Source organism: Ranitomeya variabilis, chromosome 3, assembly GCF_051348905.1.
Source record: "Ranitomeya variabilis isolate aRanVar5 chromosome 3, aRanVar5.hap1, whole genome shotgun sequence".
NCBI lineage: Eukaryota > Metazoa > Chordata > Amphibia > Anura > Dendrobatidae > Ranitomeya > Ranitomeya variabilis.
In genome coordinates this window covers 72,614,478-72,686,566 of record NC_135234.1, presented here as the reverse complement: position 1 = coordinate 72,686,566, position 72,089 = coordinate 72,614,478, and the positions used below count along the sequence as shown (strand labels likewise).

At 43.1% G+C, this 72,089-nt stretch overlaps 1 protein-coding gene across 1 annotated transcript; it reads right to left on the bottom strand.

Moving 5' to 3' along the window:
* Positions 1 to 19,830: 19,830 nt before the first annotated feature.
* LNP1 (leukemia NUP98 fusion partner 1) lies at positions 19,831 to 70,411 on the bottom strand. Its single transcript, XM_077294153.1, has 5 exons — positions 70,183 to 70,411; positions 41,282 to 41,542; positions 38,961 to 39,005; positions 21,459 to 21,551; positions 19,831 to 20,342 (listed from the first exon to the last, which is right to left on the bottom strand). Exons 1-5 carry the CDS (start codon positions 70,342 to 70,344, stop codon positions 20,235 to 20,237), a joined length of 669 nt encoding a protein of 222 aa, XP_077150268.1. The 5' UTR covers positions 70,345 to 70,411; the 3' UTR covers positions 19,831 to 20,234.
* Positions 70,412 to 72,089: the final 1,678 nt, after the last annotated feature.

The following is a 72,089-nucleotide window of genomic DNA, read 5'->3' as shown; positions in this document are numbered from 1 at the left end:
AGAACCTTATATCAATTACTAAGATATTTATGTGAAATAATCAAAATGTATCAATAAAGTACATATCTACTCTCATACAAAAGGGGCAACAGTATAACTTGCTGCCCTCCATTATATGTAAAAGGACGAAGAATAGTAATACAGCATATTTCACCAAGGTACAATTATTATCCAACCAAACCTAAATCAAAAACACAAAACTTCCCAATAGTTCTTTCTCTTGGCAGGAGACCAATTAGAACATCTCATTAATGTTAATTTTTATTTACAAATTGTATTCCATTGCAAAATTATCAGCTTGATTTATTATTTATATTACATAACCGGGTTATGAAGAAAGGCCAAAACATGTGCTCAGCATCAGACTGGAGCACCTTGGGCCCACCAGAGAAAATCATTCTTGGGACCCACTATGTAGCTACATAGAAATAAATATAAGACCACCAATTGTATGGTAAAACACGCTAATATCAGGGCATAGAATATAATGTGGCCCCCCTCATAGAATACACTCACCGGCCACTTTATTAGGTACACCATGCTAGTAACGGGTTGGACCCCCTTTTGCCTTCAGAACTGCCTCAATTCTTCGTGGCATAGATTCAACAAGGTGCTGGAAGCATTCCTCAGAGATTTTGGTCCATATTGACATGATGGCATCACACAGTTGCCGCAGATTTGTCGGCTGCACATCCCAAAGATGCTCCATACAAGGCAGGATGGATCCATGCTTTCATGTTGTTTACGCCAAATTCTGACCCTACCATCCGAATGTCGCAGCAGAAATCGAGACTCATCAGTCCAAGCAACGTTTTTCCAATCTTCTACTGTCCAATTTCGATGAGCTTGTACAAATTGTAGCCTCAGTTTCCTGTTCTTAGCTGAAAGGAGTGGTACCCGGTGTGGTCTTCTGCTGCTGTAGCCCATCTGCCTCAAGGTTCGACGCACTGTGCATTCAGAGATGCTCTTAGGCCTACCTTGGTTGTAACGGGTGGCGATTTGAGTCACTGTTGCCTTTCTATCAGCTCGAACCAGTCTGCCCATTCTCCTCTGACCTCTGGCATCAACAAGGCATTTCCGCCCACAGAACTGCCGCTCACTGGATTTTTTTTCTTTTTCGGACCATTCTCTGTAAACCCTAGAGATGGTTGTGCGTGAAAATCCCAGTAGATCAGCAGTTTCTGAAATACTCAGACCAGCCCTTCTGGCACCAACAACCATGCCACGTTCAAAGGCACTCAAATCACCTTTCTTCCCCATACTGATGCTCGGTTTGAACTGCAGGAGATTGTCTTGACCATGTCTACATGCCTAAATGCACTGAGTTGCCGCCATGTGATTGGCTGATTAGAAATTAAGTGTTAACAAGAATTTGGACAGGTGTACCTAATAAAGTGGCCAGTGAGTGTATAATGTAGCCTCCGTCATGGAATATAATGCAGTCCCCCTCATTTAATATAATGCAATCCCCCTCACGGAATATAATGTAGCCCCGCTCATAGAATATAATGCAGCACCCCACAAAATATAATGCAACCCCCTCATAAGGTATAATGCAGCCCCCCATAGAATATAATGCAGCACCCTCATATGGTATAATGCAGTCCCCCTCATACAGTATAATGCCGCTCCTCCACACAGAATATAATGGAGCCCCCTCAGAGTATAATGCAACCCCCTCATAAGATATAATGCACCCCCCATAGAATATACTGTAGCCCCCTCATAGGGCATAATGCAGCCCCCTCATATAGTATTATGTAGCTCCCCAGAATATAATGTAGCCCCTCTCAAAGTATAACGCAGCTCCCCTCCATCATTGTTCTCATCACCACCTCCATCATTACCTTCTCACCCACAACCCCTGTCATTGCCCATTCCACCACCACCATCATTGCCTCCTCCCTCACCACCATTGTCCTTTCCACCACTACCATAATTGTCCTTTCTACCACCTCCATCATTGCTTTCTTCCCCACCACTCCCATCATTGCCCATTCCACCACCTCCATCATTGCCTCCTCCCCTACAACCACCATTGTCCTTTCCACTACTAAAATCATTGTCCTTTCCACCAACCCCATCATTGCTTTCTCCCCCACCAACCCCATCATTGCCCATTCCAATACCTCCATCATTGCCTACCCCATCACCACCACCATCATTCTCCTTTCCACCACAACCATCATTGCCTTCTCCCCACCACCTCATCATTGCCCATTCCACCACCTCCATCATTGCATCCTCCACCACCCCCATCATCCTTTCCACCACCAACAACATTGCCTTCTCCCACACCATTCCCATCACTGCACTCTCCATCACCCACATCATTGCCAATCTTGAATACACACACAGCACCACACACACACACACACAGCACCACACACACACACACACACAGCGCACCCCGCACCACATACACGCACACAGGCAGAGAAACAAACAGAGACACAGCAACCTTCACCACATCCAGGAAGCAACATCTTCGGCGCCAGCAGCTTTCTCTCTGAAACAGTCACATGCTGGATGATGACGTAATCCAGCCGTGCTGTGCCAGACAGGAAGCGCCGGGCAGCAGACAGGAAGCAGGACGGCATTGGATCCCTGCAGCTCCACTTCACTGCCAAGCTGCAGAGATTAGCTGCCCTGTAAGAGCCCACCTCCGGGGCCCCAATGTAGCCGCTCTGGATTTACATGCGGGCAGTGTTAGCCTCAGCCTGCGGCTAACACTGCCCGCTATGTGAAATGAATACTCACTCCTCTTCACACCCATGGGAGTGTGGGGAAGCGTGAATATCCCCTTCTCTTTAGCAGCGGGGACAGGCTCCTGTCTCCAGCTGCCGCTCAGCTGACACCAGGTGGGCTGTTATGACCCCAATGGCAGAGGGTCTCAGGAATAACTGCTAAGTCTGCAAACACAGCAAACCAGCTCATAGGGCAGTGGTAACTGGACTGACCATATATCTAATCCTAGCACCACAAATACCAGCAGCCGGGGAACGTTCCTACGTTGATCCTAGACGTCTCGCGCCAGCCGGAGAACTACCTAACCCTAGAAGGGAAAAGAAAGACCTTTCTTGCCTCCAGAGAAAATACCCCAAAAGTTGGATAGAAGCCCCCAACAAATAATAACGGTGAGGTAAGAGGAAAAGACAAACATAAGAATGAGCTAGGTATTTAGCAAAGAGAGGCCCACTAGCTAATAGCAGAATATAGACAGATAACTTATATGGTCAGCAAAAAATCCTATCAAAAATATCCACACTGGAAATTCAAGAACCCCCGAACCGTCTAACGGCCCGGGGGGAGAACACCAGTCCCCTAGAGCTTCCAGCAAGGTCAGGAATCACATTTAGTACAAGCTGGACAAAAATGAGAGCAAGCAAATAACCCAAAAAACAAAGAAGCAGGACTTAGCTTCATTTTGCACGAACCAGGACCAGCAGAAAGGAGCAAACAGAATGTGTCTGATAACACCGATGCCAGGCACTGGACTAAGGTTCCAGGAGGTTAATATAGCAACACCCCTGAAGTAACGACCCAGCTGGGTGCAAACTGAGGGAAAGAAATCCCAGAGTCATATCACTAGTAACCACAAGAGGGAGCCAAAAAGTCTAATTCACAACAGTACCCCCCCCCTTAAGGAGGGGTCACCGAACCCTCACCAAGACCACCAGGGCGATCAGGATGAGCAGCGTGAAAGGCACGAACTAAATCGGCCGCATGCACATCAGAAGCAACCACCCAGGAATTATCCTCCTGACCATAGCCCTTCCACTTGACCAAATACTGAAGCCTCCGCCTGGAGAGACGAGAATCCAAGATCTTCTCCACCACGTACTCCAACTCGCCCTCAACCAACACCGGAGCAGGAAGCTCAGCAGAAGGAACCACAGGCACAACGTAGCGTCGTAACAAAGACCTATGGAACACGTTGTGAATGGCAAACGAAACCGGAAGATCCAAGCGAAAGGACACTGGATTAAGGATTTCCAATATCTTGTAAGGACTGATGAAGCGAGGCTTAAATTTAGGAGAGGAGACCTTCATAGGAACAAATCGAGAAGACAGCCACACCAAATCCCCAACACGAAGTCGGGGACCCACACCGCGGCGGCGGTTGGCAAAACGCTGAGCCTTCTCCTGTGACAATTTCAAGTTATCCACCACATGATTCCAGATAAGCTGCAACCTATCCACCACAGAATCCACCCCGGGGCAGTCAGAAGGCTCCACATGTCCCGAGGAAAAACGAGGATGGAAACCAGAGTTGCAGAAAAATGGCGAAACCAAAGTAGCGGAACTAGCCCAATTATTGAGGGCAAACTCAGCCAACGGCAAGAAGGTCACCCAATCATCCTGATCTGCCGAAACAAAACACCTCAAGTAAGCCTCCAGAGTCTGATTAGTTCTCTCAGTTTGTCCATTAGTCTGAGGATGAAAGGCAGACGAGAACGACAAATCAATGCCCATCCTAGCACAAAAGGATCGCCAGAACCTGGAAACAAACTGGGATCCTCTGTCAGACACAATATTCTCAGGAATGCCGTGTAAACGAACCACATTCTGAAGGAACACAGGAACCAGATCGGAAGAGGAAGGCAGCTTAGGCAAAGGCACCAAATGGACCATTTTTGAAAAGCGATCACATACCACCCAGATGACAGACATACCCCGAGATACCGGGAGATCAGAAATGAAATCCATGGAAATATGTGTCCAAGGCCTCTTCGGGACAGGGAAGGGCAAGAGCAACCCGCTGGCACGAGAACAGCAAGGTTTAGCTCGAGCACAAGTCCCACAGGACTGCACAAATGACCGTACATCCCGTGACAAGGAAGGCCACCAAAATGACCTAGCCACCAGATCTCTGGTGCCAAAAATTCCTGCCAACACCGAGGAATGAACCTCGGAAATGACTCTGCTGGTCCACTTATCAGGAACAAACAGTCTGTCAGGTGGACAAGAGTCAGGTCTACCAGCCTGAAATCTCTGCAACACACGTCGCAAATCAGGAGAAATGGCTGACAAGATAACTCCCTCTTTAAGAATACCAACAGGTTCTGTGACTCCAGGAGAGTCAGGCACAAAGCTCCTTGAAAGAGCATCAGCCTTCACATTCTTTGAACCTGGTAAATACGAGACCACAAAGTCAAAACGGGAGAAAAACAATGACCAGCGGGCCTGTCTAGGATTCAGGCGCTTAGCAGACTCGAGATACATCAAATTTTTGTGATCAGTCAAGACCACCACACGATGCTTAGCACCCTCGAGCCAATGACGCCACTCCTCAAATGCCCACTTCATGGCCAGTAACTCCCGATTGCCAACATCATAATTCCGCTCAGCAGGCGAAAACTTCCTAGAGAAGAAAGCACATGGGATCACTCTTCCTCTTGGTACCCCCTCCTGAGAAAATTTCTTGTTCTGGTGATTCTGTTCCTGGTGAGCATGTGCAGGGTTGGACTGGCACACCAGAGAACCTGAGGATTCTCTGGTGGGCCCAGGCACTGACACTTGCTGGCATACTGGCCAGCAGCTGCCTAGGGCCTCCATTGCTCCAGGGGCCCCCAGCCAGTGGTGTGTCTAATAGCGGCACTCCCAGCAGCTAGGGAACCCCTGAGACTGGGGGGCCCACTGTTGTGAATTAGACTTTTTGGCTCCCTCTTGTGGTTACTAGTGATATGACTCTGGGATTTCTTTCCCTCAGTTTGCACCCAGCTGGGTCGTTACTTCAGGGGCATTGCTATATTAACCTCCTGGAACCTTAGTCCAGTGCCTGGCATCGGTGTTATCAGACACATTCTGTTTGCTCCGTTCTGCTGGTCCTGGTTCGTGCAAAATTAAGCTAAGTCCTGCTTCTTTGTTTTTTGGGTTATTTGCTTGCTCTCATTTTTGTCCAGCTTGTACTAAATGTGATTCCTGACCTTGCTGGAAGCTCTAGGGGACTGGTGTTCTCCCCCCGGGCCGTTAGACGGTTTGGGGGTTCTTGAATTTCCAGTGTGGATATTTTTGATAGGATTTTTTGCTGACCATATAAGTTATCTTTCTATATTCTGCTATTAGCTAGTGGGCCTCTCTTTGCTAAATACCTAGCTCATTCTTATGTTTGTCTTTTCCTCTTACCTCACCGTTATTATTCGTTGGGGGCTTCTATCCAACTTTTGGGGTATTTTCTCTGGAGGCAAGAAAGGTCTTTCTTTTTCCTTCTAGGGTTAGGTAGTTCTCCGGCTGGCGAGAGACGTCTAGGATCAACGTAGGAACGTTCCCCGGCTGCTGGTATTTGTGGTGCTAGGATTAGATATATGGTCAGTCCAGTTACCACTGCCCTATGAGCTGGTTTTCTGTGTTTGCAGACTTAGCAGTTATTCCTGAGACCCTCTGCCATTGGGGTCATAACAGTGTAAGAAGACAAAGAGCAAATTAAAGTCACAGACAAAATAAATTTAGGTTGCAAATTACCAATGGCGACAGGACTAACAACCCTTGTTAGGCGTTTAGAGCATGCTGATATAACATGTGTAGAATCACCACAGTAAAAACACAACCCATTCTGACGTCTATGATTTTTCCGTTCATTTCTAGTCTGAATTCTATCACATTGCATTAAATCAGGTGTTTGTTCAGACAACACCACCAGAGGATTAGCGGTTTTGCGTGAGAATGCCTTGTTTGTTAAAGGCTCAAAGTGTCTCTTTGGAGTACAGAAGGTTCCCTTTTTGGGGTTTATTTTTTCCCCTTCTGCTGTGGAGATGGACCCAGTCAAGGTCCGAGCTATTCATGAGTGGACTCAACCCACGTCAGTTAAGAGTCTTCAGAAGTTCTTGGGTTTTGCTAACTTCTACCGTCGTTTTATCGCTAATTTTTCTAGCGTTGTTAAACCTTTGACGGATATGACCAAGAAAGGTTCTGATGTTGCTAACTGGGCTCCTGCAGCCGTGGAGGCGTTCCAGGAGTTGAAGCGCCGGTTTACTTCGGCGCCTGTTTTGTGCCAGCCTGATGTCTCACTTCCCTTTCAGGTCGAGGTGGATGCTTCTGAGATTGGGGCAGGGGCCGTTTTGTCACAGAGAGGCCCTGGTTGCTCGGTGGTGAGACCATGCGGGATGACTCCATTATTCAATCACATTGTGGACTTGTGCAGACGCAGTCTATTAGTCTGACATGCATATAAACTAAAACCACAACACTTAAAATAATAGTAATAGTAATAATACTATCAATAAAATTATATATATATATACAGTGGGGCAAAAAAGTATTTAGTCATTCAGCAATAGTGCAAGTACCACCACTTAAAAAGATGAGAAGCGTCTGTAATTTACATCATAGTTAGACCTCAACTATGGGAGACAAACTGAGAAAAAAAAATCCAGAAAATCACATTGTCTGTTTTTTTATCATTTTATTTGCATATTATGGTGGAAAATAAGTATTTGGTCAGAAACAAACAATCAAGATTTCTGGCTCTCACAGACCTGTAACTTCTTCTTTAAGAGTCTCCTCTTTCCTCCACTCATTACCTGTAGTAATGGCACCTGTTTAAACTTGTTATCAGTATAAAAAGACACCTGTGCAAACCCTCAAACAGTCTGACTCCAAACTCCACTATGGTGAAGACCAAAGAGCTGTCAAAGGACACCAGAAACAAAATTGGAGCCCTGCACCAGGCTGGGAAGACTGAATCTGCAATAGCCAACCAGCTTGGAGTGAAGAAATCAACAGTGGGAGCAATAATTAGAAAATGGAAGACATTCAAGACCACTGATAATCTCCCTCGATCTGGGGCTCCACGCAAAATCCCACCCCGTGGGGTCAGAATGATCACAAGAACGGTGAGCAAAAATCCCAGAACCACGCGGGGGGACCTAGTGAATGAACTGCAGAGAGCTGGGACCAATGTAACAAGGCCTACCATAAGTAACACACTATGCCACCATGGACTCAGATCCTGCAGTGCCAGACGTGTCCCACTGCTTAAGCCAGTACATGTCCGGGCCCGTCTGAAGTTTGCTAGAGAGCATTTGGATGATCCAGAGGAGTTTTGGGAGAATGTCCTATGGTCTGATGAAACCAAACTGGAACTGTTTGGTAGAAACACAACTTGTCGTGTTTGGAGGAAAAAGAACACTGAGTTGCATCCATCAAACACCATACCTACTGTAAAGCATGGTGGTGGAAACATCATGCTTTGGGGCTGTTTCTCTGCAAAGGGGCCAGGACGACTGATCCGGGTACATGAAAGAATGAATGGGGCCATGTATCGTGAGATTTTGAGTGCAAACCTCCTTCCATCAGCAAGGGCATTGAAGATGAAACGTGGCTGGGTCTTTCAACATGACAATGATCCGAAGCACACCGCCAGGGCAACGAAGGAGTGGCTTCGTAAGAAGCATTTCAAGGTCCTGGAGTGGCCTAGCCAGTCTCCAGATCTCAACCCTATAGAAAACCTTCGGAGGGAGTTGAAAGTCCGTGTTGCCAAGCGAAAAGCCAAAAACATCACTGCTCTAGAGGAGATCTGCATGGAGGAATGGGCCAACATACCAACAACAGTGTGTGGCAACCTTGTGAAGACTTACAGAAAACGTTTGACCTCTGTCATTGCCAACAAAGGATAGATTACAAAGTATTGAGATGAAATTTTGTTTCTGAACAAATACTTATTTTCCACCATAATATGCAAATAAAATGATAAAAAAACAGACAATGTGATTTTCTGGATTTTTTTTTCTCAGTTTGTCTCCCATAGTTGAGGTCTACCTATGATGTAAATTACAGACGCCTCTCATCTTTTTAAGTGGTGGAACTTGCACTATTGCTGAATGACTAAATACTTTTTTGCCCCACTGTGTATATATATATATATATATATATATATATATATATATATATATATATATATATATATATATAAAATTAGGATAACTGTATATATGGTAGCTAAATCAAGAGTGTGGCAGAAAGTTATAGTCCCTTTCGAATTTGAGAAGATCCTAGCTCTCAAAATATTGGGGCAAGCAACACAGCCATTACAGGGTTTACAACCAGGAGAATTTTTAAAATGTGATAAATAATAATAATAATAATAATCTTTATTTATATAGCGCCAACATATTCCGCAGCGCTTTACAGTTTAACAGTTTCAAACACAACAGTCATAGGTAACAATGTTAACAATACAGTAATAAAGCAAAATAAGACAAAATAAGACGACCCTGCTCGTGAGAGCTTACAATCTACAATGAGGTGGGGAGATACAAAGTGCAGGTGTGTATTTACAATGATGTATTTACAATGATGGTCCAGCCATCTTCAGGGGGTGGGGGGTAGATGGAGATAGTGAATGGGCTACACACACACAAACATAAAATGACTGATTAGGGAACGTGATAGGCCGCTCTGAACAAATGAGTTTTGAGCGAGCGCCTAAAACTATGCAAGTTGTGAATGGTCCTAATATCTTGGGGTAGAGCATTCCAGAGGATTGGCGCAGCACGGGAGAAGTCTTGGAGTCGGGAGTGGGAGGTACGGATTAGTGCAGAGGTTAGTCGAAAGTCGTTTGCAGAGCGCAGCGGTCGGCTAGGCCGATAGACAGAAATGAGGGAGGAGATGTAAGGGGGTGCCGCACTGTGGAGAGCTTTGTAGGTGAGAACAAGTACTTTGAATTGTATCTGCAGCGCCCCAGAGTCCTGGTCGTTGCAGTACTGTGGCTCCGCCGCTAAGGGGGGCTATGGTACGTCTGATGGCACTGAAGGAGTTCATCTGACCAGGTATCACATACACCAATACATTTCACAGTCTGGCCTCCAGGGGGAGCTAAGGGTACTATTCATTAGGCCACTCCTCACAGTCTGGTAAAACTGGGGGTTAGGCAGGAAGTTAGGGAGAACGCTGACTGGGTTGGAACCAGGCAACACCTTGTGGCAGAGGGTGTTGTAGAGGAAGATTCGGTAGGGTCCCTGTCAGGGGTGGGATCCTGACAGAGGCCTGGCAATCAGAGAGAAAGCTACGGGACCGCGCCTGCACTTCATAGCGGCGGTGCCCTAAGAAAGGACAAGAAGCGAGATTTATTGTGCTGAGTGAGAAACGAGATCAACGCAACAGGGAGAAATACCAGTAGGAGTCGTGCTGTTAGACCGAGGCAACATCTTACTGAGGCGTAAATAACCGGTGGCCGGAACGCCGAGGAAGTACAGAGCTCTAAGCATTACTTCAAACCAACGGCAGGACAGAGAGCTATAGGCTGGCTGTCTCACCTACATCACCTACGCAGACATAGGGGGCAACCTTTGGAGAGGGGCGACTCTAGGGTCCCGGAAGAGCTCCGAGCCTTCCCGTCATACGGGTGCGTCCTACCATAAGATCTGGGGGACGAGATTCAGAAGAACATCAGAATAGAGTTGTTGTGAGGGAACACGAGAAACAGACACAACAGTTGTGGGGTACTATCCCGTAAGCACAGCAGGGGAGGACCACAACACACAAGCGCTAGAAGGAAGGCACAGATTTCCACCTGCAACGGGAACTCTGGAGGTGCCATCGGACCGGCCGGACTTGTATAGCTGTGTGTCATCAGCATAAAGATGGTACTGAAAGCCAAATCTGCTGATGGTCTGTGCAATTGGGGCCGTGTAGAGGGAAAAGAGAAGGGGGCCAAGGACTGAGCCCTGAGGTACCCCGACAGTGAGAGGAAGAGGAGATGAAGTGGAGCCGGAGAACAGAACACTGAAGGAGCGTTCAAAAAGATAGGAAGAGAACCAGGAGAGAGCAGTGTCCTTAATGCCTAGTGACTGGAGCCTAGAGAGTAGGAGAGGGTGGTCAACAGTGTCGAAAGCTGCAGAAAGATCGAGGAGAATGAGCAGAGAGTGGTCACCGTTAAAAAGGAAGGAACAGTGGGATTATTATTATAGTGACTTTTTACAAGGAGATTACCCAAATTTTTTGCCCTTCTATATGTTATGTTGGGGACATTCACAATGTACTTAGATATAACAGGGTCAGACTGAAGAATTGACCATGATTTGGAAAGATAAAACCGCATTAATTCAGTCTGACCATGTAATTGAGTAATATATCTAATTACATTGTTGGATGGAGTAGGTTTGGAACAATAGAGAGCTGGATGTCTAGATGTGTATTTTGCACGATGATAAGCCCTTTTAATAGAACGCTGACTATATCCCCGTTCCCAAAATCTCACTTTAAGTTCCATGGCTTGTTTTTCAAAATCACTATCATTAGAACACAATCTCCGAAGCCGCAATAATTGGCCAATAGGGATAGATCTAACCATAGCAGGGGGATGTGATGAGGTAGCATGTAAAAGTGCATTGACCAATGTAGATTTCCGGAATAAATCAGTCTGTAAGCAGTTATCCTCACCTCTCTTAATGTTAACATTCAAAAATTCAATCAAATTCCTATCAAATTTATAGGTGAGATGTATATTATGAGTGTTTTGATTTAAATGAGCCATAAATGAGTGGAGGGCCTCCTCTGAGTCCTGCCAGATGATAAATATATCATCTATGAAGCGCACCCACAATGGGATGCGATCCATAGACGAAAATAACTCAAAGGAGAAGAGGTCCTTCTCCCACAGTCCCAGGAATAAATTAGTATAAGCGGGTTTTTTCATAAATTTCACAAGCCATTATGCTATTCACATTTCATGTATTGCATATTTCCTTGCCTTAGCACAGTAAATTTTGAGTGCAGCCATTGATCTATTTGCTATATGACTTTTTTGGTTATGCACCAGTTCAGACTAGATGGCTGTTCAGTCAGTTTTCTTATATTTGGTAAGGAAGAGGAACCTGTGCAAAACACAGAGAGATAAATATAAACTAAAACCACAACACTTAAAACAATAATAGAAATAGTAATAATAATATCAATAAAATTATATATATCTAAAATTAGGATAATGTTATATATGGCTAAATCAAGAGTGTGGCAGAAAGCAAGTGGAAACCACTTCGTGACAAGATAAAAAAAAACCAAACCAAAGCACAGGTGAAAGGAAAGGAAACACCAGACAAAAAAACAGTATAATATTAATTAATTTTTATTATAATCATATGGTAATAAGGCAATTTACAATAAAAAGAATAAAAGAACAATGTGCACACTACAGTACATAGAATTAATCATAAAAAAAATAGATAGATGCCCCCTCATTAGGTAGATAACAATAGCACAATCCTGCTGTATAAGTAAGGTGACTAGATAAAAAATATAATAATATAAAATTCAGTAGCAGTTAGATATGTGCTCCATGTGCAACACTGGCAAGAAAGTGTTAAAATGGCAGGTACCTTGGTACAAATGTGCAAACAGTGCAAAATACAAACAGGAACGATGTTAAAAAAAGAGAGGCTAAAACAAATGCTCAAACACTAGCAAAGAGAGTGTCACAATGTGGCAGGTACCTTAGTACCCTATGCTGAAAACTTAACACAGTGTGCAGGATACCTTGAGGGGTTTCAGATCCATATGTGCACGTGCGCTCCGACGCGCGTTTCGGTTTTGACTTCCTTCATCAGGGAGAGTGAAGATTGCGTAGGAACGCCCTATATTTATATCCCATATCGCTGATGATATAACGCGATCCAGGCATGTATGGCGCATGCGCTGCCAGGAGGTCCCAGGAGTCCCGGAGCGCCGCGTCACGTGGCTGGCTGCACGGCATTGTGGATCCGCCATTACCAAGGACACAGCGACGCGGCAACCCGGGGTCCAAAGACACAGGCCATGCATGCGCACTTCCAGGAGTGCGATATCCTCAATAAAGGCAGCTAATGGGAGCAAGCTGGAGAGCTCTGTAAGAGGTAATTAAAGTAACAGCCGAGCAAACACAGGTCTCACTCTCTCATAGGAGGAATTAGGTCGTATGTAGTGCAAATATACAGACCTATTACATCCCATTAGGTATAAATACAATAGGGAAACAAATAACAAGACTACATATTTGAAAACAGAGAGTACTAGATGGAAAAATTGAGGGAAACCGCTTGGGCCAAAGGAGTGTTGCATACATTGTACTAATAATTTACATTGCATGCGGGATGACTCAATCACATTGTGGACTTGTGCAGGCGCAGTCTATTAGTCTGACATGCATGGTATATCCCTATAGTCACCAACACATCTGCGTAGCCATGGGTACGTCAGCAAGTGCGCCCGGAAGGAATGTCCCTCCAGCGTGACTCGTGGCAGGGTACACCCGAAAGTACTAGAGGTGAATGGTACGATGTATCATTTGAGTCCCCGCTGGGACCTTCTGATTGGCTGTGAGTATGGCAATGGAAGTAGATACATTCCCGTGCAGGAGTCATTTTACTCTTATAAAGTACTAGCTGAAGAGCCCAGCGTTGCCCGGGCATAGTAAGTAACTGTGGTCAGTTATCACAAATTATAATGATTATATTGCACATAAAAACATTTTTCATCATATTTTCAACACTACAGATTTGCAACACAAATTAACTAAATGATTACCCAAGTACTGTTAGTATTTTACTTTCAACTCATTCAAGAGCCTTTTGATAAACAACATTTTTTATTTTTCCTTCCGGTGCAAAGATGAACAGATTTTTGGCAGTTCCAACTCTTGAACAGGCCACATAAAGTTGTCCATGAGAAAAGCATGGAGTTTTCAAATCGATCCCTACTACTTTCAAGGACTGTCACTGAGCCTTGTTAATGGACATTGCTAATGCCAACTGGAAACTGGAGGCGTTTAAAATCAAAAGGCAAATCAGATGGAATGAGTGGAATTCTTGGAATGAAAATGTCCTCTCTCTACTTCATCATTAGTTTAATTTTTCTGGAGTTCAAACACTGCCCGATCACTTCCTTTGTAAACATATTTGCATATTTACTTGATTGATTTCACAGAGTGGCAAGATTCGATGTTGATGTGAGCCTGGAAATTTTTTGAGAGCAGAGGATTTTAAGGCACCACCCACTTGTCAATTTTTATACAGGACTGACCTGGGCATAGTAACTAACTGTGGTTAGTTATAACAAATTATAATGATTATCCTCCATCCCATAGTCCTGTGCCCATATACCCATCATACATATCCTCCATCCCATAGTCCCGTGCTCATATACCCATCATACGCTGTGATGGTGTGATATACTATGTGGGTATCATTTTGTGTATATTTATATTTTACTGATTATCATGGTGTTCTCTTGTAGGATGAGTTTTTGTCAATTGATGAATTGCTGTTATTTGCCATCTGATATCAGCCCCACACAGTCCTGTACTGTTATCTCTCCACAGGGTCAGTGAATAATGTTGTTTGCTAATATGCTAATGACATATTGAACTAGCTTGTTGAAACAATGAGCCCCTGCAACCCACCCCCCTTACCTGTGAATGAGGAGAGGGACTTGTAAATATGAGGGAGGTGACACACAGATCAGTCCTGTGTGGAATGATGATGGGTTCACAGCATATCAGAGAGAAAGAAGAGTATATGGACTATGTTATCCTCTGTCTGCTGGATTGTTGGACTTTTATCCTGTTACTGAACTGCATTCGTGTTCTGGACTATTTTATCCTTTGTGTGGTGGATCGTATATGGACCTTTCGTATTTTTGCCTAAATAAAGGTCTTGGAATTGTTTACTATACTCTAGTTCTGTTGATTGTGTGATATCGGAGAAGGACCCCGTGACATACACCTCCTCCATCCCATAGTCTCGTGCCCATATAACCATCATACACATCCTCCATCCCATAGTCCCGTGCCCATATACTCATAACTCATCCTCTATCCCATAGTCCCATGCCCATATTCCCATCATCCATATCCTCCATCCCATAGTCCCGTGCCCATATTCCCATCATACATATCCTCCATCCCATAGTCCCATGCCTATATACCCATCACACATCCTCCATCCCATAGTTCTGTGCCCATATACCTATTATGACATCATCTTCGCCATAGCAACCATTCTGACATCATTGTCGCCATGGCAACCTATTATGACATCATCGTTACAATGGCAACCATTATGACATCATCTTCGCCATGGCAACCTTTATGATATAGTTGTCGCCATGGCAACCATTATGACATCATCGTCGATACACACACATACACTCATTTTTATATATATATATAGATAATTAGATCAGTCGTCGTTATGGTGAGTATTCATCATGCTAAAATACGCTATCCATTAGATATATAGCAGTGTTTTGAGTTACTATACTATACCTTGGTATACCCTTGATTATAATGTTATATGAGCCATGATTGGCCTGTTTTTGGAATTATATGATTTGTTGACCTTTCTGTGACATCAGACCCTAGGTTTTTAAAAGATCCAGCAACCTCTGTTTGGCTCAGTACAACCTCAACCCCCTGATGATACCAGCTAGCTGGTGAAACATGTTGGGGAGGCTCAGGAGCTATTTTTAATAGCACTAGTCAGTGAATCAATAGCGTGGAATTGTAATAGGATATAGGTAGTGGCCACACCTTGTCCTTTACCCCTAAATGAAATGAAATATAGTGATTAGGACTGTGACCACCTTAAAAGACGTGAGTCTAATCAATAGTATGCTAGCGTGCATTAGGATATGCTGACCAGAGTGGTTCTTAATATTATTTTTCTTTATTAGTATCATTAAAAGCTAAATGTTATGGTCTTCAGTTAGGTTCTATTTCCCTTTTGGCAATTTGTGATTTATGTTATATGGTTACCCTACACTGACTTTTGGACAGCAATTTGTTTGTTATTAAAGGATAGTGCCAAAGGGGCATCATGATGAATTAGTGCAATATTCCACCTGAGAGAACCACAATTTCCTTGAGGGGGATGGGTGGAATGTGGCCTGCGATTGAATACACAGTTCATATTACAATGGTTGCCCACTACTTAAGAAACTAATTTGCTATCCTCAGGATAGGTCATCAATATCAGATCCATGGGGATCCAGCACCCCCACAGCTCAGATGTTATCAGTTCCAGCAGCAGCTGGATGTAAACTGTCACGGGTTTATCAGGACAGAGAGGAGCTAGAAGAGCACAGCATCTGATTTCTCCTACTTCTGCATTGATCAGAAGCACTTCACCTTCATATTAAACCATCTAAGTTTATTTTAGCAGTGCAGGGGTCAATCTGCGCAGTTGAGAGCTCCTGGAAGCTTTCCTGCATGAAGGCTCTCAGCTGTGCACTGTTAGCCACTCCCATCTCCTATATAATCTGGGTCCTGACTAGCACTCATTGTCAGAGCTAACTTATGCTGCATGGCTGGAGGTTGTTGGTGGTTACCCTTGGAGAAGACTTTTGGTGGATTTATCAGTGACTGTTTCTAGGTTTTGAGGGTGTGATAATTCCTTTTCTTCTCCTGTTTAACCCCATCCTCCACTCCCCGTCATTTACCTCTATTGTTTATGTGTGTATATTTGTATATTTGGTGTTTTCTTTTATCCCTGTAGGTATTACCTTGTTAGTCTGGTTGGTGTATTACGGTACACTACTACTCCCCTCTTTCCTGCGTAGGAGAGGGGTACAGACTGAGGGCGGATTCAGGAGATAAGGCAAGGTACGTGGCCCCAATGTCTTCATCGTCATCAGAAGTAATCCGTGGAACAGGGCCAGCTAGGGCGCCCCTAGGATTAAGGACAGGGAAGGAAACCCTGCTCCTGAGACACCTGACAACAGAGTCATGACATAAACAGTGTATGGAGTAGAATAGTCAGTAAATAATATGACCATTGTTTTACAACAGTTATCACATATACTTGGACTCCTTTTTGCAGCTGGGACACAAATCCAGAATTTAGAATGGACTTTCATGGTAGGAAATTGTATGCGGCTCTCCGAAGAGATGGGTAGGTGCCCATGTAGGGTTCCAATCCGTAACAATAGGTAGATGAATACTCAGCACTCAAATGGATGAAATATAAAAAGGAATATTTATTCATGCAATCTAATAAATCCAGGGTATTAACTTTTCAGTCCTATATCTGGACTTTCCTCAGAATAATGCAGATTGCATGGGGTCAAGAGGAGGTAGAATATACAGTAAGCAGCGCTTTGGAGGGTGCTACATATGGATGTGCAGCGCTAAATGGACTTACATCATTTGGATGACTATACGCCAAACAAATTTGTTTGCTGTTTCAAAAAGCAAAGAAAAGGCTTTTGCAAGGCATTTTAAATATGCTCTTAAATTTGAGTTATGCATTTGTTTTGCATGAATAAGAAGAAGAATCAAATCCATCACATCACAAACACTAATTACTTATAATGGCCGCAGAAAGGCTTTCATCATGGTGTTCATCACTTTGAAAAGGAAACAATAATACCTCTTTCCATCAACAGAATCTAATGAAACCTCTAATGCGAATGTCAATACAATCTATGCTGCTAATGAAGATCGATCGCCCCCAGTAGGGCAGTGGGGTACTCGGAGCTGGGCCCTTTGGTTCCTTTGGTGGGGAATGTCACGGTGGCTGACCCGGTCCGTGGCCCTAGGGACATCCGTTGGTAAATTGGGGAAAGGTCTTTAAAGGGATAGTGTTCGTGACGCTACCTGTGGTATTCGGTCAGGGTGACCGACGCTGCTTAGGGGTCCGCTGGAGTGATGTTATGGCAGCTAGATGGTACACCTTCCCACAGGCGAAGTGTATCCCCAGGGCTCCACAGGCTACACAGATGGTGGATGCTGTGAGGCGCAGTGAAGAACGAGGACACAGGGTTGCAGTCTCTTTACCTTTACTGAAGGCTTCAGCGTCCACAGTCCAGAGCACCAGACCACAGGGTAGGCAGAATCCGGCCGGTCTGAAGGCAAATCCAGAGTCCCCCTTATCCAGGTGGAAATCAATAGCCTTCCTCTAGCGCCTGTGTGTTGTAGTCCCTTCCTGCTGAGCTTCTCGGTAAGGTCCTCACAACTGTCGTTGGTGTTCTAGATGTTATGTCTCTTTCTCTCTGTCCCCCTGATGGATAGGACAAACCCGTATGACTGATGGCCTGAGGCTTTTTACAGGGACTCTATCACGCCCCGGCCTCCACAGTTGCCACCGTGCCTCCTGGGTATAAGGTCGGGCAACTAATATGGAACTAGCTGTCCTGCCGGGCTCTGGAGCCAGGCTTGGAGACGATGACTCCCTCAGTGTTCCGGCTACCAGATCCTGCGCCTCAGAAAGGAGGCAGCCTTTTGCAGGGCAGAACTCCTTCTGGTTTCCTCTCCTTTTGCTATGACTTCGTTTCTCACTCGCTACAATACAATTCCCTTCCCATGTCTCTTTCCTAGGATGCTGCTGCACGTGGGGCAGGCGCAGCTCCATGGCCTTCTGTCTAGGCCTCTGACAGGATCCCACCCCTGGCAAGGACCCACTACCTGAGCGGAGCCCAGATAGCAGCTCACTGGGTGAAGCCCAGCCAGCTTCTGCCTAACTTCCTGTCCAGACTACCAGTTTTACCTAATTGTGAGGAGTGCCCTAATAAATAGGAGCATGGCTCCCCCTGGCGGCCTGTAGTGTGAAGTGTGTTGTGTGGTTTGTGATACCTGGTAAAGTGATCTCCTTTATTGCCTTTTAATATCACTCCCCCTGGTGGAAGAACGACATTACTGCAACGACCAGGACCCTGGGGCACTGCACATCTAAAATAAGAAATTAAGCAACTTTGCACTGAGTCTGAATTATATTCTGTGTCTACAGCTCCTACGCAGAGCTATGTAATCAATCCCGTTTTTACAAAAAATACATGTGTAGTCTGATCCTGTAGTCATATAGGCTACGATTTGTTCCCCAACTTTTAAGGTATCGTCACATTAAGCGACACTGCAGCGATATAGACAACGAGCCGATCGCTGCAGCGTCGCTGTTTAGGTCGCTAGGAGACGTCAGACACCGGCAACAGCAGAACGATGCAGGAGCGATCCAGTGACGTACTTATCGTTCTCGCTGGTTGTTCGCTCCAGTTCGCTCGATGAAGAAACATTGCTGGCATCGTTGCTTTTGCTGTCAAACACGACGATACACGCCGATCTGACGACCAAATAAAGTTCTGGACTTCTAGCTCCGACCAGCGATATCACAGCGGGATCCAGATCGCTGCTGCGTGTCAAACACAACGAGATCGCTATCCAGGACGCTGCAACATCACGGATCGTTGTCGTTCTCGTTGGAAAGTTGTTTAGTGTGAAGGTACCTTTACTAATATATATTTGTACAGTAGTAAGAGATAGTGGACTGACAGAGGGCAGTTGGCTGTGAGATCAGACTACACAGGGGGTTTTTGTAGTCTGTTACCACGGAGAGACACAGTTCTCCATAGGGAACTTTTTACCGAAGACTTTTTGAAACCTGTTTAAGCTATTTGAAAAGTTGCTTTGTTTTATATTTAAAAAACAAATGTGGAATAAATGTCATGGTGGATCTTCCCATTGAGGTCACCTTTATTTTACATTACAGATAATAAATGTTACTATCCTGCAATTCACAAGGTCCTAGGGACGCAGCGAGTGATATATCAGCTGCTCTATAGAAGGCAGGTGTGTGTTGGGCTATCGTTATTGGGAGTGACAGGCCAGCTGCCCAATCAGTGGTAGGGGCATGGTGGGTTGTCAGCATTGTGGTGACACACCAGCCACTCCATTAGTCAGGCCTGCTGGGTTTTATCCAGGTGTCTCCCATTCTGAATGATTGCCTGGCTATTTAGTTAGCTGACAACAATGGATAGATCATTGCCAGTCGTTGCTTTAGCTCGGTCGTGTATGTACCTTGTTCTCTACATCTGTTATTCTGATGTTTTGCTGCCCGACCTTGGACCTTGCCTTTGACCATCCATTTGCCTAGCCCCTTTGTCTCAATCTACCTCTCTGGAATTCTTACCTCAGACTGTGAGCTGTTTACTCTTTTGTCTTGCCCCTCTGACCCTGGACCTCTTGACTCCCCTGGCTCATGGCTTGTCCACGAGAAGTGACGTTTACAAGCGTCACAAGAAACAACAAAAAAAAACCATTAAATACCAAATACGTAACTTTATTTACAATGCAGCTGCATGATAAAAAAAACTAGAGCTGACATTTAAAATACTAAAATATTCTGTACCACAAAATGTAAATATCTGTAAAAATAAGAGTTTAATTAAAAAAACAAAACGTCAAAGCGCTGAACACCTGTAAGTGGCAAACGCCGGTTTCAGGCATTGTAAGTCCTTTGCAGCCATAGGAAAGAGATTTATAGGTTTATTCTTCATGGAACTTTCATCTGAGAAAAAAATAAGAAAAAAGACTTGGATGTGATGACCTGCACTCGACACGTGGGACACGTCTGCTTCTTGCACAGCCATTTTTCTATACACTGTGGAGGAGAAACAGTTCAGGAAACATCATAATACATTGTGAAGAGTAATTTTGGTCAGTGTTACTGAGAACCTAACCAATGTTCACGGTAGGATAGCAGTAGTAAGATGTCTGCCTCCAGGATATGAATACTGGAGGATTGTTTATATGGACTACATCTTATGTAGCTTTTGCCACACGCAGTGTGACTGATATATCTATGCTCTCTGCAACCAGGCAACCCCCACATGTACTTATGCTGGCTAACAGATGTAAATCATTCAGCTGCGGCAAGAAAAACTAAATCTCCGAGCACTAAAAAATACTCGGAGGCCACCCGAGCGTGCTCGGGAAATCTCGAGTACCAAGTACCGTATATTCGCTCATCACTACTCACTAGCAATATTCTGCCTGTCTGACTTGTGTCATCTCAGCTCACTTGCTCCCATACATTTTTCTTTTTTTAATATTAGACAACTGTGATCTCAAGTCAGACCACCAGTCCAGTACATACTGGTGTAGACAGGAAGTCAGTTTCTGACTTCCTATTAATTACAGGATGACAGCATTATCTATGAAATCACTCCTGGCAACTCAAAGACCCTTTCCCACTCCGCCTAGCCCCATGCTCTCTATGTCCCTCCATGAAGCTGAATATATCTTCTGACTTAAAGGGGTTTTCCACTAATATGATATTGATTACCTAAATTTAGGACAATAATATTAGACGGGGGCAATTTTAAGTGGGGGGCAGATACCCGGAAACCCTACTGAACAGCCGTTGCCAACTCCAGCAGAGGCTGCTAAACTGTGTGATGGAGCTGCGGTGGTCCTCTTCGTACAGTCTTTACATATGGTTACTGCCAGAACTGACCGGTGGGGGTGTTCCACCATTATTCCTGAAGTATAGGTCATCAATGTTATAATAGTGGAAAATCCTTTTATATAAGTGAGCATCTTATTTTCATTACCTAATGCAAAATTGGGTCATTAGTTAGATACTAGTGCATGAAATGATAAAATAACAAGTATTACAGTGCAGAGTTAGATGACCGTATTTGTTCTCCGTAACATAAATCTAAGAAAATGATCTGCATAGTGGTTAGGAAATCTATAAAGTTGACCATTTTCGTACCTCCTTATGGAATCTATGGGAGCAATGCAGTTCCCAGATGCTGTCAGTATGAAGGTCGTCCTGGCAAATGACACAGGGGTCCTCATCTTCATCCTTCAGAGGAAAACAAATCATTATCATTATAATTACTATGCCCATCCTGCATCTGCTTTACAAGGTCATGGACACACGAATCAGAGATGACACGCCACGGCCTGAGGTTACAATAGTTGGGTCCTGGATGGCAGCCCAGTTCTAAATTAGTGTTGGCGAGTTTGAATAAATTAACCTTTTAATTAAGGATACTGGGAGACCCATTTATTCTCCTAAGGGTGGGATGAATTTTAAATAATTTTTACTATTTTTGATGTTTGTTCTCGGGCCTCATCACTTTAATAAACCCATGTGGCATTATGTAGGATGTCCAAATTAATAGGAGATGAAAGGTTTGAGCCATAGCAGTTGTCTAGGGAAGGAACAGTGGGTCCTATGTGTTATCCGCCAGGGACAGTTACCCGCTCTGCACACCCTATGGCTACACCTTGTCTTCCTCTTTACATAAGGGACACAATGGTGACCAAGATAAGACAAGCAATAGAAGACGACCGGAGTGGTATGTGGATATGGATAATTTTACTGAGTGAGGAATATAAAAGGGATTTGATAAGTCCTGGTTTATGATGGCTCAGTGTGTCCATGACCTGAACTTCCCGTGTCTAAAAATCATTTTATACTTCCTTCTTTCTGATATCTAAAAGAAGAAAGTGTGGAAAAAAAGGATAGCTTAATTTGTCTTAAAGCACCACTCCAGTGGGTTTTTTGTTATTTCAGCACTGGAGTGGTGCTGCTAATCTATGTTATGTGAGCCTAGTCTTATACTCACCAGCTACAATCTTCAACAACAGCTCAAGACCTACCGGTGCGATGCCAGTAACAGCTGAAGATAGCAGATGGTAAGTATGACTGGGGGCAGGGAACTTAGATTAGTAGCACCACTCCAGTGTTGCAATAAAGAACCCCCTGGTGCTTTAAAGTGTATACAAAATCTAGTAAAAATGTGTATATTTTGTAGGTCCCTAAACTCCCTATAGGTGGATAGGGTTCCAGGTCCTGACATATTCATCTGCTCAGAAGTGCGCTGTTCAGGAGGCAGAACACAGGTCGTGCCTGTGCACCTCTGCACTCCTGAGCTGTCTTTGGAGCAATCGGTGGGGGTGCCAGGACCTGACCCCCCCCCCCCCCACACACACACACACACACATCTACAGGGAATTTAAGAAACTACAAAATGTTTTTTTTTTAAATTACTAAAGTTTAGTTCCACTGTAACAGAAAGCTGGTTTGATGCAGTGATGACAAGTGTGTGAGGGTCTGAGTCCTATAAACCTACATCAATAGTGTGCAAGTGCAAGAGAATCGGTGCACGCTGCTTTGCTTGTGCTCTGCTCCTTGGTTTGAGTAATTGAAACTGCTAAGCAGAGTCTACAGTGTTTTTTAAAAAAAACAAGGTTCCAAAATTAATTTATTCTTTCCAGTTGTAGTCTTTCATATGGTAGTCTATCTGGAATATAGATTTTTTTTTTGCGTACTACTTGCTAACAACTGATAAGTATACCATGCTCAGATTTCTACAGCACCCGAAGCCCTGGCGAGAGCATATGCACCAATATTGTCCCACTGCCTTTACCTTCATTGCTGGTTGGCATGACCCTATGTAGGAATACCCTCCCTGAGGACTGAGGCATCAGCACATCAATAATCCTTACATGGTTGGGAGAGTTCTCTGCATTTGTCACCTATAGACAAGTCCTACATTCCACGCCTGAGAGTGTATAGTGCAGTTTGCCAGGGCGTAAAGGAGACAAATGTAAAGTCTCCCCTTCTGCCTGATGAGCTGCTAGATGTAAGCAGTGGGCGTATTTTGATAAAGCTGATTGTTAGAAAAAGGCAAACAAAAGCATGCAAACATAAAACAGTTAGTGATTCACATAGAAAACAACAAGACGTTACAGAGGACTTAAGGTACCGTTACACTAAACGACTTACCAACGATCATGACCAGCGATACGACCTGGCCGTGATCGTTGGTAAGTCGTTGTGTGGTCGCTGGGGAGCTGTCACACAGACAGCTCTCTCCAGTGACCAACGATCAGGGGAACGACTTCGGCATCGTTGAAACTGTCTTCAACTATGCCGAAGTCCCCCTGCAGCACCCGGGTAACCAGGGTAAACATCGGGTTACTAAGTGCAGGGCCGCGCTTAGTAACCCGATATTTACCCTGGTTACCATTGTAAAAGTAAAAAAAAAAAAAAAACACTACATACTCACCTTCTGATGTCTGTCACGTCCCCCTCCGTCAGCTTCCCGCACTGACTGTGTCAGCGCCGGCCGTAAAGCAGAGCACAGCGGTGACCTGATCGTTGGTCGCTGTCACACATAACGAGATCGTTAGCGGGATCGTTGCTACGTCACAAAAAAGCGTGACGTTGCAACGATATCGTTAACGAAATCGTTATGTGTGAAGGTACCTTTAGACTTCAACAAGAATGCTAAGTGTGGTCATCCCAGCATTGGACAGGAAGCTGTCATTCTGTTTAGGTTCTAAAAGGAACCCGTCATGTTGTACATGAAGTTCGATCTGTGGACACCACGGTGTAGAGAAGGAGAAGCTGTAGAATAATATACATTTGTTTGGAAAAAGTTTCAGTAAGACTTGCATTTTGTTCATTGAAATCCCTGGGGTTTGTGTAAGAGTCCAGTGGGCGGTCCTATTTAGTGATTGACAGCTATCTCTGCATACAGAGAAGACTGCGCCTCACTGAGTAGAACCGCCCCCTGGACTCATATACATACAGCAACAGAGATTTCAATCAATAAAGCACAAATTTTACCCTAAGGCTATGTTCCCACCATGAGTTTTTGGTGAGTTTTTGACTCTGGGTATTTTTGCTGCATTAAAAATGCAGCGTCTTACAGTTCCAGCAAAGTGGATGGGATTTATAGTGATCTCCTGCCCACTGCGCTTCTTTGTAATGCAGCTTAAACTGACCTGCGGTTTGTGCTTTAAATCCAAAACATGGCAATTTCCCTTGCGGATACGCTGAGTTTTCTGTGTGGAATTTCCCCATAGACTTGTATTAGGTGCAAAAACACACATGCATTTTAATGTCCGCCGCGGAAAAGCATCAAAAACACATGTAATCTGCACCTAAGACAAATACCAGGAAGTATCAAAAACAAAGCAGCTTTATTTAAAGCATGACACAGCAACAAAAGACGAAAATAGCAGCATCAAAACCACAATATAAAGGCATGTAAAAAAAAACGCACACAAAAATTAAGAAAAAAAACGCAAGCAACCTAATTTAAACAATTCTGCAACATCAAAAGCTCATTGTGGGAATGTAGCCTAAGTTTCCCTACAAAAACAACAATCTGACCGGCTCCTCCTGCTTTATACCATCCCGCCTGCAGATCAGATGCCATTTTCAACGAGACTGGTTCCCTTTACAGGCATTACATGAAATGCAAGTACAAATCTGCTATTTCCTATTCCTACTCATGATTGCAGAACCAGCCCCATTAATTAATAAGGTAATGCACACCATATCTCCTACATCCCATTAATACCTCAGGGACCTCTAGGTATTAAACCTTTAATAGGTATTTATCTGTTCACTCCTCTACCTACGTCTCTGCTACTTCCGTCTATCCGCTCATAATACTAATGTTCCCGTGACTAGAAGGTATACAAAGCGAGCTTTAGGAATAAACGTTCGTTCTGAAATCCGAGTGTTGGTTAATGGGAACCTGTCACCAAAAAATCCCCCACTATTAACCTACAGATATGGGGTTAATCTGCAGGTTAATAGTGTTATTATGCTGCCTGGCACCCGCACTTAGCCGAACACTGCGGGGAGAAACTTACGTTTATTTCCCCAGCCCTGCAGCATTCAGTTTCAGTCACGGTGGCACTGGTTCAGTCACCGCTCTGAGTATAATGTGCACTCAGCCTCTACCGGGATCCAAGGGGTAATGTTTCTCCTTGTGGAGAGTGACATGTCAAGCCTGACATGCCGAGGTGAGGAGACTTTTAAGCTGCAATGGTACTCTGGTAAATGTACAAATTGTCTGTTCAGAGAAGGGGAGGACTAGAACTCTAGTGCCCCCTATAGGAAGTAGCAATCCTAAAAGATAATATCAGCTCGGCATGTCAGGCTTGGCAGGTCACTCTCTGCAAGGAGAAACGTTACCCCCTGGATCCTGGTCAGACACCTGTCCCAGAGCCAAACCAGAGCTCACACTTTGCACTGATGAGGGGCAGCACCCCGAAACAGTGTCTGCAAATGGAGATTCTGGTTTTAGCTTTTATCCTAAATCATGTAGCAAGGCTCGTTGGAAGGTCGATATTGACTTTTAGGATGGCTACTTCCTAACATTAGAGTTCTGGTCCTCCTCCTCTCTGCAGACACACTCGGCCTCTACTGCACACTTCCTCCGAGTTGTGTCAGCTCATGGGAATGAATTGCTCACATGAGTAAACTGCTCCCTGTAGACCAGATAATGAGAAACACAACTACCTTATTTATCCGATCAGTAAATTGCTTTTTCCTGTCCATAGTAACATGGTTATGAAGGTTGGAGAAAGGCTTAAGTTTCATACATGCCTGGAAGAACTTCGGGAATTTCCTATTGTAAATTATGACTATTACATATATAAGGGGACCCATGGTGGATGCATTCTTACACTTGGCAGACATTAAATGTAATCATATGTTCCCAACAGAACAATGCATTGGGATTTTACAACTGGTGCTCCAAAGCTATAGTAGGATTAAAGTTATACTTAAGACTTAAATATATCAATGATCCTCTTATATGTAGCAAAATAAAGAGTTACAAGGACACTAATCTCTCAGGGATTTATATAGCTTATACTGCTATAAAGTCATCATGTCATATAAACATCTCTGATAAGCCCCAATCCATTGAATCTCTAAAACTCCGATAACACACATAAACAGCAGCACAAATAGTATTTACCCCCTCCTTATAGTATCTACTGTATGCGAATCTGTCATGATGACACTGAATTATATCAGCAATTTTATGATGGCGTCATATAATTTATCTGTATTGTGCATCTGGGATCCCACATGCAGACCTTTTGCCAGAATTACCCCAGGTTAGAAACAAAAGACGTGTACAAATGTGTGGTGACATAGCACAGTACGTCAAACAACAACAACAACATCATGCATAGAATACAGTATGTCATACAAACATAGAAACACAAAAGTGGATAATAACATAAGGTAAAGATACATAATCCTGCCCACTGCGAGCTCACAATCTGCTCATATACACGGAAGGAAAACACATGGTAACATCAGCTGGGAGTGCGGAACACGTCCAGAAACCTGGAGCTGAAGGTGCATCAGGTGCAAATCCGTGCCATCAGGATTCTCCCGGGAGAGATGAAGATAACAGGAGGTGAGATGATTTCAATTAATTAAAATGCTTGTTAGTCATTAGGACTCTGCAATATATCATGCAAATAAGTATAGACAGATGTAATAAATACGAGAAAGCCACACAACTTATAGCAACACTTTGCAAAAGAAATGTTCCAATTATCTACAATAACTTTATAATAGATAGAATGGTAGATAGATAGAAGCATGGATAGATAGATAGATAGATAGATAGATAGATAGATAGATAGATAGATAGATAGAAGCATGGTAGATAGATAGAGAGATAGATGATAGATAGATAGATAGATAGATAGATAGATAGATAGATAATAGATGGATAGACAGACAGATAGATACAGTAGATAGATAGATATGAAATAGATATAAAAATGTGAGGGCAGGACTTTATTTGTCCAAAGGCAACAATTTGGAGTGCTGCCTTGTTTAATTTTTTTTTAAAAAACTTTATATTATGAAACCAGAATCTGGAGGTTTGCTTTCACTAATAATAGAAAAGTAAGAAAAAAAAAAAGAAACAGCACAATCCACTGACATGGTTCTATAAAGTCCTCCCGGGAAATTAGCCAGGTAAAATCCATCCAGAAGGGCCTGTCTGGTCATGGGCTGCCTTGTCTGCTGTGTTGTTAACAGAATCTGTGTTCTCAAGATATCCATACTGTTAAGAGTTGTGATGGATCACAAAGTCGCCGACTCCATCACTTACCCCAGCAGGCCACGGATATCATTAGAAATATTGGTCTTGTAGTAAATCTTCCTTTCCTCCATCCAGGGTAATATTAGTAATATATCCCATCTGGTTCATGGGGACGGGGACAACATGGGCCTGTGTGATTTCAAATGCCAGGACTGAATTTCAGCCCCAGTCAGTACCTGCCTCCAACTATACGAAGCAAGAGTAAAGAAAACACTTCAAGGATAGTCTTTAAAGAGAATCTGTCACCCCTAGATGATTTTGATCTATTACTATGGGCATATGAATGGTTAAACCAGTCTTAGGCCTCTTTCACACTTGCGTCAGTACGGGTCCGTCACTATGCGTCGGGCCGACGTACCAACACACGTTGTGAAATTTGTGCACGACATGGGCAGCGGATGCAGTTTTTCAACGCATCCGCTGCCCATTCTAAAGTCTGGGGAGGAGAGGGCGGAGTTTTGGCCTCGCATGCGCGGTAGAAAATGTCGGACGCGACGGACAAAAAAAGTTCACTTGAACGTTTTTTCGTGCCGACGGTCCGCCAAATACACGACGGATCCGTTGCACGACGGACACGACGTGTGGCCACCCGTCGCTAATGCAAGTCTATGGGCAAAAAACGCATCCTGTGAGCACATTTGCAGGATCCGTTTTTTGACCAAAACGACGGATTGGGACAGATTAAAAAAACGCTAGTGTGAAGGTAGCCTTACCTGTGTGCCTCATAGCTGCGGTGTAGATCTTGTGAAATGCAGTTATAATGTTTTATGTTAATGATTTTTTTCCAGTCTCCAGGGCATGCAATGCGTGAGAGAAATCACAATCTCCTGACTTCATTATAATGGTACCCACCTCAAATCAGTGTCACAATCACCTGTTCAGCACTGTAATCCCGCGCATGCGCTATGCACATGTGCGGTTCCTCTAACCTCGTCCGCCCTCCTGTGGGCAGTGTCTGCATTGATCTTCTGTGCAGGCGCGGTGAGCCTGCACAGTAGCAGAGACTCGCCGGCACAGAAGGAAGTCTGAGAGGTGAAGTCATGTATCTAAACACCCATTCACACGGAGTCGATCTTTGACCATTCTTGAACTTCCAATCCGCTATGTACAAGTGGATTAGCGCTAGTTTATGGTCAGTTCACGCTGAGCCAAGACTCTACGACTGTCCTGTCCCCTGTAGGCAGCATTAGCAATATAGCTTAAAAGGATATACAATGTATATCTAAGTATTCGCGCTGATACAACCCTCAAAAGATAGAATCAAAATGTGACAGTCCGTGAAATGCAATTAAGATTAGTCAAACCGTCACTAAAATAGCCGCTTTGGTAGTACACACGCTAATTGGAGTAGCTCCCCCAGAATTAGCATAGAAGTTCCTGCTGGTGCTGTAACATAAAACACTTAAAGTTGGTGAAAATCTTACCCGAATAGGGAGTCCGTATAAGTGAAGGGATACTTTGCTGGAAAAAATGTGATCCAAAAGTTCGGCTAGCAAGCGATAGCTGTCCCGGCCGGTGGCAGCATATCGCTCCTCTGAGTCCCACATGTAGCGGCGTTTCAAGCAGGCAGGCTCCCCGCCTCGTGCGCACAGTGAGACCGACGCTGGAGTAGGACCTGCGAGTGAGCAATGTGACCGCGCACGTGACCAGAGGCTGAATACGGATGGCGGTAGGGACCAAACAACCGACGCGTTTCGGAGACGTCTGTCTCCTTCCTCAGGGATGGCCCCTACCCCCTAGTGGCAGTCCTTATATCCGCCATCAGCATAAACGATCACTGGAAGCCAAACAATTCGATACCACTATTCAGTCCTCTAGGAATAATAGTGTCCAGAACAAAAATCCATCTTGTCTCCGCTCTTGACAAGGTTTTAATAAAATGTCCTCCTCTCCAGTGTGGATCTATTTTCTCAATACTCACAATCTCCATATGTTGTGTTGCTCCATTATGATATTCAATATCAGGGGTCGAGTAAGAATCAGCGAGCATATTCGAAATATCAAGAAAAACTTCCTAGGTCATCCCCTGTCAAAACACTTAATTGAATATCATAATGGAGCAACACAACATATGGAGATTGTGGGTATTGAGAAAATAGATCCACACTGGAGAGGAGGAAATTTTATTAAAACCTTGTCAAGAGCGGAGACAAGATGGATTTTTGTTCTGGACACTATTATTCCTAGAGGACTGAATAGTGGTATCGAATTGTTTGGCTTCCAGTGATCGTTTATGCTGATGGCGGATATAAGGACTGCCACTAGGGGGTAGGGGCCATCCCTGAGGAAGGAGACAGACGTCTCCGAAACGCGTCGGTTGTTTGGTCCCTACCGCCATCCGTATTCAGCCTCTGGTCACGTGCGTGGTCACGTTGTTCACTCGCAGGTCCTACTCCAGCGTCGGTCTCACTGCGCGCACGAGGCGGGGAGCCTGCCTGCTTGAAACGCCGCTACACGTGGGACTCAGAGGAGCGATATGCTGCCACCGGCCGGGACAGCTATCGCTTGCTAGCCGAACTTTTGGATCACATTTTTTCCAGCAAAGTATCCCTTCACTTATACGGACTCCCTATTCGGGTAAGATGTTCACCAACTTTAAGTGTTTTATGTTACAGCACCAGCAGGAACTTCTATGCTAATTCTGGGGGAGCTACTCCAATTAGCGTGTGTACTACCAAAGCGGCTATTTTAGTGACGGTTTGACTAATCTTAATTGCATTTCACGGACTGTCACATTTTGATTCTAACTTTTGAGGGTTGTATCAGCGCGAATACTTAGATATACATTGTATATCGTTTTAAGCTATTTTCTGTTAAATACAATCTGAAAGTGGTGATTGTTGTATCTCGCAGCAGTAATATCAACCCGGTAATACTTGGCGCCACTCAGCATTTTTTAATAGCATTAGCAATATATTAATAACCTGCATGAATGTACAAATGCTTCTCACTAAAATTACAATATCATCAAAATGTCAATTTATTTCAGTTCTTCAATACAAAAAGTGAAACTCATATAGACGAGCTGAAGGCTGCTATCAAAGCAACCTGGGCTTCCATAACACCTCAGCAGTGCCACAGGCTGATCGCCTCCATGAAACGCCGCATTGATGCAGTAATTGATGTAAAAGGAGCCCGACCAAGTATTGAGTGTATTTACTGAACATACATTTCAGTAGGCCAACATTTCGGATTTTAAAATCATTTTTTAAGCTGGTGTTATAAAGTATTCTAATTTACTGAGATAATGACTTTTGGGTTTTCATTGGCTGTAAGCCATAATCATCAACATTAACGGAAATAAACACTTGAAATAGATCACTCTATTTGTAATGACTCTATATAATGAGTTTCACTTTTTGTATTGAAGAACTTTAATAAATTAACTCTTTGATGATATTCTAATTTAGTGAGAAGCCCTTTGTATCAACCAGATGATGAACAAGTGTTTTACTCATTCAGGTTTACAGCAGTGTTCTGATGGGGTCTTCGCTCACTTATATCCCTGGATAATGCTGAAGCTGTAAAGTGACCTGGAATCTCTACAGATAAATCCAGCCTTTTGTCCTTTCCAATAAACAGTCACGCAGAATACCGGATTTCCTTTAAAACTTTTATTCTTGGTTTTTAAAAGCAGACGTGAGGCACAAGGTAAATGTGAACAGCATACATAATATCTGAAGATTTCTGGTAAAAACACAAAGCATTTGCTTCCATACTGTGAAGGCTACTGGCAAACAGTACAATCCTGTGCTATACACATATATACTGTATGGCAATTGTGGTGTGAAGAATAATACAATGATACATATATGCACTAATAATTCACAAAAATCAGGAATTTATTTTTATATACAAATTTGCATACATTGCAGAGGACCTCAGCAATCCAGACATGTCTGTTTTAGTAAATGTTTGTATTCCCTATGAAATAATTCTGGATCCTGTTTTCTCAGGCTTCAGCATTGTCGTTCCTCTGTTTTTCCTCCTTGAAATGTAAACTAATGAATGGACAACTGGGAGTTACAATTCCACTTATATCAAAGGGGTGTGTCCCTGTGTAGCCTGAGACTGATTGGACAATAGCTGACTGTACAGGGACACACCCCCAGCTGGTAACGCCTATTTGTCACTTTATTCATACGTTTCTATTAGGAATAATAGAGGGACAGGGCTACAGCATTCTAAGAAAAAAAGCTCCAGAAAACGTTATATTATGGGAAATATAACTATATAATAAAATGAACTTTTCAGAAGATCTATGTAGTCTTCAACCTTATGTATACTGAATTATTATATTCTGTATCGTTGAACAGTTATAGAACAGTATATAACATTTATTTGTAACTTATGTATAAGGGTATATCTAAGTGTGAATATCTAATATCTACATGTTGGTTTTGCAGCAGATTTGTTGCAGTTTCCATGGCTAAAGGTAAAATCTGTTAGAAATCTGCAGAAAACAATTTACTTAAAGTTTGTTCTGTAGATCAATTTTCATGCTGATTTTTTTCCTGCAGCAAGTGCATTAGATTTCTTAAAATGCCATTCATTTGGCTGCTGTTGCAATATACTGCAGATTTACAAATCTGAAAATTCTAAGCTTATCCACCTCGAGTCCATGTGCCCTATAGAGTCCTGAAGAAGAAAGCTCAAATGACATCCACAAAATTAAGATTAGTTCATTATTTTGTTTTACTGAAACTTGGCCAATTTTGTAGTTTATTTATTTTTACATTTTACTATGAATCACTTAGTATATTTTTTTTTTTAGATGGAAACTGTTATAAAAGCCAACTTCATACAATACTGATGGGGGCAGATGCAGAATTTCTAAGTGGGTCTCCGAGAGTAGAAGTACATTATAGGGGCCTGTCACTTGATAAGATTAGGAATCTCCCTCTAGTGGCTACAGAAGGAATTATCTTATTTAAATTGTCTTGAACATTCTATTGGGGGATTCTAAGCACTAAGGAACTCCCCTTGTTTTATGTCTTAGAAAAGAAATAAAGATAAAAAATATAATAGCAACTTCCACCAAGACTTGCTGTCATATTGTAACGTTGTGGTACGCTCCCTTTAACCCCCATCTACCACAGTCATTTTTCTTTGTTTATTGCCGAAAAAAAGTTTTCCTGGCAAATGGAGGAAAAAATACAAAAGAACTACAAGTGGAGTGCAATTAGAGAAAAACTAAAACTACAAATTAGCTGTTTTGGTTTTTTTTGCAGGTTTTTCTATGATGATCACTTTACAATAGAATAGATCTGGCAAATTTGTTCTACAGGTCAGTACAGTGATAGCGATGGCAGATTTATCTGGGTTTTTTTAATTTAACTGCTTAAAAAAACATAAAACACCTTGCAAAAAATAAAGACTTTACCATATTCTGAGAACCATAAAGTCTTCATTTTTCAGTTGATAGCACCGTATGAGCGCTTGTTATTTGAGGGACAAGCAGCTGGATGTACCTATGCTATTGTGGTGTCTATATAATTTAGTGATCTCTTTTTATTCCATTTTTTGGGAGAGTGGGGGTAAATAATAAAAAACAGCAATTTTGCCATTTCAATTTTTTTTCCGTTACGCTGATGACATAAATATTTGAATATTTTTATTACAGTAGTTTAAAGAGTTGCGCATGCAGCGATAAAAAATATGTTTTGGTTTTTTTTTATCTTTTCGATTTTGTTATTTATGCTTAAGGAAAAGGAAGGTGATATTAACTGTTATATTCTATGGGGTTTATGTATAGATATAAACATGTAATGATGTGTTTAACTATATATCTATACATAAACCCCATAGAATATAACAGTTGATATCAGCTTTCTTTTCCTTAAGCATAAATATATATGTAAATATACATGTTTTTTTTATTTCTTAGTCCCATTAGGGGACTTCAACACGCGATCTCTTGAGCACCTTTAACCACTTCACGGCATGACTTCCGCCATACATGGATGGTGCTAGTTGGAAGCAGATGTATGGCCGGTGAAGCAGTACTTTGCCCGCGATTGTAAACCTGTTAAATGCTGCTGTCAATCTCTGACAGCGGCATTTAACAGACACCAGCATGCGTGCGTGTCAGTCATTCTCTCAGCCTGGGCCAGCTGAGGACTCCTGTGCTTGGCATTACGGAGCTCCTTTGAAGCCCTGCCTGAAAAAAATTCAAGAACTCAAAAATTACATTGTTTTGGTTGCCGAAGTTCCACCAAGAATACTGTACTGTGATGTCAGTGAGATGAACTGCGTTCCTTTCACCTCAGTGACGTCACCGTGAGCGTGTGTAAGTTCTCTCGCTCGCGGTGCCGTCAGAATGGTCCTCGGAGTTCACAGCCAATGAACCGTGTAAAAATCGGACGGCACACGCGATATTTTTTTATCACACCCAAAGATTTGCATTGGCGAGTCTCTTTTCTGAGATACGAGGACAATCGCACCATGCTGTGATTTTTTTTCTCATCCTGATCAAAGCTGAGGTAAAAAATCACAGATGAGCTGTGACTCATAGATTAACATTGGTCAGAGTGCAGTCCGATTGTTTTATTGGATTACACTCGTCCATTTTCCTCGCAGATGAGTATGAGCCGAGCAGTCTGCATCTTTCAATCTAGAGCAATGCACCAAATTCCACACATTATATCACATCAGCTACTGTAATAAGGCAACAGAGAAAGCACAAATACAATCATATCCGCTTGTACAACATTGCTTAGTGTTACTACTTTCATGCAAATAACCTTACTGACATTTTACCCACTATCTACTTGTAGAACCTGTTTAGCCTTTTTATTAGATACCTTGTGCATACATAGTACTATGTGCAATCCTATATAAAGCACATGATAGAATTCCATTACTAGAACAATAAGAATGTCTTGTATTTTAATGGGATTGTCCACTACTAGGACAACCTCTTGATCTAAATATTTGGCCCCGATAAAATAAAAAAAGCCTATACTCACCTCCCGTGCCGGCGTCATTCCCGCGGTGCCGGCACTCTCTCTCCCCAGGGCTGTGATGTGGTGTTGTGACCCCGGTGCGTAATCAGCGCTGGCGTCACTGTCTCCACCTACGTGCGGATTGAATATGAAGAGGGGGTCCGGGCTGCAGCTGATCCCTGACTTCCTCTTTATGTTCAATCCGTACGTAGGTGGGGACAGTGACGCTGATTGGGTGCCGGCGTCATGTGTCAAAACACCTCACGAGAGCCCTGGGCAGAGCGAGTATCGACACTGCCGGAACGGCGTCAGCATGGGAGGTGAGTATACACTTTATTACTTTCTTGGAGCCAAACATTACGTTTAAGAAGGGGTTGTCCTAGTAGTGGACAATCCCTTTAATATACCAATAACAGCCGCAAATGTCACTATGACTCAGAGATCTGGCTCCCTCCCTCAGATGGTGGCCACTTACTGAAAAGCCATTTCACAGAGGCAAAAGAAAACTACTGAAGACAGAGGTGAAACTTAAAGCTTCTGGGGTCCAATGCAAAATCTGTGCCAAAATATCTGTTCTCAAGCTCTTAAAGCGTATTATCTGATATTATCCCTGGAACCAATTTGGCACAGCTGATAGTATACAACAACACCTAGCTAATGCCTGAAACTTATTTTACATATTTTTATAGTTTTTCCCTACTATGGGTGTTAACTGATGCTGCGCAAAATAAGTATGACTTGGTCTCATTTGATAATGTAATAAATAGACAATTTGCATATCACAAGAAAATGTAAAACAATTTGGCCACTAGATGTCTCCCTTCCATCTAACTTGCTAACCACTGCCTGTTGTCAAGTGTAATCCACCTCCAGAAGCCGAGATGGATTACAAGAAGAGGTGATGACTGTTGGTCTCTCTGCTTATGTACTTCACTTTGTCTGCATGGAGGTATAACAAAGAGGTGGCCATTCAGTTCAGGGCAGGCAAACTATAGGACAATGGTAAGAACAATGCATGCTGAGATGTGAGGGAATGGAAGTTCCTGCACCCATAGTGCTGGAAAAAAGCTAATGAGGAGAAACAGCCAGCTCAAAATGAATGAATGTAAATTACATCGCAGGAGAATCAAGATCTTTTCCAGACATAATAAACTGGTATAAGCACCAAAAGCAGTTTTAACTTCGTGTGAGGGATAAGGGTCTTAAAGCCTCATTCACATGTCTGTTTTGCACGCACGGGTTCTATCCATTTTTTTTCATGGATAGTAGTACACGTATCTGTTATAGTTTATGGACATGTTTTTTCACAGACCGTGTGCCCTTGCAAAACTTAGGGAGACACGTCCATTTTCCCTAGTATCACTGATGAAAAAAATCAATTCAAGTCTCCGGGTCCGTGAAAAACACGTACCGCATATGGATGGCATCTAAATTGCATTACCATGCACAACCCATGGTCAGGGGTGGTGCTGTTTCGGGAAGAAATCAAATATGTTTTTCCAATCCTGGATATCCCCCTTAAGTCTTAGGATTCATGGACCCTGGTAAATTACTGCTCCATTTTGAAGAAGTGCTTTTGCAGAGGTGTGTAAGGACACACACATTTGGAGAAACATTGAATTGTATTCTGTTGAATACTGCATGAATAAAACAGAAAAAATTTCTATTTTCGGGATCTGAATGTATGGAAGTATTTTCCCCAAGATTAAGGCCAAATATAAGTTCTCTTTCATCTCCCTAAATATCTTGAATTATGGGCATATTTTAGGACTATTTGGAGAAAATATACTCTGAAAACGTTTTATAGCCCTCCGTACACAAAAGATAGATGATCATTCGACTGTCTCTCGCGAGTCTCCCATCGCGGGCGCTTTTGTGTTCGCCACCAGAGGAGTCTGACAGCGGCTCTCTCATAGAGGTTCATCTCCCCAAGAAAAAAAGGATCGGCGGTCAGAAATCTAATGTGCTGCATACTCCTCTCCCCGACATCGTCCATACACATGACACGGTCGGCCGATCCCACCCGTAGGATCCCGTAGGATTATTAATATGATGTGTATGGCGGCATTACCTCTATCAACCGGGATGAATGAGTGTTATAGATCATATCTTACTGTACATTACGTGACAAAGGGAACATCCTGTTAGGTGATTACGGTACTCATATTACACAAAATTATACAATGACATAAAATACAAGTCCAGATATTCCCTAAAAAATCTAACCATAAAGCACATTTTGTCAGAAAATACATTTTTACAATTTGTAATACCATTAACATGAAAAAACGGTCTAGAATTTGGCACAGGCTTTATCGCTGAGATCGTGGTATAAGACATTATATAATACTGCACTCAGGCAGCTTTCGTTCTCACATATTATTACACACAATGTTCTCACATAAAATCCTGCACATTCAGCGGTTACAAATTAGCACTGAGATCTCCACTCATCTGCAGAACTAAGTCAAAGCTTTTGCAGCTTTTTTTGTCAATTTTTCTGGGTTTTCTGACTGTTCTTTTTTTAATTGCACCATATTCATCTTTTCATTTGCACCTTTTGTAAATTCGCTTTTTTATATAATTTTTGTCTCTTTTTTCAATGTTTCCAGATGTTTCTGGCCGTTTCATTATTTTTGCGACAACCCGGAGTGATTTTATGCATGGCGGAATTTGTTTGTGCAATTTTTGCAATCCGAGCAACTCACAAAAAAAGAGTTAAATAGACAAAAATTAAGGCAATTTTTTTACTTTCTGCAAAATTCATGAATTGCGTGCACCATTTTGAAAAATTTGGCACATAAAACAAGCATCACAAAAAAACAAACAATAAAAGTGACTGAAAAAAAAACAATAATTGAGCTTAAGAGACTTGGATGCTACACTTGGCTGTTGTTCTTTGTTAGCATTCTTGGAGGCTAGATACAGGAAATATACTTCGATTACGAATGAGAAAAGACAACAGAGCGGGCACAAGAGGTTATCCACTTATAGGCTATGTTTCCACCTTCCGGAAAGGCAGCGCTTTGGACACAGCGGACACCCGCCCCGTCCAAAGTGCTGCCGGCTTTTGTACGCGCGGTGATTCCGCATGTGTTCATTGAACACATGCAGAATCTCCACATCCTATACATAGAACGGGGCTATTTATCTTGCGGAGACTGTGTGCCTCCGCAAGATAAATAGGCAAGCTGCAGTCTATAAAGATGTGCCGCATGTGCGTATACGCAGGTCTGCCACCTGTGTCTCCGTACGCATAGTGAATATGGGATTTCATAAAATCCCCTCCACTATGCTGTAACATCTGGACGCTGCGGCTGTACGCATCGTCCATTCCGCAGCAAATACACCACGTGGAAACATACCGTCAAAGAACCGTGAAACTCCTTTAAAGCACAAATCCCTCTGTAATGTAACAAGGCAGCGCAGATTGGGCACAATAGCTTTATACGACGTGTGAGAACACACCTACATATGCAATGTACTGCACGTGCCGGGATGGTATATATCAGAGGACATGGGCAAGATTTGGTGAAGGATGCTGGGCACGAACAGAAAACTGGGGAATGCCAATCAAACCACACGGGCCAGGATCAGAGTTAGGACTCATCTTGATCCTGGAAACGCTGCATATAGCGCACAATACTTGAAAACTTCATTTCTTCCTTTAGACTTTTTAGCATACAGGGACAAGTTTGGAAACATTACCATCGAATGTAGCAAATGAAGAACAGAGCTCACAGTTTGGCTTTACAAATCACATGCAATAAGCTTGTAAAAGGAATGTATCAACAGAAAATGACCAATTCTTTAAATCAGGTTTTTCTATTAAATTTATTTTGTTTTTTAAATTTTGGACTATTCTTTTTTTTCATATTACGATGACGTATGAGTCTACAATAGCCCCAGTAGCAAGTGCGAAACGTCCAAGTTTTATTATACAGATTGTAATATGAAAAATGTAAAAAAAAAAGACTAGATTTCAAAGAAAATTCATATAACATAAAAAACCTGATTTAAACAGTAGGTGAATTTCTGATTACACAATCCTTTTAAGCAGCCGTTCCTCTACAGATGACTGCCAGCCACCATGATTTTACATGAACTCTACGTCTATGCATGGAGAAATTTAGGTTCAGACCAATATAAATATATATAAATAAAATAGTACAGAATTTGTGATAAAAGTGTGACACATGACATTATATTAGAGAACCGTACAATCCATGTTATAGATTGATTTTATCTCATTGGCGTACAATGACTGTATATTATCCCAGGGCTTTAGGAAGCACTTTCACTTTTTTTTTCTTTGAAAAGAAAGAACGTTTTTTCTTTACGGGATTGGTGGGGAACTCGGAAGGGATGGGTGGCATCATCCCCTACCTTCTCTGTGCAGGTAGAATTCCTCCTGGGGATTGAATGCTCTCCCTAAAAAAAACACATAAAGAGTAAAAACTATCGAAATATCAGTCGATATAATAGAATAACACAAGAAATACTATTGTGACACACTAACGATGCTAGACTATACTCATTATGATAGTGCCAACTTGTGCCCACGATATGAATAGCAGCTCATGTACAGAAGAACCATTAGGTACTCTTAAATATTACAATATAATTATTCGTTTTCTAATTTTTTGTCCTGCAACAATTTTTCTATACTTAACTAACTAAAGAACAACTAAACTTTGAATATGATTTTTCATATTTGGCAGGAACTTTGATTGCCTGCAGATCAGTGAGGGTTTGGGTCTGAGACCTCCACTGATCGCTCAATAGACCCCTGAACAGTGCGCAGCTGAGCACACAGAAGTGCACAGACTGAAGTATGGATTCAGTAGTATAGCCTACCAAGCCTACGCTCTTTACAAAATGTTTCTACCGCATTCACATTGTAGTTTTAATGACTTTATCATGCAGGTTATTATGATAGGTTTCAGATACCATGAAAAACCCTACAAAAAACTCAAGGGACACCAAAAGATGAGAGCAGAAGAACCTTCCCTTTGTCTAACCGCTTAGATGTTGCATTCACTATTGACCGGGGCATCTAAGGGGTTACAGAGTTCCCATCGCAGCAGTTGCAGTGGGATATCAGCTTTATTTGATGCAGGCACAGCTTCTATGCCTGAGACATCCACTTGATGTAACTGTATGCTCGTTTTGGGGAATATACTGCTAAAATGGATGCACACTAGCGGTGGGCAATTAATTTTCCACATGACAGACTGTTGTGTAGGGGAGAACCCAACTTAATTCTACTCAATATTATTATTATTTGCATATTATTTTATATTAATTTTTATAACTTAATATTTAGTACAATTAAGCTTGATGACTCGCTGCTACTGGTAATACATGTTACGACAGAACTTATTGTAACTTGTATTCTTACCTGTAGGAGCTGATCAATACCGTATAATTTACTGCTTTTTAGGAATTCTATATAACTCATAATGCTACTGTTACTCACCCTTAAATATAATACTTAGCTGTACCTTTATCAACAGCTTTCCCCACTGTATGATACCCACACATACAGTATGATGACCCCACATCCCTACACACTATCATGGCCTCCCCAGTCTCCCACACATTGCCATGCTCCCACAGCCCCCCTCACAGTATGATACCCCAACAGATCCCTCACAGTATGATACACAAACAACCCCCTTCACAGTATGATACCCCAACATCCCCATCACAGTATGATATCCCAACATCCCCCCTCACAGTGTGATACCCCAACATCCCCCCTCACAGTATGATACCCCAACAGATCCCTCACAGTATGATACAAACAACCCCCTTCACAATATGATACCCCAACATCCCCCCTCACAGTATGATACCCCAACAGATCCCTCACAGTATGATACAAACAACCCCCTTCACAATATGATACCCCAACATCCCCCTCACAGTATGATACCCCAACATCCCCCTCACAGTATGATACCCCAACATCCCCTTCACATTATGATACCCCAACAGCTTCCCACACAATATGATGTCCCCACACAGTATCATGTCCCCGACAGTCTCCCATAACATATGATACTCCCTCAGCCCCCTCAAACAGTATGTTATCCCCATAGTCCTCACACAGTGTGATGCCCACACCCACCACAAAGTATAATTGCCCCCACAGCCCAACACACAGTATGATGCTTTCAGAGTTTTCTCCCTCTAGTACTGACTGACGGGAAATATGCGACTGTTTCTAACCCTCTGGCTGTCCTGGTCTAGGGGCCACAGTTTGCCCAGGTCTGATGTACACTCATTTGCATTCACAAGAAGGGTATTTTTGTGTACATGATCTCATGACGCTGACCATGCAATATATTTTGTGGCCTTTGTTTTACAAGTTCAGAGAAATATAACACTTTGGTGTAAGCAGGACCTATGAGACCGTGTAAATCCCACCACCACTTCTCCGGTATCCTGCCTGCCTGGTGAGTGGTTGTTTCTGGTGACAACCCTCTTAATATGGGAGCTGCCTCCATCCATGAAGACCATTGGCACCTAGATGACACTGCCTGTGAAAGTTATTGCACGTCAGACATTTCTAGATCAAATTTTACATAAACTTGGTATTGGATGATGATATGAGGGCACTGTGATTTCCGATATGTATAGTATTGGCCTTGGAGGGTTGGAGTAAGCAGAGGACCAGTGTACATGAAATCACAAGTATTTACCAGAGATGTGGAGCGCTTAGTCCGGAAGCGCAGCTGCTTCTCAAATGATGCAGAAAATTCTTGTATAGAGTTTGATCGCTTTTTCTGTCCTTTGTTCTCAGGCACTGAGGCATCAACTGAGAATATTTTGCTTAACTTGAATTGGTTGTTGCTTTTGGTGTCTTTATCCCTGTGAGGCTCCTTGCATCCCTTTAGATAAACAGGGGACGGTGCCTTGGAAGTTGAGTGGAATCTGGCCACATGCATGGCAGAGAGCTGGGCCTGTAAAAAGAGAATGAATCGGCAACCATTAAAATAAATGAACATCATTATTACCCTTGTAGGAGTCAACTGCAACCGGTATAGAACAGAGTGCTGCTAAAAAAAATATCTGCTCATGTTGTATATGCTGCTAATGCCTAGTGTTAGATGCCGGTAATGGAGACAATGTTAATCTACCCCTGTGAACTTGGAACCGGCTCTAAAGACACGTGCTGCAACTTCCCCAAAAAACAGTGATTGAATTTAAAGGGCTGGTCCACTACTTTAAAAATTCCTACCAGATTGGTGCCGCTCCTCTGCACTCACTACTGTGTCCCCTATTGGTCTCCTGATATTAACTGTTATGACCCCAATGGCAGAGGGTCTCAGAGGTTATTACCAAGTCTGCACACACAAAAAACCAGCTCATAGGGCAGTGGTAACTAGGCTAACCGTATACCTGATCCTAGCACAACAAATAGCAGTAGCCGGGAACGTACCTACGTTGGTTCTAGACGTCTCGCGCCAGCCGGAGAACTAACTAACCCTAGAAGGGAAACAATAGACCTTTCTTGCCTCCAGAGAAAAGACCCCAAAAGTTGGATACAAGCCCCCAACAAATAATAACGGTGAGGTAAGAAGAAAAGACAAACGTAAGAATGAACTAGGTTTTAGCAAAGAGAGGCCCACTGACTAATAGCAGAATATAGGAAGATGACTTATACGGTCAGCAAAAACACTATCAAAATTTCCACGCTGAATATTCAAGAACCCCCGAACCGTCTAACGGCACGGGGGGGGGGAATATCAGCCCCCTAGAGCTTCCAGCAATATCAGGAATCACATTTAGTACAAGCTGGACAAAAATAAGAGCAATGCAAATAACCAAAAAATAAGGAAGCAGGACTTAGCTTATTTTGCAAAGAACCAGGACCAGCAGACAGGAGCAAACAGAAAGGAACTGATTACAACGATGCCAGGCACCAGACTGAGAATCCAGGGAGTTTAAATAGCAACACCCCTTGACTAACGAACCAGGTGGGTACCAAGCTGGGGAAAGAAAATCAAAGTGTCATGTCGCTAGTGACCACAAGAGGGAGCCAAAAAGTTTAATTCACAACAATTAACATCTATTGGGAGGCATCACATGACCGGTGCTGCCAATCAATGGCTGCTGATTGGATAGGATGTGACGGCTGCAGACAAACAGGAAGAGAAATGTATATTCCTGTTCGGATGGACAGCGCGGGAGACAGTACTGAGAGAGAAGGAGCAGAGCCAGTCTCGTATGTGAATATAGGGGTTATTCTATTTCTTACAACACCCTAGACCCATTAAATTTAACTAGTAAAGTAACAGAAAACTCCTTTTACACATTTGCCACATTTCGCATGCACACATTTAGATAATATATCTTAGACTAGTGTACTTACTGTGAAATGCCATATCAGAAAAGATATAGAATCATTTGTGAAAGTTTTCCCACTTGATGTCAAAATGAGCGTTTTATTAGTCTTGATATTTATCAAGCCGTTGAATTATTTAATAATGGATGGGTTTTGAAATGAGGGATTCAGAAGCAGCATCTTATTAGACACAAATTCATGAGGTTTGAACGGGGACCTCCTAGAATATCCAAATGCCCTGCAAGGGGCATAAAGAAAAGGGTTGTGTATGTGTGACAACCACTTCATTGTATAATGTAAAATATGCAACTTTCCAATAGACTTGGCATGTCAATTTAAAAAAAATTGTCAAGATTGCTTGCTTTCAGTGAATTGAGCATCATTTTGATTAAGAAACTGAAAACCTAGAGTCCAAATCCTGCCAAATTCTTGAAGAACTTATTACTATAATTTAAGGGGCAACATTTCTCCTTACGAAGAGTGACATGTCGAGCCTGACAAGCCAAGGTGAGGAGACTTTTAAGTCTTATAATGCTCCTCTGGGAAATATGCAAATTGTCTCTTCAGAGAAGACTAGGACCAGATCTCACACTTTGCACTGATGAGGGGCAGTACCCTGAAACACAGTGTCTGCAAATTTAGATTATGGTGTTGTCTTACATCCTAAGTCATGTGGCAAGGCTCGTTAGAGGGTCGATATTGATTTTTAGGAGTGCTACTTACTGGTGGCACTAGAGTTCTACTCCTCTTCCTCTCTGAAGAGACAATTTGTATATGTTAATCTAAAGCAGTCTCAACAACAGGTTGATAGTCTGTCACAAATGGATTTTCAGAGCTGACTGTAAAGAGTAAATTAAAATCAGTGACATCAAGAAAATACTGAATGTTAAAAAATAAAATATATTTTTCCATAATGTTTATCTACACAGCAAGGAAAGGTTAGGATAAGCCATCAGTGTTTGACCCAGGAGTGGCTTGAGTTCCGGGACCCCACCAATCAACACAGAAAAGGGGCCACGGTGCTTTGCTAGCTGGGGCAATTAAGAAATTCTAATCTTTCAATTGTTTTGAAGTCTGAACATTAATGTTAATGTCTCAGAGAACCCTTTAATTTTTTTTTTTTTTTTAAACCTACAAAAATAATTTTTTTGCATGGGTGCAATGTATGTCTCAAAAATTCAGTCCACAACTTCTGCACATTTTGCTTTAAATCGATGTCCCATATAGCACAGTTTATTTTAACAGAAAAAGGAAAAATCCATAAATATCTCTTTTGGCAGCATAGGAATGACAATTCGGTCTCTGCTGGACAAGCTTCAGCAGTGAATATGTTTCCTTATTATTATTAGCTGGATTATTTTATATAATAAACTGGGAAATTAATGTCCTCTGACTTGTAAATCCAGATCTGCCAATTATATGTACGATTAATAAATCTGCACTTGGGCAAACATATTAAGCTCAAAGTGACAGATATAATGCCTGGATAGAATAACGGCAGACGTGACAAATCTATGCAGGCATAAAAATAAAAAGATCAATAAGTAATTAGCAGAGTAGATGAGTCAACGAATAAAGGGAACTTCATAGCACAAGCAACACAACAACAGTATATGAGAAATGTGCAACAGCCAACACTGGCCTCAATGTCAAATTATTGTTCTTTAAAAACAAGAAAATGATAAAAGGCCAGACCCTTAGAATAGCCAAGAGCAGAATGTCATTGATATCCAGAGAATAAAGGCCACACGTGTAGTTATGGCATATTGACATCGTCTTCACATGCCCACCAATTTGAGACAGGTATCTACTCACCAAAGAACCAACTATTGCGAATCCTTAGGGTCTTGGCCGATGGGCCAAAACCTGGTTTGTCCCTTGCCCTATGTTACTGAGTGATGAAAGCCTATGTTGAACCCTGAGTCTATAGAAAATGTAACGGCACTAGCAAACAATGAAGGTCCTGTAAATGAATGATAGACCCATAGCCAGAGAGCTGAAGCGGTTCAACGAACAGTGTATGGTGCTCATCATTGAAGTATAATGAACTTATGAAGATGCAAGGAATATGCGGCACTCACCAGTTAGAAAAAAATGTGATTTTCCTTTATTCTGTGGTTCGGGACATGGACAAGAGCGAGGCTTGCAGGTTACAGAGACATGCGGGGAGAAACAGAAAGGACAACGGCCGTTTTGCGTAATAACGCTTCAATGAGTCTTTGAAGCGTTGTTACGCGAAACGGCTGTTGCCCTTTCTGCCTCTCCCCGCATGTCTCTGTAACCTGCACGCCTCGCTCTTGTCCATGTCCCGAAGCACGGAATAAAGGACTATCACATTTTTTTTAACTGGTGAGTGCCGCATATTCCTTGCATCTTTATAAGTTCAGTATATTGATATAGAGTTGAATGAATATGTTCTGAATTGGTCCCGAATCTGAATTTGCCATATTCGTGCCATATTGGTACTTTAATCGTGTCGAATTTATGTTTGACGATCGATTCGTAACATATTCCTTCTTTTCTACACCCATTAACTCCAATTACTTTCGGATGTGTTCTTGTTCTTTTGTTCTTTCACTGCCGATCGTAATCGGAAATGAATTTTGAAAAATTCTCTCAACTCTAATGTTGAACCCTGTCCTAAGAAATAAAAGATCATGGAATTGTCCCAAGGGTCATGGAAATGTTTTAAAGGATGAAACAAATTGCAGGATCTTCTGTCCTGTCTGGTAAAAAATGAAACCATAATGGCAAGCCAATTTTGACTTTTGTTACAGGGCCCCCACTCTTATATGCTCACTGCCATGTAGAGGGTTCCATCTTGTTCCAAGTGCCTTGTTCAAAGTCTGTGCATTGTTATTTTGTGTAGAAGTAAAAAAAACAGCACCCTCTCTAGTTAGTACAGATGCAAACATGGAGAAATTCCTACTGCCCTGAATCTACAAGTAGACCTAGATGTCATCGAACTTTCTACTGTACGTCTTCTGATTGTAACACTGTTTTTAATCACTTGTATTCATCTCTTTCATAGTTTGATAAAGGGCTTAAAGGGATTGACTACTACTATCTTTACATCCCCAATGTCCAACATAAAATACAAAAAAACTAACACATCCCGAATTGGCGCTGTTATTTCGATCGCAGTGCTGTGTCTCCTGTCCGTCATGTGATATTGTTGTGTCATTAAAGATGAGCTATTCCATTAGCACTGCTCTGATATGGCGTCCAGTCCAGTCTTCTATGGTAGCAGGTCTTCACTTATGTGTCCAGCATCCTGGGAGCCTCTAGCGTTCACTAGGCCATGCAATGTCAGGACGTTTTTGGGCCTAGTAAGTGCCAGAAGTGCCTAGGACCGAGTGAAGAGCACCTACGACAGGAGAGCAGATGGGATTGCAGCTCAGGGTAGCATGAATTGAAGTGCTTGTCTCTATTTGTGACATGACTGCTGCATCCAATCACAGACCGCTGATTGGCTGCAGCCTTCACTATTCTATCACAGTGGACTTCCACTCTGATGGCATACTGAAGGCTGCAGTCATTCAGTGACCGCTAATTGGCTGCAGCAGTCACGTGATAATATGTCAAGTGACTGCGGCACTGGAGGACCTCTGGGGGACAAAGAGTTGCAATTGCAAGAACGGCAGCAGTCTGTGAGGTAAGTATGAAGCTTTCTTATTTCATGCTGGACAGTGGAGCTGGTAAAAAGAGGTTCTTTCAAAATTGTATTGATTTTGTCACTGGACCCACAATGCAGTTCTGCACAATTACTTTATTAATTTAGGTGTCCTACTTGATGCATTCTACACTTTACTTGGCAGTCCACTATATAAGGAATAGCCGAGCCTTCTTCATGGGATCGTTGTGTGATGCAGTGGTGGGACTCCCAGCAACCATTATATTACCTACTCTCCCATGGATTGGTGGTAACTTGCGATTTTGGTACAAGCTCTTTAATGCTTAAAAAAACTCAGATTGCAAACAATCCTGTGATAGTGATGGCAAATCTAAGGATGACTAAAGAAAACTGAGGGATTGTGGCATCAGTTTGAGACCCATAGAATTCGTTATTAAAAGTGGTTGTCTGGTCACAGTACATTGATAACCTAACCATAGGATAGGCCATCAACATCAGATCAGTGGGGGTTTGACACCAGACACACATCTGCTATTTGCTTCCGTGGCTGCCAGATATACATTCTTTGAATAGAGCTACAAAGTGCAGATCCATTAAATGTGTAGCAGCTGCCACCAGGTACTGCAGAACAGAACAGGCCCTATAATGTCACGACAGTAACTCGCTGTGTTCTCTAGTCTCCCTGGCCGCTGCACTGAGTCCATGCAGCACTTCCCTCTGCTGCATATTCCTGATGTCTCCACATGGCTATAGGGGGAAGTGCTGCATGGAATCAGTGCAGCGGCCAGGGAGACTGGAGAACGCAGCGAGTTACTTTCGTGACATTATTTGATAGGACCTGCTCTGCAGTACCTGGTGGCAGCTGCTACACATTTAATGGATCTGCACTTTGCAGCTCCATTCAAAGAATGTACCTTATATCTGGCAGCCACGGGAGCAAATAGCAGCTGTGTGTCTATTTGCCAATCACCATCCAGCAGATGCTGTATTAGGCAGCGCAGCCCCCCACACCTTTGCCTCATATAACGCTTCTGGTTCCTCTCTGTCTCCACAATCTGTCCTGTGTTATTTTGCCTTGTCAAACCTGTTACTGATCCAGCTTATTTACGCATTATGCCTGTCCTCTCTGCTCCTGACCTCGGATTAGTATTCTGAACTCTTGCTGCTTGTCCTGATGTTGGACCGTCTGACTATATTTCTGTCTCGTCCCTTCTGTACCTCATATATCTGCTCTGAACCGTGGCTCAGCTGCTGCAGTTCTGGGAACTGCCCTGAAGTGGTATCTGGTGTCTACCAGTGGTCCAGCCTATCCTAACCATCAGAGCCTCTAGTGAACACCCAATAGACACTTAAGGCCCCGTCTCACATAGCGAGATTGCTAGCGAGATCGCTGCTGAGTCACAAGTTTTGTGACGCAACAGCGACCTCAGTAGCGATCTCGCTATGTGTGACACGTACCAGCGATCAGGCCCCTGCTGTGAGATCGCTGGTCGTGTCGGAATGGCCTGGACCTTTTTTTGGTCGTTGGGGTCCCGCTGACATCGCTGAATCGGTGTGTGTGACACCGATCCAGCGATGTCTTCACTGGTAACCAGGGTAAACATCGGGTTACTAAGCGCAGGGCCGCGGTTAGTAACCCGATGTTTACCCTGGTTACCAGCGTAAATGTAAAAAAAAAAACAGTACATACTCACCATCTGATGTCTGTCAGGTCCCTTGCCGTCTGCTTCCTGTTCTGACTGAGATCCGGCCGTACAGTGAGAGCGCAGCACAGCAGTGACGTCACCGCTGCGCTCTGCTCTCACTGTACGGCGGCACTGTCAGAGCAGGAAGCAGACGGCAAGGGACCTGACGGACATCAGATGGTGAGTATGTACTGTTTGGTTTTTTTACATTTACGCTGGTAACCAGGGTAAACATCGGGTTACTAAGCGCGGCCCTGCGCTTAGTAACCCGATGTTTACCCTGGTTACCCGGGTGCTGCAGGGGGACCGGCATCGTTGAAGACAGTTTCAACGATGCCGAAGTCGTTCCCCTGATCGTTGGTCGCTGGAGAGAGCTGTCTGTGTGACAGCTCCCCAGCGACCACACAACGACTTACCAACGATCACGGCCAGGTCGTATCGCTGGTCGTGATCGTTGGTAAATCGCTATGTGAGACGGGGCCTTTAGTCATGCCCTTCCAGGGTAAGCCCAGTTCTTGGCGCTGTAGGTCCATACTCATCAGCGTTACATTTAGCTCAGGCCATGGACTCAGCTGATAAGACAGGATCTAGAGACCTCAAGTCTCTTGTGTAAGTCCTGTATAAGGAGATTCATTCGCAACGTGAGCATCAAGACTAGCTGATGCAGGTGATTAATTTGATGGCAACTCAGCTGCAGGATTTGTCTACCTCTATGTCCTGCGCCTCAACTGCAACAGGCCCTACTTCCTCAGTATTGTCATCATCTCCAGGGAAGCTGCCTGGAGCTCCAGTGTCTGGTGGAGCAGCTAACCTTCAGTTTCCTCTTCTGTCCCGCTTTTATGGAAATTCCAAGGAGAGTCCCGGCTTTATCCGTACGACAGATAACTAGAGCCTTTTTACAGGATCTCTATCACGACCCAGGCTCTATCTGTTACTGTGTCCTTGGGTGTTAATTGTGGACAGGTAACTTGCAATCTGGTGTCCGCCGGTTTCTGCTATGAGACATAAAGTACTGCACAACCCCGGTCTTCCGGCAACCGGTATCTGCGCTCAGTGTGGAGGAAGTTCAGTCACAACTTCGCTCTCCAGCTCTTCACTTCGCCTTTGCTCCTTCCTCCTTCTAGTCTACTTACAAGTTGCTCTGCTCTCTTTTTCCTTCCCAGGAGCTGCAGGATCACTCATCTGCACAGCCCCAGCTTTTCTTCCTCACTCCTCGCTCTCTTATCACCAACTGTCTAACTCTCCGCAACTGCCTAGTAACTGCCTAGCAACTGACTCCTCCTGACCAGAGAGAGCAGCTCCCCTGAAGTCGGGTGTAAAGCTCCCTCTTCTGGCCTGGAATCAGAACGGTGTTGTATGTGCTGAATACCTGTTAAAGGGATCCTTCCTCGCTTTCAAGCATGACATCACTCTCCCCATGAGGAAAGTAATGCCACTGTCACAACCAGGAACCTGGGGTGTTACACAAATACCATTTTGGAGCATGGTGGCCCCGAGACTCGTGACGCTGGGAAATTTTAAGAGATATTCCGTTGGTCAAGTTTTGTGCAGAACTGAAAAGAAGGACAACTGTGGCACCCCAGGAATCCGGTTGCCACAGTGGTGTCTGCCTCCCGGGGAGGGTGATGCCATGCCTGGAAGCGAGAAGGAATCCCCTTGGCAGGTAACACTAGCATACAACACTTTCCTGACTCCAGGCCAGAAGAGGGAGCTCCAAACCCGGTTTCAGGGTAGCTTCCCTATAAGTTCTGGTCTGGAGGAGGAGTTAGTTGTCAGTCTGTGTGAGACAGTAAAGGGAGAAGGAGCAAGTGGGAGAGAAACTGGGAGTGGAGCTGCGATTGAGCTGACCCCCAGGATTGAGCGCAAAAGAAACCGGACACTGGAGTCCGAGGTTGTGTGGAAGCTGTAGGCCCCACAACTGAAACCGGAGGGCAGGAGATTGCAGACACCCGAAGGCACAGCAGCAGATTAGAGCCTGGAGTCACCACGTGAGAGGTGGGTTGTGTTCCACGTGAGGGACATATTGAGAAAGGGACTTGAGCAAAGCTAAGGCATCAATAACCCAGAATTCAGTGCAGAAGGAAGGCTTCCAACCCCACCTGGCTAGGGGGATTCCGAACCACTTCCAGGCTGCCCGGATTTCAAAGGCCATCTGTGCCCCGGATTGCACTGGCAATTAAAAGGTAAAGAGACTGCAAATCCTGTGCCCTCCAATTTTTTCCTGCACCCCACAATCTATCATCCCTTACCAACTGCAGCGAGAGCCCTGGGGACTAAGCTCTACCTGTTGAGAGCTGTACCAACTCAGCTGCAACACCATCAGCCCCAGTGGACCCCTTTAAGCAGGGTCGGCCGAGTACCACAGGTGGCGTCACGAACATTATCCCCTTAATCCTCCACAATCCTCATTCCCCTTACTTCACACTTATTTTTCCATGGACGCCCTGAGCCACGGACCGGGTCACTGCTTCCGTGACACATCCCCTTTAAGAACTGGCCCGGTACCGAGTACCCCACGGCTCTAGTGGGCGCTCCACAACGCTTAAAAGACCATACGGAGTCCAGAGTAATTCTGCTGCCTCGTTATAGTGAATGGATCCTTCAGGGGTTTCATCTGAATCACATCACTCGGACATTTAGATGGAAACCCCGATATACAATGGGGAAAATAAGTATTTGAAAAACTGCAGATTTCGCAACTTTTCCACCTACAAAGAATGGAGAGGTCTGTAATTTTTTAACGTAGGTAATCTATACAAATGTGAGAGACAGAATCTAAAAATTAAAATTAGAAAATCACATTGTATGATTTTTAAATACGGTAATTAAATAGCATTTTATTGCATAAAATAAGGATTTGATCACCTACCAACCAGCAAGAATTCTGGCTGTCACAGACCTGTTAGTTTTGCACTCTGCACTCATTACCTGTATTAATTGCACCTGTTTGTAACTCGTTAACTGTATAAAAGACACCTGTCCACACAATCAATCAATCACACTCCAACCTGAGTGCTGTCTAAGAACACTAGGAACAAAATTGTAAACCTGCACAAAGCTGGGATGAGCTACAAGACAATAGGTAAGCAGCTTGGTGTAAAGGCAACAACTGTTGGCACAATTATTAGAAAATGGAGAAAACACAAGATGACTGTCAATCTTCTTCGTTCTGGGGCTCCATGCAAGATGTCACCTCATGTGGTAAGGATGATTCTGGAAAAGGTCAGTAATCAGCCCAGAACTGCCGAGTCTCAAACATTAGCGTTAGTAACACATTATGCCCTCATAGATTAAAATACTGAAGGGCGCGCAAGGTCCTCCACCTCTTGCAAGCACATGTCCAGGCATGTTTGAAGTTCACCAATGACCATCTGGATGATTCAGGGGAGGCATGGGAGAAGGTCATGTGGTCAGATATGACCAAAATAGAACTATTGGTATCCACTCCACTTGCCATGTTTGGAGGAAGAAGAAAGATGAGTACAACCCAAAGAACACCTTCCCAGCCGTGAAGCATGGTGGGGAAACATCATACATTGGGGGTATTTTTCTGCAAAGGGAACAGGATGACTGCGCCGTATTGATGGGAGGATGGATGGGGTAATGTATTGTGAGATTTTGGCCAACAACCTCCTTCCTTCAGTAAGAGCAATGAAAATGGGTTGTGGATGGGTCTTCCAGCATGACGATGCAAACACACAGCCAGGGCAATTAAAGGGTGGCTCTGTAAGAAGATTTCAAAGTTGTGAAATGGCCTAGCCAGTCTCCAGACCTGAACCCAATAGAAAATCTTTGGAGGGAGATGAAACTCAATGTTGTCCAGCGACAGCCACAAATATGAGGTATTGACATGCTCAGGAGAACTTGCACAACAAATTTTGGGGTCCATTTTCTCCTGTTACCATTGTGAAAATAAAGAAATTTGGATCTAAAGTAAAATTTTTGTGCAAAAAAAGTTAAATGTTTATTTTTTCCTTTGTGTCTGCAAATTGAGATTCTGGTTTGGCTTTAATCCTAAGTCATGTGACAAGGCTCGTTAAGGGGTCAACATTGACTTTTAGGATTGCTACTTCCAACAGGTGGCACTAGAGTTCTAGTCCTCGTCCTCTCTGAAGAGACAATTTGCATATTTTTTACTTCCACACTGCAAAAATTCCTGTGAAGCACCTGATGGGTTAATAAACTTCTTAAATGTGGATTTGAGCACCTGTAGGGGTGTATTTTATAGAATGGTGTCAATTTTAGGTATTTTCTGACATAAAAAAATGATTTGTAAATTTTGTTGGAAAAGTGAGAAATTACTGCTCAACTTTTAACCCTTCTAACTTCCTAACAAAAAAAAATCTCAAAAATTGTACTGATGTAAAGTCGACATGAGGGGGAAATGTTATTTATCAACTGTTTTGTGTGATATATCTCTGTTTTAAGGGCATAAAATTAATAGTTTGAAAAGTGCTAAATGTTTCAAATTTTTGTCAATTTCAGATTTTTAAACAAATAAAAACAAGTCATATCGATCAAATTTTACCACTATCATGAAATACAATATGTCTCTAAAAAAATCTCAGAATACGTGGGATCCGTTAAAGCGTTCCAGAGTTGTTACCACATAAAGTGACACTGGTTAGAATTGTAAAATTTGGCCTGATCATGAAAGTGGGCTTGGGGTTGTGGTGGTGAAGGGGTTAAATAGGGATGGGGCATCAATATGCTGTGGCACCACAAGCCCTACAATTCCCATCTTGTAATGTTTGAGCTATTAAACCCATTTTTCCTTTTCGTAGCTTAGGTTCCTTTACATACTTTTACTGTACGGGATTATTCTATCCATTAAACCACTGCCCAGATGAAACAATGGTATGGTTTTAATCTGATAAATTGTATTCTCCTACTCTGTAATCCCAAGAAGCAAGAACCGAAGAATGAACCGAGATCCCATTGGTGCTGTAAGTGGAGCAGCACAAGATTTACAGATCATCCTCTTTACAGATGACAGCACTACACTATGGAGTGAAATGCAGAATCTCATTTTTGTTCAGAAGGATTTAGAACATGGGACACGGCGTCCCGTCATAATATCTCAGTGATATAGAAGCTTAAGAGCACTAACACGGAGAATGCTTTCCAGGGGAAGATTACAGAAGTGCTGCCTGATAATATTGTCACGCTATGGGAATGGAACAAATGTGCATTTTGGGCGGTGTATCTGGGTATTTATCACAGTATCACAGTCACTAATCCCTTAAAACTTCTCTGTTTCCTTCCAAAGCAATTGGTCATTCTAATCGGTATCATTCGTCAGTCTATTGGAGAGGCCACTTACCTTCCATACAATTTAATTCAGTTTATACATTCTGCTTTTTTGGATGCACCGTATGTTATAGTTTTATTTTGCTACATGTAAATGATGCTCTATGTTATTCAATTCCTCAACATTTTCAAGATACTGCTTGCTGTCAGTGAATGAGAACACTTGGTCATAATCACAGAAGTGAAACATCTTGCTATTTATCCACTGTGCTGAACGGAATTAGTTTTATGCATGCGATTAGTATGTATTCCCGGAAAGTTCCTGACGTGATAAATGGGGGTCTATTAGTCAGAAGTAGAACAAACTTGTGCCTTCCTGGCAACTATGTCACACACAAAAAGATGGACTAATATAGCTGACTATTCTATCCGATCCTCTGGAGTCCAGTGCAAAGACTTTTTTATGCTGCTTTTTTACTATGGTAGCCCGTTGGTGACAGATTCTAAAATATGGCTTATGTCCTAGGCATCCATTAAACTTATACACCCAGAGCTTTTCATGACATTTGCACCACACATATTTCATATTGGCATAGAAATGACAGATGCCACTGTAAGGCTATGTGCACATGATGCGGATTTGCTGCGGATCCGCAGCGGATTTTTCCGCACAGAAACGCTGCAGATCCGCACTGTGATGTACAGTACAATGTTATTCAATGGCAAAAAAAAAAAAGCTGTGCAGATCGTGCGGAAAAATCAGTGCTGAATTGCTGCGGATTTCAAAGAAGTGCATGTCACTTCTTTTGTGCGGATCTGCATCATTTCTGCACCCTTCCATGTTAAAAATCTGCAGTGGCAAAAACCGCTGAAAATCCGAACAAAATCCGCGGTTGCGGATTCTGCCAGGAGATGCGGATTTTGTGCAGAAAATTCTGCACCTCTTTTCCTATGTGTGCACATAGCCTAAGAGTAAGTTCACATTTAGTTTTTGAGGCGTTTTGGATCAGAAACTTAGTAGAAACTCTCCAAATCCTCCTTAAAGGGAATCTATCAGTAGGATCATCCCTCCTAAACCGTCTATATTGGCAGGAAGGTCATAGGAAGCTGAATAAAATGATACCTTCATATCTGTGATCCGATATATTATTGCAGAGAAATCCAGTTTTTTTTTTAAGTAAATGAGGTGTTAGAATCTATGGGCCGGACATACACTCACTGGCCACTTTATTAGGTACACCTGTCCAACTTCTTGTTAACACTTAATTTCTAATCAGCCAATCACATGGCGGCAACTCAGTGCATTTAGGCATGTAGACATGGTCAAGACAATCTCCTACAGTTCAAACCGAGCATCAGTATGGGGAAGAAAGGTGATTTGAGTGCCTTTGAACGTGGCATGGTTGTTGGTGCCAGAAGGGCTGGTCTGAGTATTTCAGAAACTGCTGATCTACTGGGATTTTCACGCACAACCATCTCTAGGGTTTACAGAGAATGGTCCGAAAAAGAAAAAAAATCCAGTGAGCGGCAGTTCTGTGGGCGGAAATGCCTTGTTGATGCCAGAGGTCAGAGGAGAATGGGCAGACTGGTTCGAGCTGATAGAAAGGCAACAGTGACTCAAATCGCCACCCGTTACAACCAAGGTAGGCCTAAGAGCATCTCTGAACGCACAGTGCGTCGAACTTTGAGGCAGATGGGCTACAGCAGCAGAAGACCACACCGGGTACCACTCCTTTCAGCTAAGAACAGGAAACTGAGGCTACAATTTGTACAAGCTCATCGAAATTGGACAGTAGAAGATTGGAAAAACGTTGCTTGGTCTGATGAGTCTCGATTTCTGCTGCGACATTCGGATGGTAGGGTCAGAATTTGGCGTAAACAACATGAAAGCATGGATCCATCCTGCCTTGTATGGAGCATCTTTGGGATGTGCAGCCGACAAATCTGCGGCAACTGTGTGATGCCATCATGTCAATATGGACCAAAATCTCTGAGGAATGCTTCCAGCACCTTGTTGAATCTATGCCACGAAGAATTGAGGCAGTTCGGAAGGCAAAAGGGGGTCCAACCCGTTACTAGCATGGTGTACCTAATAAAGTGGCCGGTGAGTGTAGATCCCTCTAAGAATTTGCCTCCAGAGATTATTTTATATGAAAGGGAGCGTTAGGCCTCTTTCACACTTCAGTCTTTTGGCGTCAGTCTGAAACCGCCATTTTCCTCAAATAGCGGATCCGCCATTTTTTGGGGGCGGATCCGCTATTTTCCCATAGACATACATTAGCGACGGATTGTGGCGGATGGTCGTCCGTTCCATCCGCCATGCGACGGATCCATCGAGATTTGGCGGACGTCATCTAGACATTGACGGACATTGTAACGTTTTTTGTCTGCGCCGAATTGGCGGTTCGCGACGGATCCGTCTCGTCCGCCATTCCATAGAATGGCCGCCTATGGGCGACGGATCCATCGCAACCGTCATTTCGGCGGATCCGTCGCCCCAATCCGCTTTTTCAATTGCGCATGCTCCAAAAAGTAGATACTTTTCCCAGACAACCCCCAAGTAACGTCAAAAAACCGGATCCGTTAGAACCGTTTTCTCAACAATTGTGACGGATCCGTCGATCTGTCACTATGTCGGAGCTGACTGACTCCAAACAACTGAAGTGTGAAAGAAGCCTTACCTGTGTGATGTGTATTGGCCACTCTCTGCTCTCCTGATCTCACTATAGAGCTGTGTGTGATTATAACTAGTGAGGAGCGAGTGTACTCGTTGCTCGGGTGACCTCCGAGTATTTAAGACTGCTCGGAGATTTAGTTTTCATTGCGGCAGCTGAATGATTTACAGCTACTAGCCAGAGTACATGTGGGGGTTGCCTGATTGCTAGGGAATCCCCACATGTAATCAGGCTGGCTACTAGCTGTAAATCATTCATCTGCCATGATATAAAATAAATCTCCGAGCAGTCATAAATACTCGGAGGACACCAGAGCGTGCTCGGGAAAACCTGAGCAACGAGTATACTCGCTCATCACTAATTATAACCCGTTCAGTATTTCACATCAGTATTTGTAAGCCAAAATCAGAAATGGAGCAAACAGAGGAAAAGTATAAGAGAAACACGTCACTACTTCTGTATTTTTCATTCACTCCTGGTTTTGGCTTATAAATACTGAGGTAAAATGCTGACCGACTACTGAATGTGTGAACGTGGCCAAACTGACATATCTTCAGCTTCCATCTCATAGGCAGTCAGTGCGGCAATATTGTTGCACTACAGCAGAGCTGTGAGAACTGCAGCAAATCTGTTTGTAAGGCCCCTTTCACACATCAGTTTTTTGCCATCAGTTGCAATCCGTCGAATTTTGAAAAAAACGAATCTGGCAACTGATGCCGCCGGATCCGTTTTTTTCTCATAGACTTGTATTAGCGATGGATTGCGATGGCTGGCCTCACGTTTCATCCGTCGTTCGCCGGACCCGTCGAAAATTGTTTGTCTGGCGGCTGGAGACAACGGACAAAGTAACGTTTTTTGTGTACATCAAAAAAACAGACAGCGACGGATTCCATTTTTTTAACTGAGCATGCTCCAATTTATTTAGAATCCAATAAGTCAGGTCCTCTAGTTGGATCCGTCGAAAAAACGGATCCGTTGCATCAGTTTTTCACAATCTGCGACGGATCTGTCTAGCCAACGGATTGTGACTGACGGCAAAAAAATGATGTGTGAAAGGGGCCTAAGAAGGTCAGGTCTATTATTCTGTGTTAGGCTTCTTTCACACTAGCGTCGGGCTCGGCCCGTCGCTGTGCGTCGGGCCGACGTTCCCGACGCTAGCGTTGTCTCCGCCGCACAACGGGGGCAGCGGATGCATTTTTCCAGCGCATCCGCTGCCCCATTGTGAGGTGCGGGGAAGCGCGGGGAGGTGGGGGCGGAGTTCCGGCCGCGCATGCGCGGTCAGAAAAAGCGGACCGTCGTGAGCAAAAAACGTTACATGTAGCTTTTTTTGCTCCCGACGGTCCGCCACTGCACGACGCATCCGTCGCACGACGGGTGCGACGTGTGGCAATCCGTCACAATGCGTCGCTTAATGTTAATCAATGGCGAAAAAACGCATCCTGCAAACACTTTTGCAGGATGCGTTTTTTCGACAAAACGACGCATTGTGACGGAAAGCAGTTAACGCTAGTGTGAAAGTAGCCTTAGTTACTTGTCTTACTCTGGTAAATCCACCTGTTATTAATAATAACTTTGGGGGCAGATTCTAGAGGACATTTATGTCCAGCTCATAGTCCTGAACCGCTCATTTACATATAAGAATGGATTTCTCTGGAAATATCAAGGTATTACATTATACAGCTTCCTATGACCTATATGCCTATGCAGACGGCTTAGGAGGATTGACACTACTGACATATTCCCTCTAAAAACTCCAAAATACTCAAAAACTTGTGGAAAAACAACCACAAAAATGGACATAATGCACAGCAATGTAAAAACTAAATGTTATCTTGTAACTTCTTTTAACCTACCTTAATGAAGATAAATGTGAAAAGACACCAGTAGCGGAGCCGCCATGAGAAAAAAAAGGAAAACCGCCAGATTTTTCCTGAAGCGTCTGATTCAAGGAAAGCTTGGCGGCATCTAAAGGATGTCGTGTACACATAGCTTTTTTCCACTCCAAACATGCAAAAAGACTCTGGAACTGAATCAATAAGTCTGGTCTTGCGGATGCCAGTCTTAATGAAGGGCGCGCTAGAGTATCAAGTGCTGAATTCATTAAGTGGCGCCATTTAATGAATTTGGCGCATCTTTTCAGTTGTGTTCATCTCACCAAAAATGCTACTCCAGATTTCTGGCATAAGAAACACCAGCATTTTTACATCAGTTTTCTGGTGAAAACAACTTTGTAAAACTGCCCCCATAGTTTTACATACACCATGGCTATGTAAACATTGGGTATTTGAGGATTTTTTTATTCACTCCCAAAACACAACCTGAAAAATCACTAACTAAAAATTACACCTGAAAGACTCTCACTATTCATTTCTCTTTGAAGACCACACCACTTAAAACTTACAAAACTCTTCAAGACCTTTTCAAAACAGCTTCAGGATACACAAAACTCCTCTGAAATTCTCCCCAAACAAGGAGCATTTCTTGATGTTTCTACTAGAAAACTTGCCAATTTTGAACACCTCAAAAAAATCTCTGTGTGAACATAACCCTAGTGTATGTGCACACGGCATCTTTTTAAAATGGATTCTGCCAAGAGCCCACCTGAAAAAGCGCAATAAAAAATAAACATAATGCACAGCAATGTAAAAATTATGCCGAGCACATATTATGTCTTTTGTACTATTTTTTTTTTAACCTCGTCAGGCTTTGAAAGCCGTGAAGCGTCTGAAAAAATGACATGACCATTCTTTAGGCGGCCTACAAGTATCTTCTAATAAAATGTAAAAAATAAAAAAGACACTGCAAAGTTAAATAGGTGAAAAAGAAGACATTTCAGGAAAAACACCGCCAGCACTTTCCTGAAGCGTCGTAGCGGCAGCATCTATAAAATGCCATGTGTACATCTAGACATCTATAGTATATCTGCCTCCATTTACTTACAGGTGCTTCTCACAAAATTAGAATATCAAAAAGTTAATGTATTTCAATTCTACAATACAAAAAGTGAAACTCATATATTATATAGAGTCATTACAAACAGAGTGATCTATATAAAGAATTTATTTATGTTAATGTTGATGATTATGGATTACAGCCAATGAAAACCCAAAAGTTATTGTCTCAGTAAATTAGAATAATTAGCAAAAAAATCTGCAAAGGCCTTCCTAAGCATTTAAAAAGGTCCCTTAGTCTGCTCCACAATCATGGGGAAGACTGCTGACTTGACAGATGTCCAGAAGGCAGTCATTGACACACTCCGTAAGGAAGGTAAGCCACAAAAGGTCATTGCTACAGAGGCTGGCTGTTCACAAAGTGCTGTATCCAAGCATATTAATGGAAAGTTGAGTGGAGGGAAAAAGTGTGATAGAAAAAGGTGCACAAGCAACCGGGATAACCGCAGCATTGAAAGGATTGTTAAGAAAAGGCCATTCAAAAATTTGGTGCAGATTCACAAGGAGTGGACTGCTGCTGGAGTCATTGCTTCAAGAGCCACCACACACAGACGTATCCAGGACATGGGCTACAAGTGTCGCATTCCTTATGTCAAGCCACTCATGACCAATAGACAACGCCAGAAGCGTCTTACCTGGGCCAAGTGTAAAAAAGAACTGGACTGTTGCTCAGTGGTCAAAGGTGTTGTTTTCAGATGAAAGTAAATGTTGCATTTCATTTGGAAATCAAGGTCCCAGAGTCTGGAGGAAGAGTGGAGAGGCCACAATCCAAGCTGCTGGAGGTCTAGTGTGAAGTTTCCACAATCAGTGATGGTTTGGGGAGCCATGTCATCTGCTGGTGTAGGTCCACTGTGTTTTATCAAGACCAAAGTCAGCGCAGCCGTCTACCAGGAAATTTTAGAGTATGCTTCCGACAAGCTTTTTCAAGATGGAAATTTCATTCTCCAGCAGGACTTGGCACCTGTCCACACTGCCAAAAGTACCAGTACCTGGTTTAAAAACAACAGTTTCACTGTGCTTGATTGGCAGCAAACTCGCCTGACCTCAACCCCATAGATTCTCTATGGGGTATTGTCAAGAGGAAGCTGAGAGACACCAGACCCAACAATGCAGATGAGCTCACCTCACCTCACCACACCTCAGCAGTGCCACAGGCTGATCGCCTCCATGTCACACCACATTGATGCAGTAATTGATGCAAAAGGAGCCCCGACCAAGTATTGAGTGCATTTACTGAACATACATTTCAGTAGGCCAACATTTCCGATTTTAAAATAATTGTTCAAGCTGGTATTATAAAGTATTCTAATTTACTGAGATAATGACTTTTGGGTTTTCACTGGCTGTAAACCATAATCATCAACATTAACAGAAATAAACACTTGGAATACATCACTCTGTTTGTAATGACTCTATATAATATGAGTTTCACTTTTTGCATTGAAGAACTGAAATAAATTACCGTATTTTTCGGAATATAAGACGCATCGGACTATAAGGCGCACCCAGGTTTTAGAGGTGGAAAATAGGGAAAAAAATATTTGAAGCAAAAAAATGTGGTAAAATATTTAATAACATACTATTATATGTGGTGTTATTATATATAATAGTATGTTATTATGTTGGAAGTTGCGGGACCAGTGTGGTGTCTGTGAAGTACTATATGAAGATGCTGGAGGGTGAGTATAAGAATGGGGGCACAGGGCTTATATTGAAAGCACCACTCCAGCACTGCAAAATAACACTGGAGTGCTGCTTTAAAATCCCATGGGAGAACTATAACTCCCAGCATGTCCTGCAGATCCTATGACATGCAGCAGCTGGGGAGATCTGTGTGTCCGGGGGAGGAGGAGGCAGCAGCAGCAGGGTTCCGGGGGAGAGGAGATCGCTGCATACCTTCCTGGGCTGGAGCTGAGTGCTGTGCAGTGTGCACAAGGAGAACCTGTGATGATGTCAGAAGTGGGCGGGCTGGAGCATCACATGGCAGAACAGAGCCCTCCCTCTTCTTGACATCATCACAGGTCCTTCAGACTCCAACACTAGAATCTGCTGGCTTCCATTACCTGTGCTGTGGAAAGGCAACAAGAGGGAGGGCTCTGTGTGTGCAGTCATGGGATGCTTTTACCTCACCACAGGCTGGCTGCCACAATTAAGAGGTTAGTCTTTCCAAAACACAATAAAGCACTCTGCCACTCCTTTAGTGAACTATAACTTGGGAGTTATAGTTCACTAAAGGAGTGGCAGAGTGCTTTATTGTGTTTTGGAAAGACTAACCTCTTAATTGTGGCAGCCAGCCTGTGGTGAGGTAAAAGCATCCCATGACTGCACACACAGAGCCCTCCCTCTTGTTGCCTTTCCACAGCACAGGTAATGGAAGCCAGCAGATTCTAGTGTTGGAGTCTGAAGGACCTGTGATTATGTCAAGAAGAGGGAGGGCTCTGTTCTGCCATGTGATGCTCCAGCCCGCCCACTTCTGACATCATCACAGGTCCTCCTTGTGCACACTGCACAGCACTCAGCTCCAGCCCAGGAAGGTATGCAGCGATCTCCTCTCCCCCGGAACCCTGCTGCTGCTGCCTCCTCCTCCCCCGGACACACAGATCTCCCCAGCTGCTGCAGGAATCAGCGCTGAGGAAACCATGTGTGTGGCTGCTTAAGTGCAGTATTCATTTGCTGCTCCGGCTCACCGCTCAGCTGATAGGTGGGCGGGGAGTAGCTAATGAATATTCACTGCACTTAATCATCGGGACCACATGATTTCCCCAGCACTGATTCCCGGCAGTGGGGACATTTTTCTGCCTCCTGAAGTAGGATAACAGTGCGATCCCACTCGCTGCTGCCCCCCTCCCCACATGCTACATCCCTACCATAAGACGCACCCACACTTTCCTCCCAAATTTGGAGGAAAAAAAGTGCGTCTTATGGTCAGAAAAATACGGTACCTTTTTGATGATATTCAAATTTTGTGAGAAGCACCTGTATATGTTGAGAGCTGTTCTAAGCATAAATGCAGAATAAACACAAGGAGCGAATTGATTCATCAGCGGATGCTCTGGTCAGGGACTAACACAATAAATAAGCCCCAAAATATCCAGCAGAGCACAGAGCCAATGACACGCTACCTTGATCTATATCCTTTGACTTGATTCACAACCATCCCAGTCATCGAACCCTAATAAATAATTGAGCCTCTTTTATGAATAGAGTAAAAATACTGTGTTAATATCGATATAGGACATCATTATAGGGGTTGTCCCTTTACTGAAAATTTTGGCATCCGCACTTAGTTTGTTATAAAAAAAAAGCATCACCTTGCATCCGCCGCAGCTGCCCAATGTCTGCAGCGCTGACATCAAGTCAATAGCATGGCAGCCAATCAGTGAGCTCATTGGCTCAGAGTTGGGCATTTTAATTAGACAACAGAGCTGCTGAGCTCACTGATTGGCTGATGAGCTGTCAATGTGATGCTGGCGCAGCAGCCGGTACTGGACATCTGGGCAGTGGCGGAGACAGTGAATAATGAGCGGTTTGTTTTTGTCCCTGAGTACCAAGATTTTCTGAAAGGGGACAAACCCTTTAACAGGTAGTTTGATGGAGGTAATCAGAAAGGTAATGTAATATACCAAAGAAGTCTTTATCGAGGAACTCTTGGAGGTCATCTTGTTGGGTTATATCTATAGTCCATCCTTTATTGATTAACCTCTTAACTACAGGGCGATTTTTTGCACTTTCGCTTTAGTTTTTTCCTCCCCTTTTTCCAAAATTTCTCTTTTTTTATTTCTCAATTTTTAAAGAGGTCGTCCAGTTTAAAATGAGAAGTCTGCAGTCACTCTGTGTGACTGCAGACTTGCCAATCCTCCACACGCACTGTGGGCTGCGAGAATTTGCCTTTGTCTGCTGCTGGAATGGCAGTCAAGTATCTGATATGTATACTCCCAGGTAGAACCTGTCTAGTGGGTGCAGCCTCGCTCAATTCTCCTGATACCCTTGTAAAAATAAAAAAAAAGTTTGGGTCTAAAGTACATTTTTTGGGAAAAAAGTTAAATGTTCATAAACCTTGAATGTGGCTTTGAGCACCTTGTCGGGTGCAGTTTTTAGAATGTTGTCACTTTTGGGTATTTTCTGTCATATTGACCCCTCAAAGTCACTTCAAACATGTGGTGGTCCCTAAAAAAAATGGTTTTGTCAATTTTGTTGGAAAATGAGAAATTGCTGGTCAACTTTTAACCCTTATAATGTCCTAACAAAAAAAAAAAATGTTTCCAAAATTGTGCTGCAGTAAAGTTCGCATGTGGAAAATGTAATTTATTAACTATTTTGTGTGACACATGTCTCTAATTTAAGGGCACAAAAATTATAAGTTTGAAAATTGCAAAATGTTCAATATTTTTGCCAAGTTTGCGTTTTTCTTTAATAAATAAACACAAGTCATATCAAAGAAATTTTACCAGTAACACGAAGTACAATATGTCATGAGAAAACAATTTCAGAATCAGTGGGATCTGTTGAAGCATTCCAAAGCTATAACCTCATAAAGTGGCAGTGGTCAGAATTGTAAAAATTGACTTGGTCATTAAGGTTAAAATTGGCTTGGTCACAAAGGGGTTAATCTATGTATCAATGGTAGTTTTCACATTACCAAGTTAAACTACAGATACCGATTTTTTTAAGAAACTATATGTCAAGTTTAGACGTTTAGGAAATGATGTGGCTGGTATCATTGTAAAGACATTTTGGCAAGAAATTCAACAATTAAAAAAATACAAAGTTTAGCTATTTTGGTTTTTTCCCCATGTGATTTATTTGACCAAATACAAAATATTTTATCTGTACAAAAAATAATTTCCGTATTTTGCAGATTATAAGACGCACCGGATTGATTATAAGACGCACCCCAAAAAAACCTTTTTTTTTATATAAAATGGTGATGCCTCTTATAATCCATGCGTCTTATTGTTTACTGGGGGTGGTGGCTGCAGTGAAGCGGGGATCCAGAGTCACTGCTGGAGGAAACAAGAGTGGAGCGTTGCTGCATGCCGCAGGCTGAGATGAGGCGGTGTTCCGATGTGCGCCGCTGCGGGTGAAAATGGCCGCGGTGCTCTGTGGTGTGGGGGGCTTCGCTTCGCCAGCATTTTGTGAAAGCCCGGAACCCCTTGCACATCCGTTAATGCGATGTGGTGGCCTTCAGGAAAATTGCCGCCTGAGGCGGCACATGCTCAGATTGAGAACTCGTCAACGAGATCTCGGCACCCGAGATCTTGGTGCTGAGATCTCCATCCGCGCATGCGCCAGCCCCGGCGGCCATTTTCCCGGAGGCCACCACATCGCAGTAATGGATGTGCGGGGGGGGCTCCGGGCTTTCACAAAATGCCGGTGGAACCCCCCACACCACTGAGCACCGCGGCCATTTTCACCTGCAGTGGCGCACATCGGAACACCCCCTCATCCCATCCTGCGAAATGCAGCAACGCTCCACTCAAGAAGTGTAACACAAGAATAAAAGTAACAGAAATTTTATTATGGATTTCACAAAAGTTCCCTGCTGTTAAACATTACTCAACATTGAAATTCCAACAATAAGTAGGTAAAGTTGTGGAATTATGGAAATCACAAGGTGGATAGACATGGTAATGGTATGAAAATTATGAAAAAATTGAATTTTTTTTAAAATCATCTCGATTTATTCAGTATCGAGTACAGGTGCCACACATAGAAATCCCTGAACTTTCATGTCTTGACTGCCATCAATGAGGTTAATAATGGTTACCTAAGGGATGTTGTGCCACGATGAATGCACTTGGGCAAATCATCAACATTCATGGTTAGCTGTTCTCTTTACAATTGTTGACCAAAGATGTCCCAGATGTGTTCGTTGGGAGAGAAGTCTGGAGACACTGCAGCCATGGTAGCACGTTAGGGGCAATGCTTGCTCCTCACAGCAGCAGGGGAAACATGCAACCTGGCTTTGTTTTGTTGAAAAAGGATCCTGGGACACTTGAATATGATTGACATGGGAATAAACATATTTACGTAGTGGCCGCTATGAATGAGATTAATAATGGTTGTCTGAATACTGTTCATCTACGCTGAATGCACTCTGGCAAATCATCAAGATCTGCTGCTGGCAGCTCCCTTTGCAACTGTTGACCTATGATGTCCCAGATGTGCTTAATAGGAGAAGATGCTTAGGCTATGGTAGCACGTTTAGGCACACAGGCTGCTCACAGTAGTACAAGAAACACTCAGCCTCACTTTGTTGTGTTGAAAAATGACTCTTAGGACACTTCGGAGAAATAGCCACGACCAAATCAAGTAAAAACAACCTGTTGGTGTACCTGAAATAAAGATTTGAGAGGTCTGGTTACTTTTACATTATGCCACCTCACACCATAATCCCGGATGTAGGACAAGTGTGACATTCCCTTGTGAAAACCTCTTAATGGCGTTGTCCACATTCTCTCCAGTCCGATCCCTGGTTATCGTTGCTTCCAAGACAAAAGTGTGATGCTAAAGAGGAGATACCTCCATTCCAACTTTCATTGCAGTCTTGCTCTGCACCGTGAAAGCCATCAAGAGTGGTGGCATTATGTCAGTGCAACACCTGTAGCTGAATGTCTAGCTCATAGCCCAATGCCATGCACACACTTTCTGATTGTTTATGTAGACGCTGTTTGACGCGTCAAGCTTAGTATGTGACATTCAATTTAACTTGCGGTACAGAATGGTCTAATTGTAGAACCAATGGTACAGCCATTTCTCCAAAGTGTCCCAGGAGACATCTTTTCAACACAGCGATGCAACGTCACATGTTTCTTGTGCTCTGGGAGCAGCCAGCATGGACTTAGGCTATGTGCACACTTAGCGGTTTTTACTGCGGATCCGCAGCGTTTCTGCAGCTGCGGGTCCGCAGCAGTTTCCATTGCGTTTACAGTTACATGTAAACCTATGGAAACTGCAATCCACTGTGCACATGCTGCGGGAAAAACCGCGCAGAAACGCAGTGGTTTACATTCCGCAGCATGTCACTTCTTTTGTGCAGAATCGCGGCGATTCTGCACACATAGGAATGCATTGATCCGCTTACTTCCCGCATGGGGCTGTGCCCGCGATGTGGGAAGTAAGCGGATCATGTGCAGATGGTACCCGGGGTGGAGGAGAGGAGACTCTCCTCCAGGCCCTGGGAACCATATTTGTGTAAAAAAATAATTAAAATAAAAAATAATGATATACTCACCTCTCAGAGCTGCACGCGGCTGTCCGGTCGCAGGGTTGCTGTGCGAGCAGGGCCTGCGATGACGTCGTGGTCACATGACCGTGACATCACGAAGGTCCTTCTCGCACAGCATCTTTGGAACCGGACCGCCGCGTGCAGCGCCGAGGAGATCGGGACGTCAGAGGGTGAGTATAATAACCATTTTTTTATTATTTTTAACATTACTATTGATGCTGCATATTGCTGCATATGCAGCATCAATAGTAGGAGTAAACCCGCAGCGGAAACCGCAAAACAAACCGCGATAAATCTGCAGATTGCCCTGCAGATTTATCAAATCCGCTGCGGGAGAACCCGCAGAGGACCCTCCCTACGTGTGCACATAGCCTCAATGTGCTACCATGGCCTGCAGCGTCTACAATTGAGCACATCTGGGCACGTCATAGATTGTCAATTTCAAAGGTAGCTGCCAGCAGCTGATCTTGATGATTTGCCCAAGTGCAGTCAGGGAGGTAGTTTCCATTTTTTCATCATTTGCAGATCATTAACATGTTTATCAATCCTGTAATTTCCATCATTCCATGACTTCTCTTCTTGGTGTTGCAAATTCAATGTTGAGAACTGTAGTAACACAATTCCCGTGTGTAATGTATGCAATGAATATTACAGTTAGGTCCATATATATTTGGACAGAGACAACATTTTTCTAATTTTGGTTATAGACATTACCACAATGAATTTTAAACAAAACAATTCAGATGCAGTTGAAGTTCAGACTTTCAGCTTTCATTTGAGGGTATCCACATTAAAATTGGATGAAGGGTTTAGGAGTTTCAGCTCCTTAACATGTGCCACCCTGTTTTTAAAGGGACCAAAATTAATTGGACAAGATTCAATAATTTTTAATGAAATGTTCATTTTTAGTACTTGGTTGAAAACCCTTTGTTGGCAATGACTGCCTGAAGTCCTGAACTCATGGACATCACCAGACGCTGTGTTTCCTCCTTTTTGATGCTCTGCCAGGCCTTCACTGTGGTGGTTTTCAGTTGCTGTTTGTTTGTGGGCCTTTCTGTCTGAAGTTTAGTCTTTAACAAGTGAAATGCATGCTCAATTGGGTTGAGATCAGGTGACTGACTTGGCCGTTCAAGAATATTCCACTTCTTTGCTTTAATAAACTCCTGGGTTGCTTTAGCTTTATGTTTTGGGTCATTGTCCATCTGTAGTATAAAACGACGACCAATCAGTTTGGCTGCATTTGGCTGGATCTGAGCACACAGTATGTCTCTGAATACCTCAGAATTCATTCGGCTGCTTCTGTCCTGTGTCACATCATCCATAAACACTAGTGACCCAGTGCCACTGGCAGCCATGCATGCCCAAGCCATCACACTGCCTCCGCCGTGTTTTACAGATGATGTGGCATGCTTTGGATCATGAGCTGTACCACGCCTTCGCCATACTTTTCTCTTTCCATCATTCTGGTAGAGGTTGGTCTTGGTTTCATCTGTCCAAAGAATGTTCTTCCAGAACTGTGCTGGCTTTTTTAGATGTTTTTTAGCAAAGTCCAGTCTAGCCTTTTTCTTCTTGATGCTTATGAGTGGCTTGCACCGTGCAGTGAACCCTCTGTATTTACTTTCATGCAGTCTTCTCTTTCTGGTAGATTTGGATATTGATACGCCGACCTCCTGGAGAGTGTTGGTCACTTGGTTGGCTGTTGTGAAGGGGTTTCTCTTCACCATGGAGATTATTCTATGATCATCCACCACGATTGTCTTCTGTGGGCGCCCAGGTATTTTTGCATTGATGAGTTCACCAGTGCTTTCTTTCTTTCTCAGGATGTACCAAACTGTAGATTTTGCCACTCCTAATAATGTAGCAATTTCTCGGATGGGTTTTTTCTGTTTTCGCAGCTTAAGGATGGCTTGTTTCACCTGCATGGAGAGCTCCTTTGACCGCATGTTTACTTCACAGCAAAACCTTCCAAATGCAAGCACCACACCTCAAATCAACTCCAGGCCTTTTATCTGCTTAATTGAGAATTACATATTGAAGGGATTGCCCACACCTGTCCATGAAATAGCCTTGGAGTCAATTGTCCAATTACTTTTGGTCCCTTTAAAAACAGGGTGGCACAGGTTAAGGAGCTGAAACTCCTAAACCCTTCATCCAATTTTAATGTGGATACCCTAAAATGAAAGCTGAAAGTCTGAACTTCAACTGCATCTGAATTGTTTTGTTTAAAATTCATTGTGGTAATGTCTATAACCAAAATTAGAAAAATGTTGTCTTTGTCCAAATATATATGGACCTAACTGTATATGCATTACAATGGTTCTTATGAACAACTTAAGATATTTTGATTAAGGGTCCTTGCACATTCTACAATTTTTTTACTGGCAATCACAACAAAATCACAACAAAGTTATATCAAAATCTGCATGCGGATTTTGCTGCTCATTTTATTGCAAATTTGCCACAAAATTCAACCTATTGTGATTTCCGTAAAAATAATTGACATGTGGCCAACTTAAAAATCTGCACTACAGGTCAATTTAGTTGTGGAAAATATCTGTGACATGTACATGAGATTTGTTCATAATGGGTTTGTTTTCTCAGTTTCAAAATTTGGGGGTAAATCGCCAGGTTTCCTGCAGAAGAAATCGGTGGTATCTGTAGTAAATACCAATGGTCAATATAAGCAACAGATATGTTTCACAGCGTGTTCATGACATTTCTTAATTTAAAGTCTCATGCACAATTCTGATACTATAAAACCAGGGTTGCCTACTTTCTCCGTCTCCTCCGCACCTGTGCTGCGATTTTCTCATGCGAGAGGATCTGAGAACTGAGCACTGACACTTGGATCACGCATGCAGCAGAGCAGAAGCCAAGGGTCATCATTACCATAGTACATGCCATGCTCTCGCACCAGATGCCATAAGCTAGTCTATTATGACTGCAAGGCTGGAAACAATCTGAATAAGTTTCTTCAGCGTCATAAAAATCACGGACACATAATTTTTTTACGGAAGAGATAAAGTGTCCTATTTTTCGGACTGTCCTGGAATTTCTAGAGGTTGGCAGTCCTGGTTTAGACCAGGTTCACACAAGGGTTAATAAAATTGTCCCAGTTTTCTTTATAAAACTAGGATGATTTTTCTCTCATTTGTTATTCGTTTGCAATTTGGATTTATACAGCTGCAGCGATTAAAAAATTCTAAGACTAAATATACTTTTCTATGTCAAAGAATTCAAAGGTATCTTTAAAAATCGGATGCTGTACGGTGGCTTCCTATAGAATCTGTTTTTCTTATGCACCCATAGACTTGAAGGTGGGAGATTTATTTATCCGACATACATAAGAAACTAGTGCACGCTGCGATTTTTTTTTTTCACACTCGTATTCGTTTTTCTCATGGACAGTGCTAGGAACGGAAATACTTTCATGTAAACCTTTCCTAAAGTGCAGCAGATTTTTGGGAGCAAAATAATATATTTTATTTATATATTATGCTTGCTTATATGGCACCAACATACTCCAGAACGCTTAATAGACATCATCATAACAGTCCCGATTGGCGCTCACAATCTAGATTCCCTATCAGTGTGTCTTTGGAGTCTTGTAGGAAGCCAGAGAACCTGGAGGAAATCCACGCAAAGATGGGGAGAACATACAAACTCTTTTCCATGGGAATTTGCCCTGAGGTTACACTGTTCATATTATCACCAAAAGTAAAACATCACGTCATTGTGTTAAAAAGCAAACTAGCAATCTCAAAAATGGAATAATACTATAAAGATTCTTTCTATATTCATGATTTGCTTTATAAAGATAGACTTCACATACCGGACATGGAAGAGAAGCTCTCCTCTCTGACAGGGCACGGGATTGTGCCCTTTTCCTATGGCTCCTGGCATCCCTCTCACTTTCTTCGATCCCTCTATGTCCCCAGTAGCTACTCATCCACTTGGCAAAGAGAATATCATCATTGTCTTCCTCGTATTCCATGTACGACCGGGCCAAATCTGGGATTCTCGCACCGGTGCCGTGGAAAGCCAGGACAAGTTGTTGAGTGTTTCCGTCAACTAGAGAACAGCTATAGCTAGTGAAAGGTTTAGATCACTTCAAGCCGCCCCCTCTTAAGCTGACTTTAAGGAAGGAGGAAAAAAAAAACAAAGCAGCAGTAGAAGCCATGGTTTTTATATAAGCCAATCCCTTGTAATCTATTTATCAGCAGGGAAGGGAGAGGTCTTTTAATCTTTCCATTACATTGATTCCAAAGTCACACAGCCTAAAGGGTGATAAATGCAAGTAGCACTGTGTTGTCCAACTATCCTGCTGTCAATAGCTGTCAGTCCAGCAGACCAGAACATGCCTTCTAGGTACAGTACGTGCTATCATTCCAATAGGGCAGCAGCTATGAAAATTGGAATGGACATATCGACAATCGCCAGAAACTGGCAGACTTGATATAGAAGTAAAACAGGCGCAGATGAGTTCTCGGCCAGGGTGACAGCTATTACCAGAGCTGTGAATGCAACTGCTGAGGCTCACAGAGGCCTTTTCTCTGCTCTGTACTTGAAACTTTATCACTGAATGCAAGGAAAAAAAAAATCTGCTGCAGAATTTATTAGCTCTGGGAAACTTATGTAACTTTCTGAGAACAATCTAAAAAAAGACATTTGTACAGAATAATTTATAGATGTGGTTGCATTCTCTAATCTTATATAGTAGTAAAGGTTCATAAACATTGCCCACATTGGAATTATTCCTTTATTTTAAGAATTAATAATTCAGTAATGCAGTAGGAGAATTTGCATCCAGGTTTAGACTGGCCCACAGGAGAATAGGAAAATTCCCCGGTGGGCCCTTGTGTAGGATTAGCCCCCTCCCACCCGATAATACAGAGTCACTGTCATGATATGTACTTTTGCCCTGTCCTGTATTTGAATAATGTGCCATTTGATGTATGTAACGTATGTAACTGTTCTCTGGTTTCTATTAGCTGTAATATATGTATTTTCTTGTGCTGGAGAGTTTACCTGTAACAATGTCTCCTTCCCCCAATACTTGCAGCCCTAAAGGTACCTTCACACGAAACGACTCTACAACGAGAACGACAACGATCTGATCGCTGCAGCGTCGCTGTTTACATCGCTGTAGAGATGTCAAACACAGCAGCTCCAGAACGACGCAGGAGCGATCCTGTGACGTAGCGGTGACGCACTTATCGTTCTCACAGGTCGTTAGCTCCATGTTTAACATTGCTGGCATCGTTGCTTTTGCTGTCAAACACGACGATACACGCCGATCTGACGACCAAATAAAGTTCTGGACTTCTAGCTCCGACCAGCGATATCACAGCAGGATCCAGATCGCTGCTGCGTGTCAAACACAACGATATCGCTATCCAGGACGCTGCAACGTCACGGATCGTTGTCGTTCTCGTTGTAAAGTCGTTTCGTGTGAAGGTACCTTTAGCTATAATGTAATTAAGCTTTGTAAACACCACTAGTGCAGAATAGCCATTGTTCCTCACAGCAGGTGGCTAGTCAAATGTACATACTACTTAGACTAAGTGGAGCCCACTAGTCTAGAATCTTCTGATGGACCCAACCATTGAATAGAAGGTGTGACCCCTACCCCCCTTCATAGGCAGATCCCAGGAGCTCAGACAAGCCATTCTTATTTTGAAATCAGATGTGAGTTGACCTTTGAAGGAGAAGGAGTGGGGATTCTTAGCTGAGGCAAGA

What these genes read in the sequence shown, in the direction of transcription:
- LNP1 (XM_077294153.1), bottom strand. Translation starts at nt 70,344, where the DNA reads ATGGAATACGAGGAAGACAATGATGATATTCTCTTTGCCAAGTGGATG. An exon ending in CTAAGCGCTCCACATCTCTG is followed by an intron (nt 39,006 to 41,281) that starts GTAAATACTTGT and finishes TGTTTTTTTTAG; the next exon opens with GGAGAGCATTCAATCCCCAG. An exon ending in ATTCTACCTGCACAGAGAAG is followed by an intron (nt 21,552 to 38,960) that starts GTAGGGGATGAT and finishes TTTCCTCTGAAG; the next exon opens with GATGAAGATGAGGACCCCTG.